At 43.1% G+C, this 72089-nt stretch overlaps 1 gene segment (V, D, J or C); it reads left to right on the top strand.

Annotated features, from left to right (window-relative positions):
• Positions 1 to 39331: 39331 nt before the first annotated feature.
• LOC132806910 (Ig heavy chain C region, membrane-bound form-like) lies at positions 39332 to 60607 on the top strand. The segment is given in 9 exon segments: positions 39332 to 39462; positions 39592 to 39910; positions 40274 to 40314; positions 50484 to 50792; positions 53898 to 54209; positions 56170 to 56478; positions 56926 to 57255; positions 60084 to 60211; positions 60351 to 60607. Coding segments are annotated over 9 exon segments (1806 nt in total).
• The last annotated feature ends 11482 nt before the right edge of the window (positions 60608 to 72089 follow it).

Here is a 72089-nt window from a genome sequence, read left to right as displayed (position 1 = left end):
AATGTGTTGCTTCACTCTGCGGTGTCTGAGAGTCAACATGAGCCATACTAGCTTTCCTGTCTCACTGTTGTACATATATCTTACATCACTGTCGTGTTTCCACCTCCCTCCCTCCCTCCCTCTAACCAAAAAAGGAGAGAGATCGAGAAAATCTGTTAGAAAATTGGTTGTCACCTAAATGGTACTGAGTCTGATTGTAGAGATTGCATTGTAATTGAAGTAACCAGTTAATAAAAATTTACTGACAAGACATTTTGAGAGGGGCTGCTGTGTTGGTGGTGGCAGTGCTGCTGGTTGGTATAAGTGAGGGCCGGGGTGAATATTGGGCTTTGGTGAGAAAGGTGAGCATGGGAAAGGCAAGGTGAGATTCTTTTGTCTTCCTCAATAAGAAGAGGCAGAGATGGCAGTTCGGACAGTGTGGAGCTGTTTTAATCTTGCAGGCATTCTTTTTTTTAATATTCATTTTCTGTGATGTGAGTGTCACTGGCTTGGCCAGCTTTGATAGCCCATCCCTCTGAATAGTTCCAGAGTTGTAGAGGAAAGGATAGCAAAGATGATTCTCGATAGGAGTGAGAGAGACAGGGTAGTTGTCACGGGGGACTTCAACTTTCCAAATATTGGCTGGAAACACTACAGTACCAGTACTATAGATGGGTCAGTTTTTGTCCAGTGTGTGCAGGAGGGCTTCCTGACACAGTAGACAGGCCAGTAAGGGGCGAAGCCATATTAGATTTGGTACTGGGTATTGAGCCCAGCCAGGTGTTAGACTTGGAAGGAGGTGAGCACTTTGGTGATAGCGATCACAATTCTGTTGTGTTTATTTTAGTGATAGAAAGGGATAGGTGTATACCACTGGGCAAGAGTTACAGCTGGGGGAAAGGCAATTACAATGCGATTAGGCAAGGTTTAGGAAGCATAGGATGGGGAAGGAAACTGCAGGGGATGGGCACATTAGAAATGTGGAGCTTGTTCAAGGAAAGGCTCCTGTGTGTCCTAGATAAGTATGTACCTGTCAGGCAGGGAGGAAGCTGTAGAGCGCAAGAGCCGTGGTTTACGAAGGAAGTGGAATCTCTGGTCAAGAGGAAGGAGAAGGCTTAAGTTATGATGAGATGTGAACGCTCAGGCAGGGCACTTGAGGGTTACATGGTAGACAGGGAAGACCTAAAGAGAGAGCTCGGCAGAGCCAGGTGGAGACATGAGAAGTTGTTGGAGGATAGGATCACGGTAAACCCCAAGGCTTTCTATAGGTATTTAAGGAATAAAAGAATGACAAGAGTAAGATTAGGGCCAATCAAGGATAATAGTGGGAAATTGTATGTGGAGTCAGGGGAAGCACTAAATGAATATTTTTCGACAGTATTCACTCTAGAAAAAGACAGTGTTATCGAGGAGATTACTGAGATACAGGCTACTTGACTAGGTGAGATTGAGGTTCACAAGGAAGAGGTATTAGAAATCCTGCAGAATGCGAAAATAGATAAGTCTACTGGGCCTGATGGGATTTATCCTAGGATTCTTTGGGAAGCCAGGGAGGAGATTGCTGAGCCTTTGGCATTGATCTTCAAATCATCATTGTCTATAGGAATAGTGCCTGAGGACTGGAGGATAGCAAATGTGGTTCCCCTGTTCAAGGAAGGGAGTAGAGTCAACCCTGGTAATTATAGACCAGTGAGCCTTACTTCAGTTGTTGGAAAAGGATATAAGAGATAAGATGTATAATCATCTAGAAAAGAATAATTTGATTACGGATAGTCTGCACGGTTTTGTGAAGGGTAGGTCGTGCCTCACAAACATTATTGAGTTCTTTGAGAAGGTGACCAAACAGGTAGATGAGATTAAATTGGTTGACGTGGCGTATATTGATTTCAGCAAGGCGTTTGATAAGGTTCCCCACTGTAGGCTATTGTACAAAATGCAGAGGAATGGGATTGTGGGAGATTTAGCAGTTTGGATCAGTAATTGGCTTGCTGAAAGAAGACAGAGGGTGATGGTTGATGGGAAATGTTCATCCTAGAGTCCAGTTACCAGTCATGTACTGCAAGGGTCGGTGTTGGGTCCACTGCTGTTCGTCTTTTTTATAAACGACCTGGATGAGGGTGTAGAAGGGTGGGTTAGTAAATTTGCAGATGACACTAAGGTCGGTGGAGTTGTGGATAGGGACGAAGGATGTTGTAGTTACAGAGAGACATAGATAAGCTGCAGAGCTGGGCAGAGAGGTGGCAAGTGGAGTTTAATGCGGACAAGTCTGAGGTGATTCACTTTGGTCAGAGTAACCGGAATGCAAAGTACTGGCCTTATGGTAAGATTCTTGGCAGTGTAGATGAGCAGAGACACCTCGGTGTCCAGGTACACAGATCCTTGAAAGTTGCCACCCAGGTTGACAGGGTTGTTAAGGAGGCATACAGTGTTTTAGCTTTTATTAATAGAGGGATCGAGTTCCGGAACCATGAGGTTATGCTACAGCTGTACAAAGCTCTGGTGCGGCTGCACTTGGAATATTGTGTACAGTTCTGGTCACCACATTATAAGACGGATGTGGAAGCTTTGGAAAGGGTGCAGAGGGGATTTACTAGGGTGTTGCCTAGTATGGAGGGAAGGTCTTTTGAGGAAAGGCTGAGGGACGTTGATAAGTTGGAAATAGATATAGTGACCATATAGAAAATGGAGCTTAGAATGTTAACTAAAATGGCTGAAGCACATTGGCTATATTGCCCAGCATCCTGAGCGAACAAATTGCTAATACAGCAACTTGCACAGGCTGGGTAAACATGTCCAATCCCACAGATCTGAGAATGACATAGTACCAGCACTAGGTCAAAGGGCAGCCATCAGAGGAGTACTGGAGCCTTACGGTCTAGTTGTAACACATTAATGAGGTTTGAATGTTTACATTTAAAGAGCATCTCTGAGATTGACTGTTGCTTTAAGAGTTAGAAAAGTAATGGGAGTTAATGTCTGACTTTAAAGATAGTGTTAATATCTTAACCAGATGGTTGCTGGTGTCTGTGTGTTAGATTTAGAGCATGTTTTGATGTGTAAGCTTACAATTAAGTATACTTTGATTAATATACTTTGCGATAGCTTAATGACACGGGACTCTGTATTGCGTGAGAAGTTATGTATAAATGTAACAACTTTCCCTATCTACGGTGAGAGAATCCACTCTTTAGTACCCAGTGTGGTCTGAGTGGCTTTTCTCTCCCAAGCCTTGTTAGTATATTCATATACTGATAGTCTTGAATAAAAACAGTACTGTTGAAGTGTATTAATTAAGTGGTGGTTCTCTGTTCTTGGACAGGCGTTCACAGAAAGCCAGGTAACGTGGCTGAGCTTTCACAACGTGATGCTGTTTTCGTTAGAGAGAAGGTTGAAAGGTGACTTAATAGAGACATATAAGATAATCAGAGGGTTAGGCAGAGTGGAAGGGAGAACCTTTATCCAAGTATGGTGATGGCATAGCTTTAACTTTAGGGATGATAGATATAGGACAGATGTCAGAGGTAGTCTCTTTACTCAGAGAGTATTAAGGGGATGGAATGCTTTGCCTGCAACGGTAGTAGATTCACCAACTTTAAGTACATTTAAGTCGTCATTGGACTAGCATATGGATGTACATGGAATAGTGTAGGTTAGATGGGCTTCAGATTGGTATGACAGGTCGGCACAACATCGAGGGCTGAAGGGCCTGTACTGCAATGTAATGTTCTATGTTCTAATCCTTGGCACAACATCATAAGCTGAAGGGCCTGTTCCATGCTGTACGTTTCTATGTTCTATGTTCTGTAATTCCAGATAATCCTCTTAGACCACAGCACTCCCTCAGTACTGACTGTCTGACATTGCAGCGTTCCCTCAGTACTGACCCTCTGGCATTGGTGCATTCTGTCAGTCCTAACCTCTGGCAGTGCAACGCTCCCTCAATACTGATCCTCTGACAATGGAGCGCACATTCAGTCCTGACCTTCTGACAGTGCAGTGCTCCAGCAGTACTGACCCTCCAACAGTGAGGCACTCCCTCAGTACTGACACTCTCTCAGAACTGACTAATTGAAACAGTAGTGCTCACTCAGTACTGACCCTATGACAGTGCAGCACTCCCTCAGTACTGACCCACTGACAGTACGGAGCTCCGTCACCATTGATCCTCTGACAGTGCGGAACTCCCTCAGTAATAAACTGCTGACATTGCAACACACCTACAGTACTGACCCTCTGATAGTGCACCACTCACTCAGTACTGACCCTTTGATAGTGCTGCACTACCTGAGTGCTGTCCTTCCGACAGTGCAGCCCTCCCTCAGTACTAAACTCCTGACAGTGCGGCCCTCCCTCAGTACTAAACTCCTGACAGTGCGGCCCTCCCTCAGAACTAAACTCCTGACAGTGCGGCCTTCCCTCAGAACTAAACTCCTGACAGTGCGGCCCTCCCTCAGAACTAAACTCCTGACAGTGCGGCCCTCCCCCAGTACTAAACTCCTGACAGTGCGGCCCTTCGTCAGTGATGACACTCCAACAGTGCGGCCCTCCCTCAGTACTAAACTCCTGACAGTGCGGCTATCCCTCAGTGCTGACACTCCAACAGTGTGGCATTCCATCAGTACTGACACCGACAGTGCGGCAACTCCCTCTGTTCTGCACCTCTGACAGTGCAGCACTCCCTCAGTACTGAACCTTTGACAGTACAGTACTCCCTCAGTACTATCACTCTGGCAATGTAGCGGTCCCTCAGTACTGACACTCTGATGGTGCAATGCTCCCTCAGTACTGACCCTCTGACAAGGTGGCATTCATTGAGGACTAAACCTCTGACAGTGTGACACTCCCTCAGTACAGACCTCCATGTGACCCTCCGACAGTGCAGCACTTCCTATGTACGGCACTCTGACAATGCAGCACTCCCTCTGTGCTGACCCTCTGACAGTGCAGCACTCCCTCTGTGCTGACTCTCTGACAGTGCAGCACTCCCTCTGTGCTGACGCTACGACAGTGTTGTTCTCCCTCAGTAATGACCGTTCAACAGTTCAGTGCTCGTTTTGTACTGACCCTTTGACAGTTTAGCACTCCCTCAGTACTGACCTCTGACAGTGTAACACTCCCTCAATACTGATCCTCTGGCAATGCGGTACTCCCTCAGTACTGACCCACTGACAGTGTGCATTCCTTCACTTCTCACCCTTTGACAGTGCAGTGCTCCCTCAGTACTCTCCTCCGATAGTTCGGCACATCCTTTGGACTGACCCTCTGGCAGTGCACCACTCCCTCAATACTGTCTTTCCAAAAGTGTGGCACTCCCTCAGCACTGTGTGTATGGCGATCTGTCAGAGGATCAGTACTGAGGGTGTGCCACATTTTGGAAAGTCAGTGACAATGCGGCACTGCCCCATACTGACCCTCTGACAGTGAGGAATTCTCTCAGTACTGACACTCCAACAGTGAGGCACTGTCTCCGTACTGACCCTTTGATTGCGTGGTGCTCCCTGAGTATTGACTCTCCAATAGTGTGCCACACTCTCAGTACTGACCCTCTGACAGTGCAGCACTCCCTCAGTACTGACCCTCTGACAGTGCAGCACTCCCTCAGTACTGACCTTTGACGGTGCAGCGCTCCCTCAGTCCTGACCCTCTGACAGTGCAGCACTCCCTCAGTACTGACCCTCTGACAGTGCAGCACATCCTCAGTACTGACTTTTGACGGTACAGTGCTCCCTCAGTACTGACCCTCTGACAGTGCAGCACTCCCTCAGTACTGACCTTTGACGGTGCAGCGCTCCCTCAGTACTGACCCTCTGACAGTGCAGCACTCCTTCAGCACTGACTCTCCGACAGTGTTGTTCTCCCTGAGTAATGACCCTCCAAAAGTGCAGTGCCCGTTTTGTACTGACCCTCTCTCAGTGTAGCACGCCCTCAGGACTGATCTTCTGACAATGCGGTACTCCCTCATTACTGACCTACCGACTGCGCGGTTCTCCCACATTACTGAAGCTCTGACAGTGTGGCCTTCCCCGGGACTGACACTCAGACAGTGCAGCACTCCCTCAGTACCGACCCTCTGACAGTATATCGCTCCCTCTGTCCAGACCCTCTGACAGCGCAGCACTCTCTCAATACAGACCCTCTCACGTTGCAGCGCTCACTTGGTGCTGACCCGCTGACAGTGTAGCAATCTGTTAGTACTGCTCCTCTAATAGTGCAGCTTTCCCTCAGTACTGACCCTCTGACAATATCGTGCACCATCTGACAGTACAGTCCTCCATCAGTACAGACCTTCCGACAGTGTGGCACTCCCCCAGGACTGATCCTGTGACATTGTGACACTCCTTTGGTACAGACCCTCTGACAGCATAGCACTCACTCCATACCGACCCCCTGACAGTGCAACAGTCCCTCAGCACTGAGCCTCTGACAGTGCGGCACTCCCTCCAGACTGAACTTCGGACAGTGCGGCGTTACCTCAGTACTGACCCTCTGACAGTGCAGAACTCCCTCAGTACTGACCGGCTGACAGTGTGGCGCTCCCTCATCATTGCTCTCGCAGAGTGAGCACTCCCTCAGTTCTGAACCTCCAACAATGCGGTGTGTCTTTGGCACTGACCCTCTGACAGTGCAGCACTCCCTCAGTACTGACCCTTCAATAGTGCAGCACACACTCAGTACTGACCCTCTGACAGTGCAGCACTCTATCTATGCTGAATCCCTGACAGTGAAGCACTCCCTCAGTACTGAACCTCTGACAGTGCGGTGTGCCTTTGACGCTGACCCTCTGGCAATGCAGCACTCCCTCAGTACTGACCCTCTGACAGTGCAGCACTCCCTCAGTACTAACGCTCTGACACTGCAGCACTCCCTTGGCACTGACCCTTTGACAGTGCAGCACACACTCAGTACTGACCCTCTGACAGTGCAGCACTCCGTCTATGCTGAATCTCTGACAGTGAAGCACTCCCTCAGTACTGACCCTCTGACAGTGCAGTGCTCGTTTTGTACTGACCCTCTGACAGTGTAGCGCACCCTCAGGACTGATCCTCTGACAGTGCGGCACTCCATCAGTACAGACCCTCTGTCAGTACAGCACTCCCTCAGTACTGACGCTCTGACAGTACAGCACTCCCTCAGTACTGACCCACTGACAGTGTGGTCCTCCCTCGTTACTGACCTCTGACAGTGTGGCCTTTCCTTGGGACTGACACTCAGACAGTGCAGCACTCCCTCAGTACTGATTCTCTGACAGTGCAGCACTCCCTCAGTACTGATCCTCTGACAGTGCAGCACTCCCTCGGTACTGACCCTTTGACAGTGCAGCATTCCCTCGGTACTGACTCTCCCACAGTATAGTGCTCCCTCAGTACAGACCCTCTGACAGTGGAGTGCTCCTCAGTACTGACCCTCTCATGTTGCAGCACTCCGTCAGTACTGACTCTCTGACATTGCAGCACTCCCTTGGTATTGACCCTCTGATAGTGCAGCACTCTTCCATTAAAGAACCTCTGACAGTGCAGCTTTTCTTGAGTACTGACCCACTGACATTGCAGTACTCATTCAGTGAAGACCCTCAGACAATGTGGACCTCCCTCGGTGCTGACCTTCCGACAGTGCGGCATTCCCTTAGTACTGACATTCTGACAGTGCAGAACGCCCTCAGTACTGACCCTCTGACAGTGCAGCAGTCCCTCAGTACTGACGCTCTGACAGTGCAGCACTCCCTCAGTACTGACCCTCTGACAGTGCATCACTCCCTCAGTACTGACCCTCTGATGGTGCAGCACTCTCTCAGTACTGACCCTCTGATGGTGCAGCACTCTCTCAGTACTGACCCTCTGATAGCATTCCCTGAGGACTGAACCTTTGACAGTGTGACATTCCCCCGGTACAGACCTCTCACAGTGCTCTTGCTCCGACAGTGCGCCATTCCCTCCTTACTGACTGACCAACAGTGCAGCACTCCCTCCTTACTGACCCTCCGAGAATGAGCACTTCCTCAGTACTGACCCTCTGACAGTGCGGTATTTTGTCAGTTCTGACCCTCAGCCAATGTAGCACTCCCTCAGTACTGACACTTTAATTGTGTTGCACTCCCGCATACTGAATCTCTGACAGTGCTGCACTCCTCCAGTACTGACCCTTTAACAGTGCAGCACACACTCAATACTGATCCTCTGACAGTGCAGCACTCTGTCTATGCTGACACTCTGACAGTGTGGAGTTTCCTCACTTCTGACCCTCCGACAGTGCAGCACTCCATTCGTACTGACCCTCTGACAGTGTGACACTCTCTCAGTACTGACCCTCTGACAGTGTGACACTCCCTCAGTACTGCCCCTCTGTCAGAGAAGCACTCCCCCAGTAGTGACACTCTGACAGTTTGGCACTGCACTGTAATGAAACTCTGACAGTGCGGTATTCCCTCCCTTCTGACCCTCCGACATTCCGATACACCCACAGTACTGACCAACCAACAGTGTGGCACTCCCTCATTACTCACTCCCTGACAGTGTGCCACTCCCTCAGTACTGACCCTTTGACAGTGCAGCACTCCCTCGGTACTGACCCTCTGTTCAATATTAACTCAGTACTGACGTTCCATAGTGCTGCACTCCCTCTGTACTGGTCCTCCCACAGCGCAGCACTTCCTCAGGACTGACCTTCCAACAGTGCGGCACTCCCTCAGTACTGACCCTCTGACAGTTTAGCACTCCCTCTGTGCTGCCACTCTGACAGTGCGGCAATCCCTCTGTCCTGCACCATTTCAGTGCAGCATTCCCTCAGTACTGACCCTCTAACAGTGTGACACTCTCTCGGTACTGCCCCTCTGACAGAGAAGCACTCCCCCAGTAGTGACTCTCTGACAGTGTGGCACTGCACTGTAATGAAACTCTGACAGTGCGGTATTCCATCCATTCTCACCCTCTGACATTCCAATGGACCCACAGTACTGACCCTCTAACAGTGCAGCGCCTCCTCAGCACTGACCCTTGACAGTATTGCACTCCCTCTGTACTGACCCTTTGACAGTGTCACACTCCCTCACTACAGAACCTCTGACAGGGTGGCATTCCCTCAATAGTGCTCCCTCAATACTGACCCTCTGACAGTGCAGCACTCCCTCAGTACTGACCCTCTGACAGTCCAGCAATCCTTCAGTATTGACAATCTGACAGTGCAGCTTTTCTTCAGTACAGATCCTCTGACAGTGCAACACTAACGTATCACTGACCCTCCAACAGTGTGGCACTCCCTCAGTACTGACCTTTTTTTTCTCTTTCTTAATGTTTTGTGGAAATATGGAGACATTGCGTTTGCAGATTCTGAGAAAGTATGAGAGAGACACACAATCCAAGCCCTGTCTGAAACTCTGCAACAGTCTATTCAGAGAGATGCACAGCATGGAAACAGGCCCTTCGGCCCAACTTATTCATGCCAACCAGATATCCAACTTAATTTAGTTCCATTTGCTAGCACTTGGCTGATATCCCTCTAAACCCTTCCTATTCACATACTCATCCTGATGCCTTTTAAATGTTGCAATTGTACCAGCCCCCACCATATCCCCTGGCAGCTAACTGCATGCCCTTGAATAAGTGTTCAAACATTCATAGAGATGATGCAACCTCAAACAGACACCAACCTACGAAATGCTATCACTGTCATTTTCACCCCATCCTTTGGTTCTCCGTTCCGCTGATTTGAACAGAGGTAAAGAAACAGTCTTAGTGACCATCCACCGTGACCTTGTGATAAAGGTTACTTGCAAATTTCACTTGCATGAGATTACCACACCATCCAGTTGCCTGGAGGGTGGGGGTGAGCTGTATTCTCCTGCTATAGCCCTTGGTGTCCCACGTTGATGTTAGGGAGTGAACTCCAGGATTTTGATCTGAATCATGTAAAGAGCTCTCTTACTGGAGTGCCTTTTTAAAGTTGGGAAGTTATTGTAGACCAGGAGGACCCGAGAGCTGCTTTCTTGTCAGAGAGAGAGGACTGGTGGGTTACACACCTCAGGGGAGGGGCGAGGTGGAGAAGTTGGGACCTTGATGGTAATTTCAGACATGATAGAAATTGAGCCAACAATGTTGGCATCACGAACCAGTTAGCTGAGGTACCTGAGACCCCCCTTTGTAGCAGAGGAATCCAATCCCTATAATAGAGCAAGCTTGGGAATTCGACACTAAAATCAACTTGTACAGACGCGCTGGAAACCTGAACCATCAATGCAGAGATTGCTGAAGAAGCTAAGCATGTCCGGCAGCATCTGTGAAGGGAGAGAGAGAGAGAGTTCACCTTTCAATCTAGTCATTTCTGCGGAAAAGTTCCTTCAGAACAGACCGTTTTGAGGAAGGATCACTTGAAATGTGAATTGTTCCTCTCTCTCTTCACCGTTGCTGTCTGATCTGCTGAATTTCCCCAGCAATCTGTGCGGGTGTTTGCTTGAGAATTTGATCTGTCCCAATCAATCATGTGTGACCGAGCAACTCAGTCTGTGTTCATGCCCTGAGGTTGCTTCTGTTGAAAGTTGACAAACAGGTTTAAGGCTTTTAGGAGAAAATGAGGACTGCAGATGTTGGAGATCAAGCTGAAAATGTGTTGCTGGAAAAGCGCAGCAGGTCAGGCAGCATCCAAGGAGCTTGAGAATCGATGTTTCCGTCAATTCTCCTGCTCCTTGGATGCTGCCTGACCTGCTGCACTTTTCCAGCAACACATTTTCTGCTCAGGTTTAAGCCTTTGTAAGGCATTGTATTTGGAGGGCGGGGTGCATGGGGGAACAGATAAAGATTTACGGCACTTCACAAAAATCCTTATCAATGTAACTTTATGATGTTAATTAAGAAGGAACAGCTCAGATCTAACATTTCAGTTAATCAGCCAAGAGAAGTATTTATGTCATCATAAAGACTTGTTGTAAAGACTGTACAGAACCTAACTTTAGTTACCACGTTTGTACATCATTTTTTTGTGAATAAAGTCTCTGTTTGAAACTAATGCAAATATTTTTTAGAGGGGGACCAAGCATCTTGAGCTTGTGGAGGCATTGTCCTTTTCCCTAATCTTTCTTAAATAAACGCTAGACAAGTTAGATACTCCCCGGGTATACACATCAAACGGTCATCAACAGGGAGGAGATAGTGGGATTGTCACAGGGGCTCTGTGGTTAGCTCTGTTGCCTCACCCCACCCAGGTTCAATTCCAGCCTCGAGCGACTGTCTGTGTGGAGTTTGCACATTCTCCCCGTGTCAGCCTCTGGGTGCTTCAGTTCCCTCCCACTGTCCAAGGCTGTGCAGGCTCGGTGGATTAGCCAGTGGAAATGAAGGGATCCAGGGATAGAGTGGGGGGGATGGGATGCTCTGCCGAGGGTCAGTGTGAACCTGATAGGCCGAATGGCCTGCTTCCACATTCTATAATCAATCCCGGGACCCAAATAAGGGCTCCAATCTTGGGGGTGGCTGTGGGTCACCACAGTGAGAACAGGTTTGGGGATGAACACGGTCCAAGGGGGTAACAGGTTTGTTTTCTGAGGTGTTGAGGGCATGAATGTTCTGTCAAGGTGCTTTGGGGATAAACATACAGAGGAGGTGCTTTCTGAGATACTGAGGGAGCACTATCTGGCAGTACAGGGTGCAGAAGGTGGAATGGTACAGATACACTTCCCTAATCATTTCCTCAGTGTCCCCAAGGCACGCTGGTGTGGTCATCTGAGATGGAGGCCACTCCCCATTTTAGAAGATTATATCAACACTCAGTGAAAAATAACACAAACACATGCCTTAAACATGGATTGGAGGAAAACTGTTATGAATCTATCATCATTTGTTGCTTAGACACGGTTTAGAAAAGCAGGCACCCAAACAGACCAATGCTGTCGATGTACAGGAAGATCCAAGAGGTTATTTACAGTTGATGTCTGTCTCCCTGCAGAGGTCATCATCCGAGATCAGGGTTCAGTCCTGGTGTGTGTGTGTGTGTGTGTGTGTGTGTGTGTATTATCCAAGAAGATAAATTCCTGCTGCTGTTTCAGCGAAGACACAAACGTAAAAGTTTTTAAAAGCTGCAAAACTCACTTCCCTGGGGTAAAGTGAATGCTGTAAATCTCCTAAAAGAGGTTCGGATGGAAGGAAGAAAGATTAGATTGAGAAGAGACAGTGCCATTCAGGTGCAGAGGTGTTGTTGGAATGTCTATTCAGGATTTCAGGAGAGGAGAAAACACCTTGGAGATAGTTTCTCAACCAACCTGTTCAGTGATGGTACGGTATTCCTCTAGACCAGGTGGGACTTGAAACTGAATCTCCTAGCTCAGAGGTAAAGACGCTACCACTGTCCCTTTCTACCTTCCCCAAGCTGTACAAGGCCTCACCTTCATTCCCCTACGTTTTCGGATTAACGAGTTCAACACGCGGAGAGACATCGAACAATTCTTCTGCCACTTCACCTCCGTGCCTACTTCTTCAACCAGGATTCTCGCCCACCCTCTGACAACCCCTTCTCCCGCCTCCAACACACCCCATCCACCTGGACACCCTGTGCTGGCCTCTTACCTGCCCTCAATCACTTCATAGCCAACTGCCGCCGTGACATTAACCACCTCAACCTCTCCATCCCTCTTACCCACTCCAACCTCTCACCCTCAGAATGTGCAGCCCTCCACTCCCTCCACTCCAACCCCAACCTCACCATCAAACCGGCAGACAAGGGAGGCGCGGTAGTAGTTTGGCGCACCGACCTTTACACCGCTGAGGTTAAACACCAGCTTGTGGACACCTCCTCCTACTGCCCCCTTGACCATGACCCCATCTCCAACCACCAAACCATCATCTCCCAGACCATCCATAACCTCATCACCTCAGGGGATCTCCCATCCACCGTCTCCAAACTCAGAGTCCCACAACCCCGCACCGCCCGTTTCTACCTCCTGCCCAAAATCCACAAACCTGACTGCCCCGGCCGACCCATTGTCTCAGCCTGCTCCTGCCCCAGAGAACTCATCTCTGCATACCTCGACATGGTCCTGTCCCCCTTAGTCCAAGAACTCCGTACCTACGTTTGGGACACCACCCACGCCCTCCACCTCCTCTATGATTTTCGCTTCCCCGGTCCCCAACGCCTTATCTTCACCATGGACATCCAGTCCCTGTACACCTCCATCTTCCATCATGAAGGCCTCAAAGCCCTCCGCTTCTTCCTTTCCCGCCGTACCAACCAGTACCCTTCCACTGACACCCTCCTTCGACTGACTGAACTGGTCCTCACCCTGAACAACTTCTCTTTCCAACACTCCCACTTTCTCCAAACCAAAGGAGTTGCCATGGGCACCCGCATGGGCCCCAGCCAAGCCTGCCTCTTCGTAGGATATGTGGAACAGTCCATCTTCCACAACTACACTGGCACCACCTCCCACCTTTTCCTCCGCTACATTGATTACTGTATCGGCGCTGCCTCGTGGAGGCAGGTTGAACAGTTCATCCACTTTACCAACCGACCTCAAATTTACCTGGACCATCTCAGACACCTCCCTCCCCTTCCTAGACCTTTCCCTTTCTATCTCAGGCAACCGAATCAATGCGGACATTTACTATAAACCGACTGACTCCCACAACTACCTAGACTACGCCTCCTCCCACCCTGCCCCCTGTAAAAACGCCATCCCATATTCCCAATTCCTTCGTCTCCGCCGCATCTGCTCCCAGGAGGACCAGTTCCAATACCGTACAGCCCAGATGGCCTCCTTCTTCAAAGACTGCAATATCTCCCCAGACGTGATCGAATATGACCTCCACCCCAACTCCTCCACTTCCCGCTCCTCTGCCCTTGAGCCCCGCCCCTCCAATCGCCACCAGGACAGAACCCCACTGGTCCTCACCTACCACCCCACTAACCTCCATATACATCGTATCATCCGTCGTCATTTCCACCACCTCCAAACAGACCCCACCACCAGAGATATATTTCCCTCCCCTCCCCTATCAGCATTCTAAAAAGACCATTCCCTCCGTGACTCCCTCGTCAGGTCCACACCCCCCACCAACCCAACCTCCACTCCCGGCACCTTCCCCTGCAACTGCAAGAGATGCAAAATTGCCTCCCCCCTTACTTCCTTCCAAGGCCCAAGGGAGCCTTCCATATCCACCACAAATTCACCTGCACCTCCACACACATCATTTATTGCATCCGCTGCACCTGATGGGGCCTCCTCTATATTAGGAAGACAGGCTGCCTACTTGCGGAATGTTTCAGAGAACACCTCTGGAACACCCGGACCAAACAACCCAACCACCCCGTGGCTCAACGCTTCAACTCCCCCTCCCACTCCACCAAGGACATGCAGGTCCTTGGACTCCTCTGTCGCCAGACCATAGCAACATGACGGCTGGAGGAAGAGCGCCTAATCTTCCTCCTAGGAACACTCCAACCACAAGGGATGAACTTAGATTTCTCCAGTTTCCTCATTTCCCCTCCCCCCACCTTGTCTCAGTCAAATCCCTTGAACTCAGCACCGCCTCCTAATCTGCAATCTTCTTCCTGACCTCTCCGCCCCCACCCCACTCTGGCCTAACACCCTCACCTTGACCTCCTTCCATCTATCGCATTTCCAACGCACCTCCCCCAAGTCCCTCCTCCCTATCTTTTATCTTAGCCTGATGGACACACTTTCCTCATTCCTGAAGAAGGGCTCATGCCCGAAACGTCGACTCTCCTGCTCCTTGGATACTGCCTGACCTACTGCGCTTTTCCAGCAACAGATTTTCAGCTCTGATCTCCAGCACCTGCAGTCCTCACTTTCTCCCAGTGGGATCTTGCAGAGGCCAATATTGGGACCTCGCAGTTTCTAGGTTTATTGAAATAACCTTCACTTGAAAGTTGGAGGATTGATCAGTGAGTTCACGGATGATATGAAAACCAGTGTGATGGCAAACAGTGAGGAAGATGGGCTTAGATCATAGGAGGGCAATCATGGTAAGGGAATACGTGATGCATTATAGGGCCCTGGGAAGCACTGAAGATCAGAGGGACCTTGTTGTGCATGTCCCCCAGTCACTTAAACACCAGCTCAGGTGATAAACTCGCCTTTCCTTGTTGAGCACCGAGTTTGAGCTGGGAAGTTCTGTTAGAACTATCGAAAACATTGGCTAGGGGACAGCTAGCTTGTTGTCTGCATTTCTGGAATCCCCATTTAAGGAGGGATGTGTTAGCACTCAAGACTTGGAAAGATATTGTCTGAGCTGGAGAGTTTCAGTTATGAAGAGCGACTGGAAAGATTGGTTCGTTTTCCTGAGACCAGAGAGATTGAGAGGGGAGTCACAGGTAGATAGGATAGTGAAGAAGGCATTTGATATACTTTCCCTTATTAGTCAGAGCATTGAGTAAAGAAGTTTGGAGGTCATGTTGTGGCGGTATGAGAACATTGGTTAGGCCACCTTTGGAGTATTGTGTGCAATTCTGCTCTGATTCCTATAGAAAGGATGTTGTGAAATTTGAAAGGGTTCAGAAAAGATTTACAAGGATGTTGCCAGGGTTGGAGGGTTTGAACTACAGGAAAGGCTGAATAGGCTGGAACTGGTTTCCCTGGAGTGTCGAAGGTTGAGGAGTGACCTTCTAGAGGTTTATAAAGTCATGGATGCATGGATAGGGTAAATAGACAAGGTCTTTTCCCTGGGGTGGGGGAGTCCAGAACTAGAGGGCATAGGTTTAGGGTGAGAGGGGAAAGACTTACAAGGGTCCTAAGGGGCAACGTTTTCATGCAACAGGCAGTGCATGTATGCAAGAGGAAGTGCAGGCCAGTACAAGGCTAGTAACATATAAAAGACATCGGGAGGGGTAGAAGAAAACTCCACAACCACCTGATGAAGGAGCAGTGTTCGGAAAGCTAGTCGTTCCAAATAAACCTGTTGGATTATAACCTGGTGTTGGGTGATTGTTAATTTGAACTGGAAGGGATTAGAGGGCCAAGTGCTGGTAAATGGCTCGAGGTTAATTTTGGATATCAGGTTGGCATGGACGAGTTGGGTTGAAGGATCTGTTTCTGTGTTGTACATCTGTTTGACTCTATGGCATCACTGAGATGTACAAAATAATGAGCGGTGTTGATTGGGTAGACAGTAAGGAAATATTCCCCTTGATGGAGGAACCAATTAAGACAAATGTTGTGAAGACTGGAAGGCAGTGCAGATATTTAAGGTAAGGGGCAGGAGACTTAAGGGGAATGTCAGTGATAAAGTCATACAGCATGGAAACAGACCTTTTGGTTCCCCCCAAAGTCCATGCTACCCATAATCCCAAACAAAACTAGTCCCACCACCTGCTCCTGGCCCATATCCCTTCAATACTTTCCTGTTTGTCCAAATACCTTTTAAACATTGGAACTGTACCCGCATCCATTAATTCCTCACGAACCACTCTCTGTGTAGGAAAAGCTGACCCTCATTTCCCTTTTAAATCTTTCTCCTCTCACTTTAAAAGTATGTCCCCTAGTGCTGAAGTCTAGGGGGGAATAAGCTCCCTAGTCCAAGGGGAAAATTTCCTCACTGTCTCCCTTATGAACACCCCTCATTATTTTATCCATCTCAACCATGTCATTGAGTAATAGAGACTTTCAGCACAGAAACGGATCCTTCGGCCCAACTTATCCATGCTGACCAGATATCCTAATTTACCCTAGTCCCATTTACCTGTACTTGTTCCATATCTCGCTAATCACTTCCTCTTCATATACAAACCCTGAAGTCTATCACCCGAGGGAAAAGACATCTGACATTCACCTTATATATGCTCCTTATTATATTATACACCTCTGTAAGGTCACCCCTCAACCTTCAAGCTCCTTTCCATCGAACTCAAACCCTCCAGTGCTGGCAACATCCTTGTAAATATTTTCTGAACAGTTTAACAATACCCCTCCTATAACAGGGAGACCAGAATTGGACACAGTATTCTAAAAGAGGCCTGTACAACCTCAACATGATGTCCTAACTCCTATACTCATGGTCTGTGTAATGAAGGAAAAAGGCTTTCACCCAGAGGGTGGTGAGAAACTGAATTCACTGCCGGAAGGGCATTACAGACAGAAGCTCTCAAATCATTGAAGAAGTATTCAGATGTGCACTTGCAATGCCAAGACATACAAGGTGATGGGTCTTGAAGGAGAACCGTTGCTGGTGTTTTTGAATCTGTAGTCTGTACTGTTTGCCCGAAACGTCAATTTTCCTGCTCCTTGGATGCTGCCTGACTTGCTGGGCTTTTCCAGCACCACTCTAATCTAGACTCTGGTTTCCAGCATCTGCAGTCATTGTTTTTACCTGATACAAGGTGATGGGCCGAGGGCTGAGAAATGAAGTTACCATAGTTTGATGGTTGTTTTTGACTGGCACAGAATCAATGGGCTGAAGGGACTCGTTCTGCACTGTAGACCACTGCCATTCGATAAAAAACAGGACAATGAAGAGACTTTGACTGAGGTGTTGGCCCTAACAATTGTCAATGTGGCAGTACCACAAGATTGAGCTTTATTCTGACACACTGTCAGACCTGGGTTTGAACTCTGTTCTCGCTGTCTGCAGATGCTTCTGCACCTGCTAAATATCTTCGGCACTCAGTGTTTATTTGTGGTTACAGAGAGGAGCTGAGGCTGCAGAGATGAAATCTGATGGTTTGTTAGATATGGGAAGGTGAAGCAGACACTTCCTGATTGAAAATGAAAAATCAAACATAGAATTGTGAGGCTGTTAATCTATATTTTGTTCCACAAATCCAGACGACACAAGTTTGAGTACAACAGCAGATGCTTTATTATCGGAGTGCAGCGTGAGATTCTCCATGTCCCTGAAAGTAGTTGTGTATCTACTTGTGGTGATACAAAAGGTCTATAATCCACATGGTTGACTGTCGTTACATTGTTTAAGATGGGCAATTATAATTTTACAAGGTCCGGTGAATGTTGATGTCCTGCGATAACAACTGATTATCGTATTCTTCATGATCATGTGTCAATGGGAAGAGATTAAAACTGAAGGGTTTTGCCTGTTTTCAATGGGGAATTCACATCCCAATGCTAATACGGAGAGAAGCAAGATAATAGGAGCAGGAGGCAGTTGAACAGGGTTGCGGCCAAGGCTATCAGTCTTGGCTGGGGAGGACAAATACCGTTGCTTGAGGCTGCAGAGGAATCCACATGTGTGGCTGCAATGGATTCCTTCTCGAAGATTCAGTTATCCTACTGAGATGTTCTGTCTATTCTGTAATTGATCCTGGAGTGAGTCTGTTCACAGTGTAGTGTTTAACCCTTGAGTGCCCAGTATGCCTTGAAAGAGAATTAAAACATGAAGTGATCCTTTTCTGGCTTTATAACATCCTCACCAAACTCCTCCTGTCAGATATAAACCAGCCCCTCGCTCACTGACACCAATCACCCCCTGTCGAATATAAACCACCCCACAGACACAAGTCTCCCCATGTCTGATTTCACCCTGTCCCACAGACAGTGACAACAGTTTCCTCCAGTCTGATATAAACCAGCCCCACAGTCACTAACACCAATCTCCCGCGTCTGATATAAACCAGCCCCACAGTCACTGACGCCAATCTCTGCCTGTCTGATATAAACCAGCCCCACAGTCACTGACGCCAATCTCTGCCTGTCTGATATAAACCAACTCGTTAAAAGGACTGCAGATGCTGGAAACCAGAGTCTAGATGAGAGTGGTGCTGGAAAAGCACAGCAGGTCAGGCAGCATCCGAGGAGCAGGAAAATCGACGTGTCGGGCAAAAACCCTTCATCAGGAATAGAGGCAGGGAGCCTGCAGATTGGAAAGACAGAGGAGGAAAACTTCTTCAAGACAAAAAAGACTGAGTGTCTGCCTCTCATAATTTTGTACAGTTCTATAAGATCCCCTCTCAGTCTCCTAGACTGCCAAGAAAAGAAAAAGCTTGTTCAGCCTCTCCTTATAACACTGAGTGCGAGCAACATCCTTATAAATTTCTTCTGCACTCTTTCCAGTTTAATAACATCCTTCCCTGAGCAAGGTGACCAAAACAGAACACATGTTCCAACTGCAGCCTCACCCACCTCCTGTATACCTGTCGGTTTTTGTGAAGACAGAACTAAAGGATGTATACAATTGCTCAGCTGTTCGTTGTCCTTTGTTGTACATTTCCCCAATTTCCATCTATAGGGACCTAACATTTGTCTTCATCAATCTCTTTCTCTTCATGTACTGTAGAACCTTGTAGCATCAGTCTTCATGTTCCCTGCAAGCTTACTTTCTTTTGTACTGTGTTTTCCCCATCTTAATCAATCCCTTGGTCCTTCTTTGCTGAATTCGAAACTGCTCTCAAATATCAGACCTGTTATTTTTTTTGGCCCATTTCCTTCAATTGGATGCTATCTAATTTCCTTTATAAGCCACGGATTGGCCCTGTCACCCATTTTGCTTTTGTACCAGACAGGAATAAATAGCTGTTGCAGTTCCCCCATGATTTCCTTGAATATTTGCCAATGCCTATCTACTGTCACTCCTTTAAGCAACTTTCACTGATCTATCAACGCCAACTCATGCCTTATATATCTTCATAGTTTCCTTTATTAAAATTCAGCACCCTCATCTCCAAATCAGCTGGCTCACTCTCCATCTTGATAAAAAAAGTTGTATCATGTCATGGTCACTCATCCCCAAGGAGTCTCACGCAGCTAGATTGGCAATGATTCCCTTCTCATTACACAGTACCCAGTCTAAGATGGCCTGCTCTCTAGTTGGTTCATCCACATATTGGTTAAGAAAACCATCCTGTATGTACTCCAAGAATTTTTACTCTAAGACATTGTGGCTAATTTGATTTGTCCAATCTAGATGCAGATTAAAATCACCCATGGTCACAGATGTCTCCATATCACATGCTTGGCTAATTTCCTGTTTAATACTATTCCGATACGACCACTGCAGTCTAGGGGTCTGTCTATGACACCCACTAATGTTTTTTGTCCCTTGGTATTTCACAGCTCCACCCATACAGTCTCCACATTGTCAAAGCTAATGTCCTAAAAAGAGATGAACAAATATACGTGACCAGGAATTGAGATATTTCTGCTCAATTATTGATCTTGATTTGATGTTAATTAGCCTTGTCGACTTTCAATGAATAGCTTCGTAAAATCTGGGACCACCAGCAGAAGGTGATGAGCTAGAACATTTGTGGAATTGCTTTCTCAGTAAATGAACATAGACACAATTTGTTGAGTTTTTCACAGTAGATGACAGTGCTTCTCCAGCAGGTGGAAGTGACGGCTGATAGTAGATCCTTCAACCAACACCTTCACTCATAAAAAGTTAAGGCACACAAAAGATTGACTGAGGCTACTTAGTTTAACATCATTTATTGAAAAAAATGGTGGAGTCTTTAAAAAAGGATGTTCCAGCAGAAAACTGGGAATGGCTTTACAAAATGGAAATCTTGCCTGATAAATATATTGGAATTCTTGGAGAAAATGGAGGAAACGGTGATTGTAATATGTTTTGATTTTCTGAAGGTGTTTGATAGCACCCATGCATAAGATTACTGAATAAGAAAGGAGCCTTGGCTTTGGAGGGACTGTATTAACGTGGAGAGAGGATTTTTGAAATCCCAATCCGAAGAGTTTGATTAAGTGTTTTATTTTACAGGATGTCAAAGTATGGAGGACCACATAAATCTGTTCTGGAGGACAAAAAAAATTTACAAAGTATTTTGATGACTTAGATGAGGAAAGTGAGTATATTGTAGGCAAGTTTGCGAATGACACAAAAATTGGAGCGGAGACAAGTGGTGAGTATGACACAAAAAGAAGTTTGCGGAGCGATACAGATAGGATGGGAGTGAACAAGGAGTTTTGCACATTAATGTAATGTGGATTAAATAAATGAGAACAGACATAAACAGTGGACTTGTGCATTTTAACAGGCAAGGTAGAGATTGAATTCAGAAATCTACAGGGAGTCTGCATCTCCGAACCACAAAAAGTTAGCTTTTAATTTCAACTGTCAATAAAGATGGCAAATGTCATGTTGGGGTTTGTTTAAAAACTAATGGAATATTGAGATTAGGAACAGTCAGATAGAGCAGCGAATGTGTAGCTGAGGAACTGCTGCAGGGGTTAGGATTCCCATTTTTCAATCACTGGGATCTCTTCAGGGATAGAAATGACCTATATAAGAGGGACCTGACTTGGAAGGGGACCGATATTCTTGTGGGGAAATTTGCTAGCAGTATGCTGAAGGTTTTAAATTAGTAAGGTGGATGGTGGGAACTAACAAGATAGTGAGAAAAGAGAAGTGTTTGAGGTGAGATGCTGTGAGCAATTCTCGGGGTCAAGGCAGACAACAGTTTGGCAAGAGCAAAGTAAGAACGTTAAACTGCATTTACTTCGATGGAAGAGGCCTGACATGTGAGACAGATGAACATAGGGCATAGATGGGAATGTGGGACAAGGATAACATTACCATTACAGAAATGTGGCTCAGGGATGAACAGGACTGACAACTTAATGTTCCAGGATACAGATGTTATAGAATGGATAGACAGAGGAGCAAGAGAGGAGATGGAGGAGTGTTCTTGGTTAGAAAGAACATTACAGCTGGATGTAGAGAGGATATTTCTTGGAGACTGCCCAGTGAAGTTATATGGATGAAACTTAAAAATAAGAAAGAGGTGATGACCTTGCTGGGATTGTAAAATGGGCCTCCTAATAGTCAGTGGGAAAATTACAAGCGATTCTGCTATCTGTAAGGAAAGAGGATAATGGTAGGGAATTTTAACTTTCCAACCAGAGTTTGGGGTAGTGTTAAGATCTTGGAATGTGGAGAAATTGGTTAAGTCTGTACAAGAAAATATTGTTATTCAATATGTGGATGGACCTACTGGACAGTTCGCAATACTTGACCTTCTGTTGGGAATCAAGGCAGGACAAGTGACTGAGGTGTCTGTAGGGGCATGCTTCAGGGAAAGTGATCATAATTCTATTGGTTTGATAATAATGATGAGAAAGGATAGAATTGATTTAAAAATGAAAGTTTCAAATTGGAGTGTGGCCAGTTTTGATGGTATAAGACTTTGAGAAGTTGGTTGGGGGAGGTTATTCACAGGTAAAGGGACGACTGACAAGTGGGAGGCCTTTAAGAATGAGACAATGAGAGTTCAGTGATGGTATGTTTCTGTTTGTGTGAAGGGCAAGGCATGGGAAAAGCTCAATGATGAGGGAAATTGCAACTCCTGTCCAGAAAACGAAGGGGGCATTCATCAGATATAGACAGCTGGGATTGAGTGAATCCTGAGAAGGGTGTAAGGGCAGTCGGAGTATACTTCACCAGGAAATCATGAGGGAAAAAAGGGGGCATGAAATTGCATGGCAAATAGAATTAAGGAGAATCCGAAAAGATTCTAAAATTATTTTAAGGTTAAAAGAATAACTAAGAAGAGAATACAGCCCTTAAAGATCAAATGAGTTCATCTTACAGAAGAGGAGGTGTTGGGGGTCTTAAAGTAAAAAATGGAAATAAATCCTGGAGAGCTGATTAGGTATTTCTCAGAACTTTGTGGGAAGCTAGGGAAGAGATTCGTGGACCCCTTGCTGAGATATTTGTATCATCGATAATCATAGATGAGATGCCAGAAGACTGGAGAGTGACTAATGTGGCAGCATTATTGAAGAAAGTTGTGTGGAAAAGCCAGGGAACCATAAACTGGTGAGCCTTTCACGCCAGAGATGCTGCCAGACCTTCTGAACATTTCCAGCAGTTTCCGTTTTTGTTTCTGATACACAGCATCCACTGCTCTTTCAGTTTTTACATAGTAGTCAGAGAGCATTACGTTTTGGATTGGAGGCCTGTTAGAACATAACAACATCCAAACATTAGAAATACGATCAGGAGTAGGCCATCTGACCCCACGAGTCTGCTCTGCCTTTCAATATCATCATGGATCATCTTTCAATGGACTAAGATTCCACTTACGCACCCGCTCACTATAACCCTCCATTCCTTTACTGTTAAAAAATCTATTTTACCTTTAAACCATTCAACAGGTTGGCCTCAGCTGCTTCACTAGGCAGGGGATTCCACAGCTTCACAACCCTTTGGGTGAAGATGTTGATCCTCAACTCAGTCCTAAATCTGTTGTCCTTATTTTGAGGTTATGCCCCGTCATTCTAATTTCACCCACCAGTGGAAATAGCCTCCCTGCTTCTGTCTTATCTATCCCATTTATAATTTTACAACCCCCCTCCCACATTGTTCTGAATTCCAATGAGTATAATCCCAGTCTGCTCAATCTCTCCTCACAAGCCAACCCCCTCATTTCCACAATCAACATAATCAACCTCCTCAGCAAACCCCACCCCAATGCCATCTCATGTAAGGTGATGAAAAGTGTACAGAGTACTCCAGGCATGGTCACACCAGCGCCCTATACAGCTGCAGCAGAAAGTCCTAATTTTAAACTCTATCCACTGCCAATGAAGGACACTATTCCATTTGTCTTCCTAATTAGCTACTGTACTTGCAAACCATACTTTTGTGTTTCATGCACAAGAACAGCCAAGTCCCCCTGCACAGCAGCATTCTGTTTGTTATTATTCCTCCCAAAATGGATGACCTCACGTTTACTAACATTGTACTCCATCTGCCAGACTCTTGCCCACTCACTTAACCTGTCTATATCCTCCTGCACACTTTGCTCTATCACTCATTTAAGTGCCTTCTGCGAACTACAACACACTACACTTGGATCTCTAACTCGAAGCAATCGACCTGAATTGTAAACAATTGCAGTCCCAACACTCATCCCTGAAACACACCACTCGCCACTGATTGCCAACCAGAAAAACACCCATTTATCCCCATGTTTTGCATTCTGTTAGTTAGCCAGTTTTCTGTCCATGCTAATGCATTGCCTGTAACACTGTGCATCTTTATCTTATGCAGCAGCCTTTTTTTTTAGATTACTTACAGTGTGGAAACAGGCCCTTCGGCCCAACAAGTCCACACTGACCCGCCGAAGCGAAACCCACCCATACCCCAACATATACCCCTTACCTAACACTATGCAATTTAGCATGGCCAATTCACCTGACATCTTTGGACTGTGGGAGGAAACCGGAGCACCCAGGAAACCCACGCAGACACGGGGAGAACGTGCAAACTCCACACAGTCAGTCGCCTGAGGCGGGAATCGAACCCAGGTCCCTGTCGCTGTGAGGCAGCAGTGCTAACCACTGTGCCACCGTGCCGCCTCTTTTGTGCAGCACCTTGCTGAATGCCATTTGGAAATCCAGATCCACCACGTTCACCAGTTCCCCATTGTCTACCACACTCATTATGACCTCAAAGAATTCCAATTAATCAGTTAAACATGACCTGCCTTTCATGAACCCAAACTTTATTAAATAAATGTGAGGTGCTGCATTTTTGTAAGGCAAACCAGGGCAAGACTTATACAATTAATGGCTGGGCCTTGGGGAGTGTTGCTGAGCAAAGAAACCAAAGGGAGCAGATGCATCATTCTTTGAAAGTGGAGTTGCAGGTAGACAGGGTGGGGAAGAAGGTGTTTGGCATGCTTTCCTTCATTGGTCATAACATTAAGTGTAGGAGTCGAGATGTCATCTCTCAGCTGTACAGAACATTTGTGAGGCCACGTTTAGAATTATTACAGACAAATCTGGCTGACCATTTCTATGAAGGATTTTGTGAAACTTGAGGGGATGTAGAAAAGATTTCCAAGAATGATGCTGGAACTGGAGTGCTTAAGGTTTCAGGTGAAGCTGAATAGGCTGGGGCTTTTCTTTTCCCTACAGTGAGAGGAAAGGAGGCTGAGGAGTGGCCTGAACAAGACCCTATAAAATCATGCAGGGCATTGATATGGTGAATAGCCAAGGCCTTTTTCCTCGAGTGGGAGAGTCCAAAACTAGAGGACAGCAGATTAAGGTGAGAGGAGAAACGTTTGAAAAGAACCTGAGGGGTAACCTTTTCACGTGTGTGACTGGAAACAGTTGCCAGTGATAGTGGTGGAGGTGGGTTCAATTACTGCATTTAAAAGGCACCTGGATGGGTGTATGAACAGGGAACATTTAGAGAAAGATAGGCCAAATGTTTGGCAAATGGTACTCAGTCAGGTTGGGATATCTGGGCAGTGCAGTTGGACCGAAGGGTCTGTTTCTGTGCCTGATATCTGTATGACTATAATGTTTGTTAAAACTGAAAAGAAGCTCTATTTTTACCACAGCTGGAATACTGTGGACTGTTCTTGGGACTCATCTCACAAAGAAAAGGTACACTGGACTGTGAGACAATCCACACGAGGTTTAGTCGACTGATCCTGAGGATGGAGGGACTGTCTTGAGAGTAGAGACTGAGTCGTTTGGGCCTATACTCATTAGAACATAGAAGATTCAGTGGTGACATTCTGAAACATCTATTATTTTCAGGAAACTTGATGGTGTAAATGCAGAAATGTAGTTTCCCCTTGTGGGAGAGGTTCGGGCCAGTGAGTAAACTCTCTGAATTAGAGGTCACAAATGTCAGGCAGAACAGAATTTTGTCTCCCAGAATGTAGTGAATCTGTGGAATTTGTTTCCATAGAACACTGTCGAGGCTGGGTCATTCAGTATTTTGAAGGCTGAAATGGGCAGGTTTTGATTTGGGAATTGAACCAATGCTTACAGTTAAACGCTGAAAAAATGGAGGTGAGGATTATCAGCTCAGCTGTGATGTCATTGTTTGGAAGCCCAAACCCCATTGGCTGAACAGACCGCTTCTGGTTCCCTCTCATTGACCTTTGCTCTAAGTTAGTCTTTTCAGAATTATATAGGTCTCATCTAAATTAACCTCCATGTTTGAAGCCCAGCTGCTTCAATCCCCCCTCATCATGAAAAAAGACAGGGGTCATCTTTCTCACTGTTTGGTGGCATTGCATTCTGCCTCTAATGCAGTGACTACATTTATAGTCCTTCAGTTCTGTTAAATATTTGTCAAACACAACCACATCTGTCACAGAAAAGGTTAAAGACAGATCAAAACTACATTTAAACTACCATATCAAGCACACTGTCAGCATGTGTTGCATGGAATACACACACATTGCATATTAAAGCTCTCTCAGTACTCATCCATTAAACACTGCAAGGGTTGTTCAGAGATGATTTGCTTATGTGTGTGCGTATGTCTGTGCCTGTAAATGATAGTCTACTTGTATAACAAAGTTTCGATGCATAGTGTTGTTCCCATTTATTCTGGTGTCAAGCATTTCAAAATCAGAAAGACAGTGGGTAGGACTTCAAACCCCTTTACACGGCTACATCAAATGTTTTCTGTGATTGTACAGCTCATGTAATGTGCTGGGTAAATCTCCCTCTATATTGTGTTGTCCAATGCAATCATGTCAAATATATTTTCGTTTAGACACAGAGTAGAGCTGCATCCAGGATTCCCTAAAAGACATCCTCCCAGAGTGATACAGAATAAATTGACCTCTATAATATTAAACCTTCCATGAGATGTGCAGCGTAAGGTTAATTATAAATATGCATTACATTGAACCATTAAACATTCCTCAGACAAGAATAATAGTGCAGAGATACAATGAAAACACTAACACAGTAAAGTCTTGCAGCCTCATTCCTATCAAGCGTTTCCAGATCACTCAATGCTCAGACAGATTTATGAGAAAATCTTGCTGTCCTAACTCAAATCTCTCGAAAGAAATGGATGAATTTGGCTGAGAGGCAATGTTGGTGAGGTGTTGGCTTCATGTTATTGGGGAAAACATTGTCCGATTGTGGAGAGGCAAAACAAGGCATCAGAGATAAAGAAAAAAGGGGGAAGGCAGGAGGGGAAGAGAGAAAAAGAGACACAGAAATATTAGCTGTGCCAATGTATCTCTTAATTATAGTTTTTTGACTAAACATGACAATTGATACCTCTGTCATTCAACAATCATACAACTTATGTATTAAAAAGTCCTAACATCAATTAGTATTGGAATCCATTGAGTTATTTGCATTTTTTCCACAATTCGTGTGCTGTGCTTGTAGGGAAATATAAATGAGGGTTTTGTGGTTCTGTAATCTATTCTGAGAATTCTATTTCTGTGTTTATTTACATAAATGCTTAATTGGCTTCAAGGAAGTGATGATGGCAGCAAAGCCAGGTGAATGAAGTGATTTGTTGGTAAGTTTCAAATCGAAACAAGTTTATTTTAAGAATGTTGACCATTTGCAGAAGTGAATAAAAATTTATGAAGCCGAATTGCAACAGATATTATTTATTTCTGAAAGATAAATAATTTAAAACTTTTATTTAGGTTAACAATTCAGTGCTGAAAATTCTGCAAATTTAGAATATTCACGTGAAATACAGGAACTGCCGCAACAATTACATTTAATTGATATAGTTGTTACGAGGTTTCGTTACACGTATTACTTAATGGTAAGGGTCAGCAATGAGTCCCTATCCCCAACTGCCCATTGAATAGCTTGCTAAAGCCACTTCAGAACACAGTCAATTACTTCCCAGTGGGTCTGGAATCTCATGTCGGCCAGACCATGTAGATGTGACAGATGCCTTGTCATTCGTGAACCAGCTGTTTTTGTATTTTTCCATTGACTCGGGTTACATGGTCATCATTTGCCTTCCTTTCTGATTCCAGGATTTCTTTAAATTCAAATTTCACTCAAATGCAAAACGATGATATTCCAAACCCTGGCCATTCAACATCAAACTGGAGTTCGAGAATACTGGTCTCATGATATCATCACTGTGATCCTAATGTTGGAAATGCGCAGAAAGCACAGAAATGCAAGAAATCTGACACTTTACATCATGAACAAATATTGGAGCGGAATACTGGCAAGAACTCTCTTGCTGTTCACAGCAACATCACATTGCATCCAATCACCAATCTAAAATCTGTCTGAAGAGCCTGACTCACCGTCATTTGCATTTGTTGACTTCTTCACTGAATTATGAAAGCGTTAGTCACATATCCCAAGAAGATGGTCATCAGCTCCCTTTTTGAGGCCTGCCATCTTGCTCGGCTAATTATGGTTGATCTTTCTTAAGAAGCTTTATTACAACCAAATGGCTTCTCAGTTGAGACTGTGTTGCTGGAAAAGTACAGCAGGTCAGGCAGCGTCCGAGGAGCAGGAGAATCGACGTTTTGGGCATAAAGCCTTTATTAAGATACCTGATGTAGTTGTTATGCCTGGAACATTGATTCTCCTGCCCCTTGGATGCTGCCTGACCTGCTGTGCTTTTCCAGCACTACACTCTCAACTCAGATCTCCAGCACCTGCAGTCCTCACTTTCTCCTGATGGGTTTCTTAGTCAGGTTCGGCACAGGAAAGGAACCATCGCCTTTTTGTTGAACAGGTAGGGAAGGCCAGGTAGGAAGGTCGCACATCCTCCTCTGAAGGATAATACTGAACCATGTAACATGCTTCAAAACTTTGGTAGGTCTGTGATTATCATTCGTTACTTCAGCAGTTTCATTTCATACTCTTTCATTAATTGAAGCTACTATGGTATAGTTTGATTCTGGAACTTTACTCCAAACCTTTTGATTGCTTATTACATGCTCATAATGCCTCCTTAACCACTTTCTCAAACTGTCATGTTAGCCTCAATGATTTTTTTATTGACTCATGGAACACGGTGGTTGCTTTTAGTTGTTGGTAGGTGTCCTTCAGAAGATGGCAGAAAGCTGCCTTTCTGAAATAACATGTTCCAAAATGACCTGAGGAAGGGAATTCCAGATTTTGACCCAGTTACAGTAAAAGATCGATGATATATTTCCATGTCAGGATGCTGAGTAGTTTAGAGAGGAGTTTACAATGGTGCTGTTCCCATGTATCTGCTGTTCTTATCCATCGAGATGCAAGTGGTAGTGGGAAGGTACTGTGTAAGGAAGTGGCTAAGTTACTGCAGTGCAGTATTTTAGATAGTGCATACGGCAGGTATGCCTGAAGAAGGGCTTATGCCCGAAACATCGATTCTCCTGCTCCTTGGATGCTGCCTGACCTGCTGCGCTTTTCTAGCAACACATTTTTCAGCAAATGGCAGGTACTAAGCATCAGATTTGGAGGCAATGGACGCTTGTGGATGTGCTGCTGATCAAGTGGGATGCTTTGTCCTGGACAATGCCTAGCTTCTTGAGTGCAGTTGAAGGTGCTCCTGTCCAGTCAAAGGGCGAGCTGTGCTATTACCCTCCTGACTTCTGTCTCTTAGACAGTCAGTTGGCTTTGCAAGTCAGGAGGGTGAGTTACTCGCTGCAGTATTCCTAGCCTCTGGCCTGCTCTTACAACCACTGTATTTATATGGAGTGTCCAGCTCAATTTCTAATGAACAATAAAACCCAGGATGTCGATGGTGAGGGATTCCGTGATGGTAACACTATTGAATGTCAAGGGGTTTTGGTTAGATTGTCTCTTATTGTCAATGGTCATTGTCTCGCAGGTTTGTGGTGTGAATGCTATTTGCCACTTGTCAGCTCAAGTCTGGAAATTGTCCAGATTTTGTTGCGTTTGAATGTGGACTGAGCAGTCACAAAAAAAATGCGAGATCAATGCAGATTTCACTTCTGACCTTCTGAGGGAGGGAAAGTCATTGCTGAAGCAGCTGAACATGATTGGGCCAAGGACACTTTCTTTAGGAACTCCAACAGAGATTTGCTTTGGCTGAGACGACTGCCCTCTAACAAGCAGAGCCACCTTCCAATGTGTGAGGTCTGACTGCAGGCAGCAGGGAGGTTGTCACCTGATACCATTTGAATCCAGTTTTGCTAGGACTCCATAATATCACACTCTGTCAAATGTGACCTTAATGTGAAGGGCTGTCACTCTTCCCTCATTTCTGGAATTCAGTTCTTTGTCCATGTTTAAATCAACTCGGAGAAAGTGAGGACCGCAGATGCTGGAGATCAGAGCTTAAAAATGTGTTGCTGGAAAAGCGCAGCAGGTCAGGCAGCATCAAAGGAGCAGGAGAATCAAAGTTTCGGGCATAAGCCCTTCTTCAGGAATCAGGCTTCAGAAGAGCTTATGCACAAAACGTCGATTCTCCTGCTCCTTTGATGCTGCCTGACCTGCTGCGCTTTTCCAGCAACACATTTTTAAGCCATGTTTAAATCAAGTCTGTAATTCAGTCATGAGCTGAGTAGGCCTTGCGTAACCCACATTTTATGTCACTGAGCAGGTTATTACTGAGCTAGTGCTGCTTGATAGCACTGTTGAAAGCACCTTCCTACACCTAACTCATGATTGAGCATGGACTGATGGAGCAGTAATTCGCCACGGTGGTTTGACCTATTTTCTGTGCACAGGACATGCCTGGCCTATTTTCCACATTGTCCATGCCAGTATTGTAGCTGTACTCGGAGTGCTTGGCTAGCACAAGTCAGCAGTATTATTGCCAGAATTTTGTCAGGCTCCATAGCATTTGCAGTAACCAGTGCCCCCCGCCCAACAGTGCCTTGATTTCACATGGAGAGAAGCGAATTCCCTGAAGACAGGTATCTGTAATATTGGTGATCTATAGAAGATGCCGAGATGGATCAGACAATTGGCACTTCTGGCTGACGATTGCTGTGAATGCTTCAACCTTAACTTTTGCGCTGATGTGTTGTGCTCTCCAAAGCAGAGCAAGGGGATATCTGTGGAGCTTATTCTTTCAATGAGTTGTTTAATTATCAACTTTAGTTCATGACTTGATGTGGCAGCACTGCAGGCTCAGACCCCAGTTTCCTAAAGTAATGGTCTAGCCACAATATCTCCAGACTATAACTCCAACCCACACTCCATGATGTGGATATGCACAACAGAAGATCGCTTATCCATTGTATTTGTAGATTCCAACAATGCATCGTATATTCACTTCATTTGTTAGTCTTGAAAATGCTTTACTTCACAGACTTTAGGATATAATGTTCTGTTTTCAATTCTTCTCTCCAACAGGCAAGGTCATCGATGTCACACTGGCTTTCCTCCTCATTAATTGCAAAACCAAACGTTTTTCACCTCATCTTTGAACTTACTGATCAAAATTGCTACATTCTTGACTAGATCGTTTATATACGCTGCAAACAGCAAAGGATCCATCACCAAGTCGTATAGTAAGCCACTGGACACAAGATGTCTTCACAATGACTACCTTCGACCATTACCTTCTGCCAACAAATAAACCTTCGATGCATTTGCCAAACTGCACCAGATCCCATGAACCCTTAGTATATTGAAGATGCAAGATCTGGTCAAAAACCTGATTGAAGTCAAGAAGCATCACATCCACTTTTTACACCCGATGGCACATCTCATTGCCTCTGCGGAAAACAGAATCAACCACTTCCCAGATGGTCTCACTTCCACCAAAGCCCTGCTGAATTTTATTGCTTAAACCTTACAATTCCAACTTTTAATGAATGCTGTCTCTTAGATTTATTTATTACCTTCCCTCAAGCTTTCTACTCTTAAACATAGGTTTATGAGCGAAACTACATATTGTCATTTCGCTCCTTTCACCCGATGATATCTCTTCTTATCTCTCTGACAGATAATTTACTCTAGCTGAAATAATCTCTTCTGCTTCATTCTGGAAAATGGGAATGGAATTGAATACAATGTTGAGACCAACAGCAAACTGTCTGTTTGTTCTTGACACTGTCAGTGTGTTCACCCTCAGAGGTAGGAAGACTGTCTGTGCTGATAATACGGAAAGTAGCGCCTGGTGTATCATTCTCAGCTGGCGCGCAACTTCCTGTTTCTATGTGCCAGCAGCAAGCCACACATCTCACTTCTGATCAGAAAATAAACCCAGGGGATACAATCTGGCAGAAACACCTGCCAATGTGGCCTAGATCAGGACACAGAGTGTGAAGTGATCACATTGAAGTGACATTTGCAAATCGACCTTTCGATCTCTATTTCACGGTCTGATTCCAGGATGTCGTTGGACGAGTCTCTCGACTACCTAACAAGCTCATTCGATTCACTAATGTCTGGAACACATTGACATGCACCTTTTCATGTCTTTGATCGTGTACTACTTGTTACTCTCTCTTCAGATTTAATGTTCCCAGCTTTTGATTCTGTCTTCTGTATCCATCACCTTCCCAGCCGAATACATTCTGTTTGATCTATTTCCTAAATTTTGATCAACTAAACAAATAATACAGTTTAGTACAGACAGGTATGTTGGTGTGTCCGATTAACAGAATCAATATATGGAGAGATCACCTTGGCTGTATCTAAATCTGACCAACATTGAATTCAAATAAACCACAGCACTGTGTGGTTTCAAACTTTGCAAATCTTCTCTCTTTGATAGAGCTTGTTCTAACAGTTAATTCTTGTCTTGATTATTTCAGAAACTATAACTAAAAATCCCTATTTTTAACCAAGTTTCAAATATTATTAAAAGTTGCAGCACTGGCATTTCCTACAGTGAGCTTTGTGGTGTTTAAATGTTCTGGTCAAAATTTGCTTCAAGCAGAAGACTGAACCATTGGTTTCTCCGAGTTCCCAGCCACTGCCCTTGCAGTTCCATAATAACTGCAAGCTATTGATAAGCCCCAGAATGAACAGAATGTCCAGGCCCTGTACACATCCAAACGCCATGATGGAGGCCTCGAAGCCCTCAGTTTCTTCCTGTCACGCCAACCCAAGCAGTACATGCTCAACCTCAACTACATTTCCTTTCAGTCCTCCCACTTCCTCCAAACCAAAGGGGTAGCCATGGACCCCAGCTATGCCTGCCTCTTCGTCAGATATGTGGAACAGTCAATCTTCCACAGCTACACCGGTATCATTGCCCACCTTTACCACCGCTACATTGATGACTGTATCAATGCCACCTCATGCAACCACTAGGAGGTTGAACAGTTCATCAACTTTATGAAAACCTTCCACCCTGACCTAAACCTTACAGGGACCATCTCGGACACCTCCCTCCCTTTCCTAGACCTCTCCATCTCTATCTCCAGTGACCAACTAAACATTTACTACAAGCCCACTGACTCCCACAGCTACCTGGACTACACCTCCTCCCACCCGACCTCAGGTAAAAATGCCATCCTTTATTCTCAATTCCTCTGCCTCCACCGCATCTGCTCCCAGGAGGTCCAGTTCCACCATAAAACATCCCAGATCCTTTATCAAAGAATGCAATTTCCCCTCCCACGTGGTCGATGATGCCCTTGAACCCCATCCCTCCAATCGCAACAGGGACCCCTCCTGGTCCTCATCTTCCACCGCACCAACCTTGCATACATCATATCATCCTCTGCTGCTTCCACCACTGTAAACAGACCCCATCACTCAGGGTATATTTCCCTCCCTACACCTATCTGCATTCCGGAGACACCATTCCCTCCACGACTCCCTCGTCAGGTCCATGCCCCCCACCAGCCCACTCCCCACCCCTGTCACCTTCCCCTGTCACCACAGGAAGTGCAAAACCTGCGCCCACACCTCCCCCTCACCTCCAACAAGGCCCCAAATGATCCTTCCACATCCCACAGAAACTTATCTATACTTCCACAAATGTCATCCACTGTGTCTGTTCCACCTGATGTGGTCTCCTCTGCATCAGGGAGACAGGACACTCATGCGGATCATTTCAGAGAAAATCTCTGGGACACCCGTGCCAACCAACCTCACGGCCCCGTGGCTGAACACTTTAACTCCCCCTCCCACTCCACCAAGAACAGCCGGTCATATTCCTGTTCAATTCCAATGAATAAATACAAAATAACCGAGTCTGAATTTGGGATGATATTAATAGGATTTATTTCAATCTAAGCATGAACAGATTATTTTGACTTAACAGGTGGAGAGATTCACTTCCTGAAAAAGCAGCTCAAGTGATATAAGCTGGCACCAAACCGAGTTTGGTCAATACTGAGGCAAAAGTACAGCATCCAGTCTTGAGTGAAATAAATAAAGAAACTATCTTAACCCCGGAACAAGATAGAGTGTATTAAATATGAACAAAGACTCGAGTATTTTAGGATATAATAGAAAAGTAATTTATAGTATATTGAAATGCAAACAGAGATGTGAAGTCTCTACATTCTTCCTAGCTAAATTAATCATTTCAGAAATGCCTTTGTTAATTTTCATGTATCACTCGTCGGTCCATTCCACGAACCTTGCTAGGTCCTTGTTAAATTCTGAACCATCAGGCGATGGTTCACAGTGGTTGCGAGTTTCATGTTACAGCAAATTGTGATGTCGTCCACTGTATGCCAATGTCTTAGTTAAAAATTTGAAGCAATCACAGCTCCAAACATTTACAAAATATCACTATGGATCTTCCTTGAGTCCAAAAAAAATCCCTTTGATCAATGATTTCTAAAATTTGTTCCCATATCTTTTTTTGAAGGACGTTTTCAAATAACTTGAAGTGCAAATGGTTCACATCAGTCGGAATACAGTAACATTTCATGTGTTACCCCACACAAAAAAAAATCAAGCAATTTTGTTATCACGAGTTGTTCTAAGCAAGTCTAGGATGGACTGTTTTATCAAACAAAATCATTTCCAACGTTGTGAGGGCTCGTCTATCTTCTGTGCAATGGTCTGAATTTTGTATCTGAATGCAGATGTAACTGGCTGCTCTGGGTAAAAGTACAGTTTGTGCCTTTCACATTGTTAATGTATATTGCTGACTTTAGTTGAATAAAGTGATGTTGTCCCAGGCATCGCCTGGCACCATTAATTAGACCATTAATTTCCACATTGCTAGCTGGAGAGTCAGGTGGAGTTTATTAATATCATTGAACCGAAGGCTTGGAATATTTCCGGTATGAATCATGTGAATTAGAGCCTCTGAATGAGACAAAGTAGGAAAGATGAATTGAGGAAAGATGAAGTTTTCACGACAGAGAGAGATCACTTCGCCCATCACACCTGTATCATGTGAAAACAGAACCTTCCAGCCAACACCCACTTTATAGCATGTTGTCCATAACCCTGCAGGTGATAGCACTTGAAGTAAACATTCAGGAACATTGTGTAGGGTCTAATCCATTATCAACATAGATATGATCTCCAATGCTGTAAATCCTGGCTTATGGGGAAAAAAGTAGGGGCAGAACGCCCATTTCTAAACGTTGTTTCTCAGGACGTTTTGACAATTCTTGACTTAATATCATTGTTAACTGACATGAAAAAAATGCAGACGTGTTCCCCAGAAATGCTGACAGCAACATACCTTTACTGAGTCAAGATCAGCAAGATGAATTAAGAAAGTTTTTAAAAATCTTTCTTTTAACTGATTATTGGCAACACGGATTTCACAAAGTGAAAAGTACAGAAGGGAAGGGTGGAGGGGTGGATGTGGACGATGTTCACTTGTGAGAAACAAAGCTCACACACTTCAATAATTTCAGTCCGAGACAAAATCTGAATCAGTGGTGCCCTTTACTTTACTCTTGCAAGATGGTGTGATGTCCATGTCCACAAGGCAGGGACACACACACTGAATTCAACTAATACACAATATTTATGTAATTTGGTTTCTATTTTTTTATTTCATTGCTCCTCCCCTGTTTACATCTTCCACTTCCCTAAGACCGGTACCCATTACTCCTGTTTATCTCTTGCCTTATCCAGCCTTGTCTGTGACAAAATGCTTATTTCTGGCCTCACAAGGCTGTTTGACCTCATCCCGCTGTGGGTCATTGTTAGGCATATCCTTTCTTCACTATTATCTATTCCCTCCATCTGTGCCTTCCCCTACCATACTGACCCTTATGACCCTTTTAATTGGGGTTTGTTCCTGTGTTTCAGTAAAAGTGGGAAACAGATGTTTATACCTATTGTTTGTACAGGCGTATCTAGCTTAACTCCCTCCCCTCACAGCATCTTATCTATTCGTCTGTAATATCTACCATTGTTTTGCAGTCACGTTTCATTCTTGCATACAATTTTAGTGAATACAAAAACAATTATGTATTTCCTCCACATCATTTCCATTCTTGTTGACTCAGCTCTTGGCTGAAACAATTACACACTGGTGTGAGTTCATTTACTTTGTATAAGTAATTAAAAATGCAGAAGTAACACTACTTTACCTATATCCCACACACTGTTCCCTGATGTCTGGTTGCATTTGTGAGCAACAGGTGAACCTGCGAACCAGATTCAGGATGGTACCGCAGGTATTTCAGCAGATACTGTGTAAACGGAATTCTCCCATAAATCAGCAATGACATGAACATTTATTTTTTATGGTGTTTGAAGCCAAATAAAATTGAACAATATGCTGGGACAAGTTCCTTTCATTTCTTTGAACTAGTATCAAGGGACACTCTCTGTGGACCTGGGGTGGCAGGAGGATCTTTAACAGCAGAATGTGAGGGAACAAAGTTACCGTTGGAAATCCAGATAGACTGGAACTTGTTTCACTGGAGGGTGAGAGTTCGGGGGGTGACCTCATATAAGTTTATAAAGCCATGAGCGGAAAGGTGAATGGCTCTAATTTACATGATTCATCCTGGAAATGTGCGAAACTTTCGTTTCAAAAATATCACATATCAATAAACTCCACCTGATCCTCTGGCGAGTGATGTGGAAATTAATGGTCTAATTAATGGTGCCAGACGATGCCTGGGGCAACATCCCTTTATTCAACTAAAGTCAGCAATATACATTAACAATGTGAAAGGCGCAAACTGTACTTTTACCCAGAGCAGCCAGTTTCATCTGCAGTCAGACACAACTTCAAAATTCAGACCATTGCACAGAAGATAGACAAGCCCTCACAACACTGGAAATGATTTTGTTTGATAAAAGAATTCATCGTAGACTTCCTCAGAGCAACTCATGTCAACAAACTTGTTTTTTTTGTGTGTGGGGTCACACACGAAATGTCACTTTAATACGATTGATGTGAACCACTTGCATTTCAGAAGTTAATTGAAAACGTCCATCACATTAGATACGCGAATAAATTTTACAAATCATTGATCAAAGGGGACAATCTTTTTTGGACTCAAGGAAGATCCATAGTAATATTTTGTAAATGTTTGGAGCTGGGATTGTTTTCAATTTTTGACCCAGACATTGTTGTATTTTCCCTATGGTGGGGGATTTCAACAATAGGGAACATGTTTTACAATGAGAGGAGAAAAATTTTTAAAATGATATCAGAGACAACTTTTTACACAGAGAATGGTTTGTGTCTGGGATGATCTGGTGGTGGATACTTACAACCTATAGAAGACATTTGGATAAGTAAATGAATATCTAATGTTTATACCTATTGTTTGGACAGGCGTATCTAGCTTAACTCCCTCCCCTCACAGCATCTTATCTATTCGTCTGTAATATCTACCATTGTTTTGCAGTCACGTTTCATTCTTGCATACAATTTTAGTGAATACAAAAACAATTATGACTGGCATGGACTGGTTGGACTGAAGTGTCTGTTTCCATGCTGTATCACTCCATGACTCTATGACTATTTATCAATTTTTCTCAACATTAAACAGTGCTGTAGTGATCCTCGAATGAACTGTTGATGTTTAGGTTGTGTCTGAGACTCTGCGAATATTTCCTTCAATGAGAGGAGTGACTAGTTCTCCAAGTTTCACAACTGAAAAATAAACTTTTCTCCAGTATTGTTGCTGAGTAGATTTGTTTCTGCAGAGGCAGTGGTTATGGTCTGCAGTTTGTTTTCCACCAACTGGTCAACAGTGAGACAAAATATCTTTGATCCCCTGCAGAAACTCCACCTGCTTCCAGTCAATGAACCTGGAAACTCAAGGACCTTTTCTGCTGTCAGCTTAATTGCTGCCAACTATTGTATCTGGCCGATTAAAGGGAAAATGAATCAACTAAAGTAAAATCATGCCAAACAAACTATATTTTCCCATTTACTCACAATGGATACATTTCACTTGGCATTTCTTCTTTAAAAAGGAGTCACTGGATACAGCATTCACTGTATGACTATCAGAAACAGGACATTGAATGCAGTGACATTCTGGTTAGTTCAGCCTGTTTATTGAGTATCTTTAAAGCTCCTGAATATGAAGTTAATGGATCCAAAATCCCACATTGCAGTAACATTTGTTATCATCTCAAAGTAAATTAACAAACTTGAATTGGTTCAAACTCACATCACTTGGTACACCATTCTCTGATTCATTTATCTCATTAAAACTGAGTGGGCCCTTTATACATGGTTAACACTGGTGTCGTGTAACAGCGAATTTCTGCTTATTTTTATGAGTTAACTGCCCCTGTCAGAGCTATCAGTGAGCAGAGAAATGTACTGTTTATAACCTACATTCGTGGTAATGATTATTGTAATACTCTCTAATTTAACCAAACACTCCTGATGTACCCAGACAGTTACCTGCAATGGTTTAGATGTTGAGGATTTTTAAAAAAAAGTATGGACTGTCCTGTTTTAGTTCATTAGATGCTCTTTCAAAAGTTTACCTAGGTGTTATGTATCACTGCCAACTCACTTTTTGTTTCTCAGGCACACAGCTTTCCTTTACTATGCATTTTAAAAAATTTGAAAAAAAAGATGCAAGGAGAGACATTCTGCAATGTAAGGAGGTGCTTCTAATCTCCGGGTCCAAACTGGTTCGTGATATCCACTCACATTCTGAACATAATCACTTTAGTCCTGCTCCATATTAGGTTGCCTAAATGGAATTTAGAAACGCAGATTAGAAATGGGATGTTATTTTGTAAAGTGAGAGAGACGTTGAGTGACAGCAAAAATAAAGTCACTCATTTTGTTGGTTAATAATATGATTGAAGTTCTTTTTAGCTTTATCTGCTTGTGGTGGAATGTAGAATTAAAGGGAGTTAACTTCTAATTGAATATTCTGAATATAATCACTTTGGACACGCTCTGTATTCAGTTGCCTAAATTGAATTTTGAAATGTTTAGTATGAATTACATGTTATTTTGTAGTGGGACAGAGACTGGCAGTGTCCTGGGAAAAAACTCAATTGTTTTACTAGCTAGTAATACGTTTGAACTTCGATTTTAGTTTTATCTGTTTGTGAATGTAGAAATAAAGGGAGCTAACTTCCGAATGAATTTATTTTAAAACAAAATACTTGCAACTATCATGTGAAATAGACCTGAAGGTACTCAATTTTACTTCCACCATTAAAAAAAAACTCCCAAAGAAGCTATTCAGCAAAATAAATATCCCAAGATGTGTATATATCCATGTTTAAGCATAACCTCGTAAAGACATGAGCCCATGTGTTGGGGCTGTGCAAGCTGAGACCAGGATCCAGTCTCAGTCTCCAGCAGGAAACCAACAGGCGGAAGCTGTGAGCCTGCCCTTTCCGATAGCCATATAAATCCTAGGCACTGGACCGTAATTCAACACGCCTGGGTCGGCTTTGTTTAGAAAGATCTTGACAGAACCGCTTCCCAGAAGTTATCAGAATGATTGTGTCGACAATTTTTCTCAGTTTATTACTGACTTTCTTATCATGTGAGTGTTTTTTGTTTAAGTCTGTCTTTGTTGCTGTCTCAATGTTAGTCTACCTCAGGAATGTAAAAGGCACAGCCATCCTTTCATCAGCATTAACGCTCATGGTTTATTTCTTGTCTTTTTTTAAAGGTGTCCAGTCGGAGGTTGTTTTGACCCAGCCAGAGGCAGAGACTGGCCGTCCCTCAGGCAGCCTGACACTGACCTGTAAAACCAGCGGGTTCGATCTCAGCAGCTACTACATGCACTGGGTCCGCCAGGTTCCCGGCCAGGGTCTGGAGTGGCTGGTTAGCTACTATAGTTCATCCGACAATAACTATGCACCAGCGATTAAGGGTCGATTTAGTGCGTCCAAAGACACTTCAAACATCATTTTCGCGTTGGAGATGACTAACCTGAAGATCGAAGACACCGCCATCTATTACTGTGCAAGATACTACAGTGGGTCACAGTGCTGTGCACAGCGACATCCTCATACAATAACCACTGACAAGGATTTATCTCAAATTGGTGATTTCTACCGTGGCAGGAGCGAGAAATAATGTGAGATGCAATTTAAACACAATCCAGTCGTGCTAGTTTGTACAAATGTAGAATTGTTTTCTACCTTCTTCGTGTTGATTGTCAAGTTAAATGCAGACCAAACCTGGAAAAGTATTCCAAGCTTTCAAAATACAATGAATAGTAAACGCTGAAATAATGCACCAAATCATTTTTCGAGGAGTCTGAATCACTGCTTTCTAGGAAGTGAAGAAATTATTTGCATTTTACAGTTTACAGTCTGTCATAGTATTTGACACAACGTGTCTCACAGTGATATTTGGGGCCAAGGGACCATGGTGACAGTGACTTCAGGTAAGAACTTTGAACATTCTTAGTGACTTTTTAAAAACTTTCTATTCATGTGACTAATTTCTGAATTAAATGAAACTCAGATTCTGTGCTGAGTTTGGTTTGGTTCGGATTGATTTTTGTTCAGACTGATTATAGACTTCAGTTAAGGCTCAGCAAATAGTTAAAATGGTGATGATGGAGTCATTTGCTCAGTGTATCTCTTTTTTTTGATCAGATGGACATTCTATGTGGCTGGGTTACTTGAAACACCTAATGTCTCTTAATCAGTCAGCTATAAATAATGTTTAATGTCAGTGACACCCTGACTGTGAGTTTTATTATCAACAACAAATGCTACGAATTCAAAGATGTTCAAGATATTACCAAACATGACTAAAATATGCTAAAATATCATTATTCATTTCTTGAATATATGTTCTTACCATGATTATATTTTCTCATTTATTTTGTTAATTTTGTTGATGACAAGCAGGTTAGAAACTGTCATCAAAGTTTCTTGCGGTGCTATATTGCATTCTGTTGATTAGATTCGGAGTTTGTTTTACTGTTGAATTGAGTTGATTGGATTTTGGCTTTGTTTTAGTTGATTCGGGTTGAACTGTGTTGATTGGATTCTGACTTTGTTTTTACTTGGTTTTGTTGAATTGTGTTGATTGACTTTTGAAATGGTTTTATTTGATTCTGTTGAATTGAATTGGTTGGATTCTGATTATGTTTCATTCAAATCTGTTGTTTTGAGTTGATTGGATTCTGATTTTATTTTCCTTGATTCTGTTGAATTGAGTTGATTGGATTCTTATTCAGTTTGTGAAATTGATCTGCGTTTTCATGCTTTCTGAATCGATGTTTTCTTTCTGGTGAGGAGATTGACTCTCTGGAATACTTTTCATTATCAATATTTGTGAAGTTCTTTTGTTTTTCATGAATCATTTCTGCATTTGTTAAACTTATATGACACGTTTTTCTCTGCTTGATTGAAAACAGGACATCCATTTGTAACGGTCTGAAAAACAACTTAAGGCAGAAACCCAGATGTGTGAGAAATGAAAAAAAAACGAGTTTTTAATGGATTGACTTTTTAAAAAAAACTCCGTTCTAATTGTAAACGAACTGAATTTTGTTTTGAGTAGCCTCATTCAAAATAAAATTTGGGACCTAAATCTGAAACTGCAGAATTGATCAGATCACGTAATTGAAACTAACTTAAAATTATAATGTGGTAATATTTGTCCATTCAGTAATTTTGTTTTGACCATGAGGTGATTAATCAATATATGCCTTCAACCCCACTCTACTGTGCGCTGCACAAGATTGTCATGATCAGGAAGGGTGTGCAGGTTAGAAATAAATTGAACTATTGCCAGAAACGTTACAGCTTTAAGTGTTAAGTCCCCTCACAAACAAGGTTGCTATTATGACCTGTTATTTCTATTCAGTTTAATCATTAGTTTGCTTGATTCTGAGCAGCTTTGTTAGACTTCAATTTGGTTTTATTTGTGAGGTGACATCATGTTCTTGGTTCTGTTGAAAATGTTTGCAGAGCTAGTTCTGCTGCAAACACACCGTGTTGTGATCTGGTGATCGTTGATCTGTTGAGGAGGGACTGTGCTTGGGTAACATTAAATGTGTTATATTTGGGAAACCGTTTCTGGTTTCTACATTGTTTTTGCAATGTTAACACGGTTGGTGACAGTGAACTGCTCTTTCCTCATTCAATGCAATCAGCATGCGAGTTAAAATTTCATAAAGTCTACTATAAAGTGAAAGGCAAATCGCAAAGGTTTTAGAAATGAAGGGAAAACAGATACCTTCAGGTGCTATTTTCACTTAAAATAAGTAATTAAGGATTAATCTAATCCATGCTTTACAATCCAAATTCGAAACTCAACTATCTAGTTCAATCACAAGGTCTGTCTTTAAGCAGTTTACAAGTCATAGAGAAATATAAATAGAATTTCAAAAGTCTAATGTTCTAATTGTTCTTGCTCTTGCACTGCCATGACTGTGCTATAATTGATCAAGAAACACCTTTCAATTCCGCTGTACACTACATACATATTTTCTGGCTGGAAAAGATCATTGGCAAAGACCATTTGGAAATTCTGCTCAATTCTATGAAGAACAGATCAGTTTCACTGCTTTGATCAGTTTCACATATAACTTGAGTTAATTAATTGTTATGTCCCTGATTAAACTGGATTTGCAGGATAAAAATAAAACATTAACTGAATTATTTAACCTGCACAGTGCTTTAGGTGTTCCCAATCTGTGCATTTTAAATAAATAGTTACATTTTACAACAAAATATCAACTGAAGAGTCATTCTTCGGGAAACAACTGCTATAGTGAATTATGTGACCAACCAAATTTCGAATTAATTAAAGTAATCCACTCATGAACTCCAGGGCAGCATGGTGGCTCAGTGATTGGCATTGCTGCCTCACAGCGCCAGGGTCCCAAATTTGATTCCACCCTCGGGTGACTGCCTGTGTGGAGTTTGCACATTCTCCCTGTGTCTGTGTGGGTTTCCTTCGGGCGCTGTGGTTTCCTACCACAGTCCAAAAGATGTGCAGGTCAGGTGATTGTGCAGTTTAGCACAGCCCTAGTGTTCAGGGATGTCTAGGTTAGGGTGCATTAGTCAAGGACAAATATAAATTAGGGGGAATGGGTCTGGGTGGGCTACTTACTGTTCAGAGGGTCAGTGTGGAATTGTTGGGCCAAATGGCCTGTTTCCATACTGTAGGAACTCTCCTCTTAAAACCATGGGAGTACTTGCTGCAAACGCAGAAAATTCATTTTACATCGATGTGTTCAGGCGTATGCAGAGTTCACAAATTTGCAGAAGACATGAACTAGAGGATAACAGAGCACATTGTTTATTCAAACACTGAAAATAGAGTCATATTTATTTTAACTAATATACTTGATCGATTTATTGCAATGTAGCGATCTGAAGGAATCTGCTCACATTAGTCCAGTGTGACAATCATTTAGATTAGATTTCCTGCAGTATGTATCAGGCCATTTGGCCCAACAAGTCCACACCGACCCTCTGAAGAGTAACCCACCCAGACCCATTCCCCTACCCTATATTTACCCCTGACTAATGCACCTAACACTATAGACAATATAGCATGACTAGTTCACCTGACTTGCACATCTTTGGATTTTGGGAGGAAATCCACACAGACACAGGGGAGATTGTGTAAACTCCACATAGGCCGTCACCCGAGGCTGGAACCGAGCCTGGGTACCTGGATCTGTGAGGCAGCAGTGCCATATTTACTTAGACATCCGTTAAAGTGGGCAACTCCAGACAGAAGCATGTTTTCAATTCATACCTTTTTCAACATTTTCGTTCATTACAAGCAGTTAACAAGAAAATAACCTTGCCCTAATTCCTTCAACAGAAATGCTTTCCACACTGGAATGCAGTATTGTTTATGCAGTGCATGCAAAGTCTCCACAATTCGAGGAACGTTTTAAGAATATGTAAAAATAATTTAGAGAATAATCCATTTCCTCCAGATCTGTGCTTTAATTGGCGATATTTCCCACCTCAATAATTTTGTTAAATACAATGACTTATTAAGTTTATGAACTCAGTGGTTATTTATATTTATTGTGAATACATTCTCGTTCACATTAATCCACTGGTTAGTTCCTCTGATGAATATTCAATTACAGTGAATATATTTGACGTGAGGAGTTGAGCAATGTATCCTCTGGGATTAAGTCTGTTGTATAGTTTGTTTCAGTGCTATCTCTGACTAACTTGTCCACGGTCCTGACCATTTATAAATTGTCCAGTTCGGATACCTGAGTCTCTGACAGTTCAATTTTATCTCGCGCTTCAAAACCACTTTTATCTGCCAGAAATACAATATTTGATTAGGTGCCTCAGAATTGAGAGCCCTGACTAAGTTGTTCCAATCAGAACGAACGTTTCAGGAACAAAAGGCAGATAGCAAGAGTTTTGAAATTGGTTGTTGACAACAAGAGATATTTGATTGAGCGAGGCAGAGGGAAATATGCTGCATATTTTCTTTGTGCCTCAGTTATGCAGGAGATGTTTCGTGGCACAATGTAAAATCAGAATTTTTTTTGCATCTTATTATTTGAAAACTAATTATCAGCTTTTAATGTTACTGGCAATGGTCTTATTACACTTCAAAACATTATAATCTTTTTCAAACTAAGTAGACCGTCTGGTGCAGCAACATTCACAGGGGAAAGAGGAAGGGAGTTCGAGGTTGGAATCTAGTGACAGTGAATTGATGGCAATGCAATTCCTAGTTTTATTGCTCTGTAGTTCCCATCGAGTTTGAACAATTTGGACCAGCTGTCAAAGTATTCTTGGATAAATGTTGAAATGTTACTTTCATTGTACAAACATTCTGGAACAATCCCTGGTTGTTGGAAGGTGTTAATAACTAACATGGTTTATAAACTGTCAAAACAGGTGAGCTGTGTTCTCCGTGATAGTGTCGAGCTCATTGTGTTCAGGTCTGTTGTGATGTTGTGGTAGGGTCCCTGATTCTGTGCCAGGTGGCCTGTGTTCACTTACAACCTGTTAGAGAGGTATGTAACACCATCTCTTATCAGGTTACTTCAGTACAAGAAAGCAGATTGAGATGTTTGGGTGTTTGTTGGAATTCCACTCACAGAGGCCAGTGAAATCTATTCAATCGCTGTCCTGACTTGTGTCTCTTAGACATTAAACAGAATTTTGGTGGTTAGCAGCTTTTTCCAGATCAATATTTGTTCACAAGCTTTTGGGCATCGCTAGATGGGGTTAATGGAGTAAGTGCTCAAAGAAATCCCAGCTTTTGACTTGCTGTTCTAACAATATCATTTATAAATAATCCCGAATGAAACATTTTCAAAGTATATTTGATGAGATTTTGCTTAGGCTGTTTTACTTTATATTAAACCAGTGCTGTAGCTGAATTTGATTGTTCAGTACTGTGGGGGTTTCCGTTGAATCCAACACTTGCAGCAGATGGTGATAGCTTTTCAGTTGGTCTTCCATTGCTATCTCAGACCATCCAGTACCTCTGCTAAGAATCCTTTTTCCAACAGGAGTCAAGCCAACGGAATCACTGTTTATCTCAACGGGTGTGAGCTCTTGTGCCAAAAACATGAAAACAATTTGGTGAAGAGGGGGTCTCTGGATGGGAAAGGTTAATCTTGCCTTCTCTCCACAGGAGCTGCTAGACCTGCTGAGTTTCTTCAGAAGTTTCTGTCTTTATTTTGGTTTTCTAGCATTTAAAGTTTGTTGTTTCATTGAAAAACGTTCTGTTCGATTAAACACGTTCTTCAGAGAAAGGATGCATTTGAACAAATTGCAAATGTTCAGAGATGTTATTGAATTTGAGTGCCCTGATCTCGAGCTGTAGTTTCACAAGAAACTATTATGAAGTAACAACACACTGCAGAGTGCAGTGGCTGCTGTAATTGGGTGGAAGTTATTTTGATCACTCAAATAGAGAATGTCAGTGATCCCGTTCAAAATAATCAACAGAAGTTTTTTTTAAAGCATGTGTGAAACAATTAATTTATCGAAATATTTTAATCAAAAGTATTCACGGCCAGTGCTAGCTTAATGAATGACACAATGATAGGAAGGTAGGAACAAGAGGAGGGCACTCAGCCCCTCTAGTTGTTCCCCCACTTACTTAGATCATGGTGCATCTGTGAGCTCAATCCACAGGTCTCCCTTTGGCTAAAGCTCTTTAACACCTTTGTTTAACAAGCAAAAACTATCCCAGATTTACTGATTCGACTGCCCATAACAAAGGGAGACACCATTTCTGAAAGACATTCCTGTGAGTACTGTGACACAATGAGGCTGGGATTAATTGCTCATGAAAGTAAACTTTAAATATCTGACAATTTCCAATTGAAACATCCCAATCATCATATTTCATTAATTTAACACTATACTTCCCTGGAATCAAGAAATATAATGTGTGATTGCCTTGCTAAAAATGAGGAGAAAGTGAGGACTGCAGATGCTGGAGATCAGAGCTGAAAATGTGTTGCTGGAAAAGCACAGCAGGTCAGGCAGCATCCAAGGAGCAGGAGAATCGACGTGTCGGGCATGAGCCCTTCTTCAGGAAGGGCTCCTTGGATGCTGCCTGCTCCTTGGATGCTGCCTGACCTGCTGCGCTTTTCCAGCAATACATTTTCAGCAGTTGCTAAAAATGAGGGAAGCTTCATTCCTATTATATGATTAAGAAATAGCTCTGTTCATTCAGTGAAAACACAGTCAAATCACTCAAAAGGAAACCATGATTTGGAGATGCTGGTGTTGGACTGGGGTGTACAAAGTTAAAAATCACACAACCCCAGGTTATAGTCCAACAGGTTTAATTGGAAGCACACTAGCTTTTGGAGTGACGCTCCTTTATCAGGTGATAGTGGAGCGTCACTCCGAAAGCTAGTTTTCTTCCAATTAAACCTGTTGGACTATAACTTGGTGTTGTGTGATTTTTAAAAAAAGGAAATCATGTCATCTTGTGTAGACACACAAGTGCCTCAAATAATTTTCAATTCTTCTAGTGGTTGTTTGAATCTCGAGACAGGTGTGGAAGTGTCAGACTTTTTATATCGCCTTGAGAAACCAGTTGTCATCAGTCTATTTGAATTGCTGAAGTTTGTATGGTATTAGCATATTCACAGCGCTGTTAGGAAGTGAGTCCCATGGCTGTGATTGAGGAAGAGGAAACGGGCAGGGAAATAGTTGAGAGTTAAGTTGAAGTCTGATATGGAGGAAAGCTTCACATGCATGTGTGCCCTTATCCTCAAGGATCACAATTTTGGAATATGCTGCCGAAGGGACATGTCAGCATGCAAAATGGAAGCTGAAGAAGGCATCTCGGCCTCTCTAGAAGGCTATTCCATTCATGGGATCATCATTAATCTTGCTGCTCATCAATCTTCCCAACACACTGATAACATTGAACCTGATTGTTTACTGTTCAACACAAGAATGGTGAATTCGTTTGGAATTCTCCACCACAGAAATTCATAGATTCAAGACTCATAGATTCTTGAAAGCGTTGTCTCAAGTACCTCGTGTGTTGAAGGTGTTTGGCGCACATACCTTCATTGGTCAGAGCACTGAGTGCAGGAGTTAGGGCTTCATGTTGTAATTGTCCAAAACATTGGAATGAGCTGCCAGAGGAAGTGGTAAATGCAGAGCTAGGTCCCACATTGAGAAGCCATTTGAACAGCTACAGGAACTGGATAGGTCTGGATGGATATGGGCCAAAGGCAGGCAAGTGGAATGAGTTTAATTTGGGAACTCTGGTCAGCATGGATGGGCTGGACCAAGGGAACTGTTTCGGTGCTCTACGACTTTATGTCTCACTGACTTTATGGTGGATAGGCTCAAAGTTGGAAGGTGGTGAGCAAGTGAGGGGCTAGATTGGGCATGTGGGAGAGTTTGGGCTGGTAGGCTGGCTGCTGGGTAAGCTTGCGTGCACTCTGTCTGGCAAGGTGGCATCAAGGGAAATGGTAATGGTCACAGGATAATTTGGTCGAATTGTGCTTGGTAGGTGAGGGGTAGTTTGAGCTGAAATGCAGGAGGTCTGTCTTTGCCAGGCTGGTTTATGGAGAGGTGGGCAGGATGCCAGGCTGGTTAGTGTAGAGATGGGCAGGGTGCCAGGATGTTTCAGGGGGTGGAAGGTCACTGTAATGAAGTGACAGGTGGACGTGTTGTCAAAATGCAAAGCTCAGAGTCTGGCAAAATGGTAGGTTGTAAAGCACAGATGCCAAAGGAGCTAGGATGCAATGTGCACAGGTTGTCTTGGGTAAGATGAGAGGTCAGTGATCAAGGGCTGAGGTCATGTCTTGGGTAGTGGGCTTTTGTCAGAGGTTGTGGAAATGATGGTGTCAGGTCCAGTCAGGGCCAGGTTCACCATGGACCAGGTACAGGGTGGCAGGAGTGTAAATGACTGAAAGGAATTGAGATCATATGTCCATCTGGAATATAGAATATAGAACATTACTGTGCAGTACAGGCCCTTCAGCCCTCGATGGTTCCACAGGTCAGTGTAAAAATCTGAAGCCTATCTATCCTACACTATTCCATTTTCATCCATATGTTTATCCAATGACCTTTTAAATGCCCTTAAAGTGGGCGAGTGTACTATTGTTGCAGGCAGTGCGTTCCATGCCCCTACTACTCTCTGAGTTAAGAAACAACCTCTGACATCTGTCATCTATGTCCTCTCCTGCTAGCCATCACTATTCAAGGAAAAAGACTTTCACTGTCCACCCTCTGTTTATCTTTTATGTCTCAATTAAGTCAACCTTCTTCTCTCAAACAAAAACAGCCTCAAGACCCTCATCCTTTCCTCATTAAACCTTCCCGCCATACCAAACAGCATCCTGGTAAACCTCCTCTGAACTCTTCCAAAGCTTCCACATTCTCTCTATAATGTGGCGACCAGAACAGTACACAATACTCCAAGTGCAGCCACACCAGAGTTTTGTACAGCTGCAACCTAACCTCGTGGTTCTGAAACCCAGTCCCTCTATCGATGAAAGCCAGCACAAAGTATGCCTTCTTAACAACTCTATCAAACTGGCTGGCAACTTTTAGGGATCTGTGTACATGGGCACCGAGATCTCTCTGCTCAGCTACACTGTCAATATGGATTGCCTTGGATGTGTTTTGTGTGATAGGGGGTTGTGTGTTCCGGGCATGAATGGGTGTATAGCAGGGTGGGGTTTGTCAATGTGAGTGGAAATTTAGGTCTAGGCAGAGTAAGTGCAGTGGTTAGTCTGAGAGATGAGGTTTGGTGGTGAACTGCGTATCAGTTTGATAGTTATTAAAGTTAAAGATTACTTGTTCATTTCTCAAATCATATTTACATAAATACTTAGCTGTAACACTCCAAAGTCTCTGAACTTTAATGGTCCTCCATTTTTCAGAGGCCTCCAGAATTCAGATCATTGTAAATTAGATGTTTCAACTACCAGACAATTGGCCTGAGTTCAGCCGTGACAGCCATCCTCCCCGTCCCAGTGCTCAGCTCCTGCCTGTGCTGCTGCTGCTGCTGCTGCAGTGACCTTCCTCCCAGAGAGAACATTTTGTCTTGCATTGAGAAGTGAGGAAGGCTCACTGGACCTGATTTCCAAGTATGGGGATGGCAAACACGAGGGGACACAACTTTAAAGTGAGGAGAGATAGGTATAAGACAGATAGCAGAGGTAGTTTCTTTGCTCATTGAGTAGTAAGGGTATGGAGTGCTTTGCCTGCAATGGTGGTAGATTCGCCAAGTTTAAGTACATTTAAGTTGTCATTGGACAGGCCTATGCATGTACATGGAATAGTGTAGGTGGGATGGGCTTCATATTAGTATGTCAGGGCAGCGCAACATCGAGGGCCGAAGGGCCTGCACTGCACTGTGATGTTCTATGTTCTATGATTCACTCTGATTTCTCTCCAGGGGTACTGCCAGCTGTTGGGTATTTCCAGCAGCACGGTACCTAGTGGGGCGGCACGCTGGTTCCATGGTTAGCGCTGCTGCCTCACAGTGCTAGGGACTCTGGTTCCATTCCAGCCTCGGGTAACTGTCTGTGTGGAGTTGGCACTTTCTCCCCATATCTGTGTGCATTTCCTCCCACAGTCCAAATCTGTACAAGCTGGGGAAATTGCGAATGTTGTGTTCAGTGATTGGGAGGTTAGATGCATTAGTCAGGGTTAACCGTAGCATAATAGGGTAGAGGAATGGGTCTGGATGCGTTTCTTTTCAGAGGGTGGGTGTGGACTTGTTGGGCCAAATGGCCTGTTTGCACACACTGGAGAATTTCAATGAACCTGCATTTCCTTGGTTTGTATTTTGTGAAACTTCTCTGCTCTTCACAGCAATCCAATGAAAGTGTCAATTGGTGAGATCTTCAAACAGTTACTGGGGTGGGATCAGGATGTTCTTCTTCCTAAATTATATGGCAATGGTCAAGGTCGAGGGCATGTTTCTCAAGATGGAACCAATGATCATGATCAGCAACTGGTAGGAAACAAAAATAAACTCCAGTTATGCTGTAGACTTCAGCGGGAGCATACTGGCAAACGGTTACAGCTGAGGATACATTTGAGTAACTGATAAGGTCAAATTAACAGAAACTAACATGCTCAATTGGTCATTCTATTGTAGAGACACCATCTCCCCCTACGCTTTATGGCCTGGTCTCCTCCTGTGAGGAGCACAGCACCGGTTCGACAATCTTTGGTTGTTTGGTGATGGACTATTCCCCTGACGTCACCAAGGTAACCTGGAAGAAAGGTGGGGTGCTAATCACGAATGGTGGATTGAAGACTTACCCATCAGTGAGAAACAAGAAGGGAACCTACACCCTGAGCAGCCAGTTAACCCTGCCCGGGTCAGCGGTAGATTGCCCCAGCAAAATCTACTGTGAGGTTCAACACAGCGGGTCACACAAGAGCAAAGAAATGCCATGTCCAGGTACGTATTGTGGGAACTGAGATAAACAGAGCATCTGGCATTAATATGAATAAGGCATTATTTATAACCATTTTCACAGAATCACCTTATACAGTACAGGAAAAAGGCCCTTTGATCCATCCAGTTTACGCCTATCAATAACAGCCACCTAACTATTCCAGTCTCATGTGCCAGCACATGATCCATTGCCTTGTGTGACTTGCCCTTGCAAGGATGCATCTCAATACTTCATACTTATTATGAGGGGCTCAGTCTCTACATGACTTATAGGTGCTGAGCTCCAGGCTAACACCACCCTCTGTTTGATTTTGTTTTCCCCTGAGATCCACTTGGAACCTCCTGGCCTTACCTTCACCCTGTGCCCCTGAGGCATTGATCTCTCCATCAAGGGGAAAGGTTTCATCCAGTTTACCCAGTCTATGCCTAAAATAATTCTAGACATCATGATAATCTTCTCCCTCATTCTCCTCTGCTCCAAGGAAAACTCCTGTCTATCTCATCTAGTTTCATAACTAAAACCCTCCAACCCAGGCAAGATCCTGGCAAATCTCATCAATACTGCCTTCAGTGTAATCACATTCCTTCGATAACATGCACACAACGCTTCAGTATGGCCTAACCAGTGTTCTATCCAGTTCCAGTATCATCTCCCGATTCTTCATTGTCAATGTCTAGGCTAATAAAAGCAAATATCCTCCCACCTCCTTAGTCTCTTTATCCAGACGACACAGTACTATAGGGGATCGGTGGGTACATGCACCAAAGATCCTCAGGCCTTTCCAGGGTTCCACCATTCAAAATGTCATACCTCACAGATTCTTCTGCCGAATTACATTACCTTACATTTATCCAGAATAATTTCCATTTGCAACTTCTCTTCACATACAACCAACCCTTTTCTATCCTCCTGCAATCTAAAGCCATAATGCTCATGACTTACCAACATGACAGTTTTCATTTCATCTGTGAATTCACTGGTTAATTCTCCTAAATTTGAGTCTCAATCATTGGTATGTAAGAGAAATAACGTGGAAATCAACCCCAATCCCTACAGAACACCAGGAGACATAGATTCCCAGTCACCCAGACACCCGATGACTATTATCCCCTGCTCCCATCACTCAGCCAGTTCTCGATCCAATCTGTCAAATTAACTCGGATCCCATTGGCTCTGATTATTGCTATCATCTGGACATCGAGTTATCTCTCTGAAAACTACTATCAAATTGTTACACATGACTTTCTCTCAATAAAACTATGCTGAAAATTGTTGATTTATCTTCCAAATGAAGACTAATTTCACTTTTCAATAGTTTCCCTACCACTGAGACTAGCTTGACAGATCTGTGTTTTCATTATTTATCCCTTCCTTTGTCCTGCGTAACAGTGCAACGTTGGCTGATCTACACTCACTTGGCACAACTGCTGTGGCCAGACAGTAATTCTAAATTATTGTTAGCGACCCAACTATTTCGTCCTTTGCATCGCTCAACCGCTTGGTATACTTTTCATCTGCCCTGGAAATATAACCACTTTTCATTTAGCAAGACAACACAGAACATTACGTCATGTGCCCTAATTTCTGAAAGTACATCACAACCCCGCTCCATGATTTCTGTCCCCACATTGTCCCTCTTACTAGTGAACACTGACACAACACATTCGTTTTGACCACAACCTAATCCTCCGGCTCCACTCCAATAATAACACTTAATGGGCATTACTGTTTCCCGAATAATTCTTTTATTATGAATGAGCCTGTAACTTTTAAAAATATTTTCCTTTATTTTGACTCCTATTATTTTCTCATGGTCCCTTTTGCTCTTCTAATTCCTTTGTCTTTCAAACTCCCCCTTGCGCGTTCTGTACTCCATACTAATTTCTATTGTTTTGAGATTCCAGTATAGACAGGAAGCCTCCCTTGTTTCTCCTTATCTCACCCTCCATGCCCTTTGGTATCCAGAGCACGTTACATTCTTGGTCCCATTCAGTGGCTTCCTGGGAAATGTCCTCCCTATGATTTTCCTGTCTCTTTCTTAAATGTTTCACACTGCTCTGACTCAGATTTACCAATAAGTGTCAGCTTCCAGTCCACTCTGGTTAAGTCATTACCTGATCTTACTAAAATTGTCCTTCCCCTTTTCAGAACTTTGGGCCAATTTCTATTCCTTTGCAGTACAATCTGAAATCCAACTGATTTACGATCACTGTCTGCAAAGTGCACCACCATTGATGTTTTACCCACTGGGTCGACTTCATTCCCAAAAGTTAAGTTCAGGTTCACCCCTCTCTTGCAAGGTCTGGATTAAAATTCTCTGTATTAACACATACTTTGTTTAAATATTCTCCTGGGGGCATTTTCAGAATTGTGCTCCCTCTAAACGTTAGACAAAATGAATATCCAAGCCTATGCTGAGGAAGTTAAAAACCTCTTTTCTCATTCCCCTATTTAATTTACATATCTCTGAAATTTATCCATGTATTTGCACTTGGTCTTTTGGATCTATAGTAAGGCCTATCGTGCTCTCCCAGTAGTTATGTTTGCTGTATTTTGGTTTTGAAGTACTGTCCATTTGCCTTTGTTCGAGGAGGTATCTATGATTTCATTTCTCTTTACAGCCTAAAATACTCTTGTCAGAATTGTGACAGAAGCAACATTCCGTGCCGCAAACCCTGCCCCCATCCTTTTCCATCTTTCCCTGTCTCGCCTGAAGGCACTAAATCCTGGAAAATTGAATAGCCACTCCTGCCCCGCTCTCAATATGTCTCCGTGATAGCAACAGCATCATTTCCTCATTTATGCCGGTAATTCATCTGCCTTGATCATCAGACTCTGTCATTAAAACGAATACCATCCAATGTTGCTATCTCCCTTCTGATGTTACTGGCCTATAGTTTCTATGCCTCCTTGACTCCCTTGCTGTGTCCTATAATTTTAGCCTTTCACATTGTCCTGATGATCTTTCTGTGTGGATCCCAGCTTCTCCAGCACTCTGCACAATTATGATTCTTGTATCCATTAATCACAAGAAACCTTGATATATGAGAACTGATTGTATTTGTTATGAAATTCATCAGATAATTTATGCGATGTGTTTCCTAAAGGTACAGGTCCTCTCCCACCAACTCTTCTCCTAACTGTGAGCTCCAGTGAAGAAATCGCAAGCAGCAAGTTTGCAACTGTCGTTTGTTCAATCATCGATTTCCATCCGAAGGCAATCAACGTGACTTGGTTGAAAAATGGCCGACGCTTGGATTCCGGCTTCATCACGTCTCCCGTGTGTGAGGCGAACGGGAACTTCTCGGTGACGAGTCGGCTGATGGTCCCTTATGGTGAATGGTACAACAGCGCAGTCTATACCTGCCAGGTCACTCACGAAGAGAACATTCAAAGTAAAAACATCACCGCACTCCAGGGTAAGAGACACATACTGGGAGAGCTACAAATCACTCTGAACTCTGATGTGAATCAAACACACTAATTTATCAGGCGTAGTAAACAGCACGGTACAGCTTCTCATTTCCCAGCATGTCACGTATCTCATTTCAGTTTGAATGTTACATTAGCATTGCTCATAATTCAACATTTTGGCAAGTCAGAAAAGCATGTTTCCTCTCTGTTGAAGGTAGATATATAGACAGTGAGCTTTGTTAAATAGTTTGTTAAATAGTTTGTTGCCTGACCATGCTGGGAGAGGCATTCAGAGTGCTGAATCCTTGCCTGGTAGTGGCTTCAAGGATAAGTTTGGGGGTGGAGGGGGATATTGGAGAGATATCTAATTGAAACATAGAAAATACTGAGAGACTGAGGTCGAGTGAATGTAAATAGATGTTTTGACTGGTAGGCGAGACTAGGATCCAAGGGCACAGTCTCAGGGTCAAAGGGGCACTGTTTAGAACTGAGATGGGGAGGAATTTCTTCAGCCAGAGGGTGATGAATCTGTGGAACTTGTTGCTGCAGAGGGCTGTGTATATTCAAGCCAGAGATGGATCGGTTCTTGTTTATTGTGGGGAGAAGACCATAGAATGGCTTGAGCCCAAATGTCGATTTTCCTGCTCGTCGGATGCTGCCTGACCTGCTGTGCTTTTCCAGCATCATTCTGATCTAAACTCTGGATTGGCCGAACAGCCTTATTCTGATCCTCTATCTTATGATGTTGTGCTCTCAAAATGACGTGGTTAAAATATGCAGTGACCCTAACTTGAAAATAAATCAAAATGCGTTCAATGCTTCACTCCCTGCTCAGGAATGACCTGTTGGCCTTGGACATTGTACGACATCGATTTTTATCTGGTACTGAGCTCTTTAATTTCATTTATGGGATCAGACCACAGACCAAGTGGGTATCACATTTGATGAACTGGGATAAACGTGATCCCACTGAGCCTCTTTAAGATGCTCTCTGTAATTAGTGGATGAGGCAGGAGAATAAATTCTGGTAAGAATGCTACAATAGGGATGAATGAACGAGGAACTCGAGACAGGCTGATTTAGCCTGGTTTGGGGTGGCGATGTTTACACAGTGGGTAGTGGATGTCTATAAAATTAGTGCACATTTCCAACACGTTTGTAGATTAATTTAAGACTTTTGTTTGGTTTTTTTTCTCCCCTGCTCTATGAAGAAATTAAAAAATGCAGCTTGGTAAATAAAGTGAAAGTACAGACCAGTCATGAACTAACTGAATGGAGGGAAAGACTTAAGGAGATGGGTGTCCTTCTCGATATCCAATGCTGTACTCAGTGCCTTGTTTTCAGATCTACTCCAAACTCAGCCCACGAGGAACAATGACATAAATTAGAGAATGACATCACACCAATAACGCAAAGTATTTTTGATCACGTTAAATACAATGAACAGAATTTCCATGGATATTCACTGCTCCTGTAGCACTTTAGAACTCTGCAAAGAGAATAATTATTATTTCTTATAATTTGTCCAAAATTTGGGATGTGATTTGGCAGTCAGCGTGACCAGCAGCACTTGCACCTAAGGGTTATGAACATGGAAATGAACTCATTATATTCAGATTACTCTTGTCACAAGTATCTATAGATGGTCTTAAGTGAGAGACAAACTCTGAAAGAAAGGTAATTCCATGGGTTACATAATGGTATCTTCGATGATTTTACTTTTTTCACAGCTTTCACTTGTTACAAAGCCAGTGTTCTTTTGGAATAATTACACAGGGTATGTCACAGGTAATCACAAATGCTTTCACAAATCAAAATACATCAACAAGAGTAAGCATTGTTTCAGCAATGGTTGGAGTTGCCATTTTGAAGGTGGTGTCTTCACCCTGTGAAGAAGTAATCTGAAGATTAGGTGTTTGTATCATAAAGGGGCATTTTTCATTGACTTTGATTTTTGTTTCATAGAAGATACCGAGTGCCACCCTCACACCGTTAAAATCCTCCCACCGCCAATCGAACAAGTCTTACTGGAAGCGACGGTGACGTTAACCTGCGTTGTGTCCAATTTTCTTCCTGGAGTCAGCGTGACCTGGAAACAAGATAAGAAGCCTCTGAGCTCAGAGATTGCTGACCAGCCTGGACAGAATCCCGACAGCGTGATCAGCAAATTAGACATTTCTACTGAAGCCTGGCTGAGTGGTGTTACTTTTGAATGTGTGGTGAACCATCAAAATCTACCGACTCCGCTGAGAGACTCCATCCACAAGGAGAAAGGTGAGCGGTGAGATTAAAACACAAAGCATCCCATGTGTAATCCAGATCCAGTTACATCAATGGCAGGCTTTGATTGGTAATGAACAAACACCGTTGGGAGCATTTATGATGCATCTGAAGGCAGGATAACTAAGTAGCTGATTAAGAAAAAGATGGACCAAAGGATATTGTATTCTGATTAAATCAGATAAGGTGGGAAGAAGCCTGGGTTGTGATGTCACCATCAGCAATGACAATTGGACAGAATGCCCTTGTTGTGGGCTGGAAACATGGAGGCAACTTTCACATTAAACTTTACTTTTTTTACTGAACAGAATGTGTACTCTTTTAGAAAACAAAAGTGAATAAATCCCAAATTAAAAATGGCATATTTTAATATTGAGTCAAATTGTGATATTGGTTCAGGATGTTTTTGATTGATTTATATTTGTCTCAAATATTCTGCAGTGATTAATCCGCTGGAGCCATCAGTGTCGGTCCTCCTGCCACCAACAGAAGAAATCTCCGCTCAGAGGTTTCTCTCCCTCACCTGTTTAGTGAGAGGTTTCTCCCCCCGAGAGATCTTCGTCAAGTGGACAAACAATGACAAGCCGGTGAATCCCAGTAACTACAAGAACACCGAGGTGATGGCAGAGAGTGACAACACTTCCTTCTTCATGTACAGCCTGTTATCCATTACAGCGGAGGAGTGGGCCAGCGGTGCTTCTTACTCCTGTGTGGTGGGACATGAAGCGATTCCATTGAAGATCATCAACAGAACAGTCGATAAATCCAGCGGTAAACCGAGTTTCGTAAACATTTCACTTGCACTGATGGACACTGTTAATTCATGTCAATAAAAATCTCAAAGTTGCATTTAATAATTCAACAGAAGTAATAAAGTTTCTTTTTCCTCCAGTTGTGAGTTAAATACTGAATGAGTTGTTTCTCACTCTGACTTACATTCCATCTGTGTAGTTAAAGTGGGTTATTAACAGGTCTAGGATAAGTGTCTTGTGCAGTTAATGTTCTCTGCTCAGATACACCCTGGGTCAGAGACAGAGTAAAGCTCACTCATTGCAGGATTCCGCCAAGTACCTTATCCATCCTAAATCCCTCTGTGACAAAATCTGACAATGTCCATTTTATGTCCAGGGTAGAGCATGAGTTTTGAACTTGGTGTTCTTGATTCCCCTGATTGGACATTCTTATAAAATTCATGTCAGTTTTAAACTGCCACATTGCACCAATTGGAAATGTAAATTTAAGACACTTTAAAATTAAATTTGATTGGAACATACCAATCGTAAAGAGTGCAGAACAGTTTGAATGTAACCGTTGTTTCTGGGGAACTGCCAGGGATCTTGCACCAGTGCATGAGTTGACAGAATGTAGCTTCACTTTCACACCAAAGAGAATCGACAGATAAGTTGTCGTGGAGCAGAGGGGAGGGGAACGATGAATGGTCTGTCCTCTTGCTCCCTGTGCAGAGTTTTCATGGTAGATGTCCTCTGTAATGTAACCCCGTTACTAACAGGAACAGTCAGCTTCTTGCTTACTGTCCAAAGATTTAACATTTCCATGCAAAATAATACCTTTGAAACATGTTGGACATGCTTGGGCTCTGTTAACAAATGATTAACATTGATTCCCCTAATCCAAAACTGGTGTTTGCATTGTCCCGGTTTGAATTCTGTAGTTTTGTCTCAGTTTTCTGGAGCACATGGGATCAATTCTGGTATTCGAATACCTGATATCATTTTGTTTCACATACAGAACACAAGTAGACATTTTCTAATAAACATATTCAGAAATGTTATCTCTGGGGCAGTGGGGATTTGAACTCACGCCTTTTCTCTCAGAGACAGAAATTCTATCACTGCAACAGAAGAGTTGCTCATAAAACGCTTATCTCTTCACGACGATGGGAAATGTTTCCTACAACACCAAGGTCAAATCTAATTATAGGCAATCCATTAAAATTAGAACAATAAATTAGAATAATAAAAATTGCAGTCTGGTATAAGAACAGATACAGAGAGATGATCGCAAATACACACGGAATGACACATATATGGGCTCTCACCTAAAGACACATATTGATGTGCACACTCAAATGTGCATACAGATAAGATGTCACACATGCATACTCGCACAGAGCCACACATGCAAGTGGTACTTTAACACTCACCTAAGCTCATACAAAAACTCACATACACCAAAAGAAAATTATTTGAACAAATGATCAGGGTACTCACACATAACCATGAGAAATATAGACACACGGTAACACACAAATGGGCATGAATACATATACATTCATACAGCACAATGCGTACAGACATACACGCATGAACACACAGATACAAATTCCAAAAAATGTCCTCCCACATGTCAACTCATACAGGCACGTAAGTGCACAGAGATAAACATTAATATAATTATTTTCCCATTTTCAGAATCACAAACATACGATGACAGAGGCAGCTTAATTAGTTATTTTTAAACCACATTGATCAGCATGTATACAATGTCACACGTACACACAAATTCCGAGTCTCACATGCAGACACACAAGTGCATAGATCAATAAATAGAGGGGCGTTTATTAAATAAGGATAATGAGCACAAGCATCAGCAAGCATCCACAAACACTAACACAAACAAGCTTCTCAGGAGATGGTTTGGGAAAGATTGCCACACAAGCAGACATCATCATATAAATATAAACATCCATCAAAACATGACGTTGCATGCTAACATTTATTAAGCATAACATGAAAATAACCTAGTTTAGGTAGGACCTGAAACAGACACATAAGCACACATTTTAGATAGCACTAATGAAAAGTGAACACTCACAAAGACATTTCAAGATAAGCATAGGCAACAATGAAGTGGCATATTCGCATAATGATGCTTACACAATGTGAAAAGACCAAAATTTCGGTGCACAAACACATGAGAACACTAGCAGTAAAGGAACAGGAATATGTTTATTCATGCACAGACTCCAACATGGGCAAGAGTGAAGTAAGAGGCACTCAACCACATACACAACCATTAAAGGGAAACCAAACACACCAAGCAGTAGGTCAAATAAATTAAGGGACACGTACAAAAACTTATTCCTAAATATACAGATCCTACAAACAAAAATATGAAGCAATGTCCTGACTGTGATGTCACTTATATTCACGATTTGCCAAGCAATTGGTCACTAATACATAAAGGTGAGAATCACATTTGAACTTTTATTCAGTGATGGCCACAATTTTCAACTAAAGTGCTGTCACAGCCTATATTTAAAATATAATGATATAATTAAAATAATCATTCGTAATAAGCATTCCTCAAATAATAATATCTTTAAATAATAGATTAAAAGAAAATTAATTTAAAACATTCTGACATGGACAATGAAGAAAGAACATGTGCAGTCAGTATTTGTAATTTCTTGCTGAGAGTCAATAATGCACTGATGGATACAGATAAGAGTCACACTTGAGAAATACCTGAATGCTTTATGAAGATGTAATGGTCTCTAATTACATGACTTGGATACACATAGATCGATCTGGATCAATAAACGATCTAAATGCGTTCTCTCGGCTTTATATTCATAGATTCAATAGATCGCACTTGGATTGAAGACTATGAGGATGATAACAGCAACATCTGGACAACTGCTTCCACGTTCATCACCTTGTTCTTCCTGAGTATTTTCTACAGCGCTGCCGTCACTCTGGTGAAGGTGAGAATAATCACATCTTTCTCATGCCAAACAGCCCAATATGTTTTGTGAAATCTCTAAGTGTGCCATTGAATAAACATTAAATCTGAAAGTCCCTGATCATAAATATCTGTGTCATTGCTTTATCTCTCTTTTCCAGGTTAAGTGAATGAGTTGTGGACCCCTTTGATGTTCCTGATCTGCTTATCAAGGTCTCTGAATTCCCAATCTACAATCTGTCCTGTTGCTGACTCTCACAGTGAGATCACTTCAGTTTATCAGTGTGTAACTGAGACAATAATTGATGGATTTTCGTTTTTACTTTATATCTTTGAAATGGTTGTGGTTGGAAGAATTTGTAGCTTCCCTGTTGTTTGAAGCCCATTTGTTTTGTTTTTATTTGTTCCTTACTCAGAATGGTTGCCTACCCTTTCTGATGAGCCTTTGTATTCCCTTTCTGTGACTGTTACTGATGTACAGAAAATTCCCACCTCACAGCGCATGTGTTCTCATCTCAATGTGGCATCCAGCCATTATATTCACTTCTGTTAGCTTTTACATCAACTTTTTGGATAAAAATGCTTTCTGAAATGGTTAATAAATCTCGAATGAATATGCACTAACCTTGAGTTTGCTTAATTCTTTCTTCAAGGCCAGTCAGTAATCAAACATTTTCCCACATCCTACTCCTTTCCCAGCCAAATACTTTCACTTGTTCTGTTTGGTTGTGTTTCATCCAGTCATTTAGTTTAATGTTGCGCTGCCATGCCGCCCACTAATGTAAATGCATCTTTCACACGATATGCCTGATGGAACACTCCAGAGGCAGAATGATTAGAGAACATTTCCTCTTATGCACCAAAGGTCACGGCCTCGGGTCACGTAATGATACAAATGAGGAGCTTTGCTCCACCAGAAGCCTATAAAAGGCAGGCAAAGGAGTTTGAAAGTTTACTCTACACCGTCTAAACTACATGTACTCCCAATGTCCGGACAGCCTGGGTTAGTAATGCATAACTCACCACCTAAAGCGCCCAACGAAACATTCATCAGCCAAAAATGTCAACGTTCAGTCAGGTAGTCAGACACAACACGTGCACAATCCAAGGGCAGATTCTCAGAACTGGAGTTTTTCCTCACACATAAATCTCATGGAGCACTATTCCTGGGATCTATTTGACACACCACACCTGTCAAATCCCAGGGAATGAGACTGGGATCTATCTGATACAGGGATATTACTGAACAGCAACCCTCAAAAATAATAAATCAGAGGTCGATGTTGATCAGGCAAGTCAGAGCTCATGAGTCCCTGAAATATTCAGCCATTGGGATCTATATGATGCAAGACGGAGTTGGGAACCAATCATAGCAACTGTTCACAGAGTCTGGAAACTATCAGCAGAGGAGAACATTCTCAATTTCTCAGAGTTGGTGAGGTGTATCATCCCAGGAATAGTGTTGTGAATCAGTCACACACCCAATCTCATAATTTGCCTTTTTTCAAAAACGTGGCTCCTGAAACTAGATGCAACATTCCAGGTGAGACAAGAGACTGTTTGATTTCAGATTAACATAATTGCTTTGTGTTTGTTCTCTACGGTGTTATTGATGAAGTAGGGTTTAGTTGCTCTTCTGTCCACGTATCATGGTACATTCCCTGATTTGTGCACATACACATGGAGGATCCTCTGCTCCTTCACCCCCTTTGGGTTTACCACCTTACTATTGTATGTTCCCCTGAGTTCATCACAAAACAAAGAAGCACGTCACCCCTCCCTGAGACGGAGATCTATCTGACACACCGATATTAATGAATAACAATCCTCAAAAATGATCAATCACAGGTTGATTTCGATCAGAGAAGACAAAGATCAGAAGTTCTGGAAACCCTGCTGCTTTCCATGTCCTTTCCCACAACCCCTCTGTCAAACTTGATGCTCTTAGCTGTTCTTCCAATATCCTAACATTTTACCTTAAATTGCTGTTAATATTTTTCTGTAATTTTGCATGATGGACCAAAGCACAGGTTGAAACAACAAGGACTCCAAACACTGAACTCTGAGAACGTACACAGTAAGGCAGCCTACATTCTGTAACAGCAAACACCCGTTAACAAATGGTTGGCAAGTACAAAACAGCGGGTGAGATTAACTTGAACTCATCAAAATAAAAGGAAAGTACTCTGGGGGTACAGAGGTGTAGGCAAGAGCTGGGCAGACAGAGTGGAGTTCATTTTTTAAAATTCTTGTTTATATCCAGAATTTTCCTTCCACACAATGTAACCTTTTATTTCCCATCACCCAAGTCCCCCACAGTCTCTTTATTTTCTGCTACTAACCATCACCAGTAAATTGAATAATTTATGTTCAAAGCCCCTCCCACCATCAAAGGTACGGCAGAAGTAGGAAGAGCTAGAAGGAGATTGGAGCCATTTTTTCTTGTGGTGATACATTACTGCTGTTCTAACACAAGGTATTTCTGAGGGATGGTCCACTGAAGCTATGTGGATGGAACTCATAAATAAGAAGGGCATGGTTACTTTGATGCAATTGTAATAGTCCCCCCAGTAGTCAGAGTGAAATTGAGTAATGAATATGTGGAGAGATCTTATTTATATGTAAGAATAATAGGATTGCAATAATCGCAAATTTTAACCTTCCTAACATAAAGTGGAACAGTCATGATCTTAAGAGCTTGGATGGTGTGGAATTTGGTAAGTGCTAAAGTCAATTTTCTTCATTAATATGCAGATGTAACTCTCACAGAAGGAGCAAACCTGACCTACTCTTGTGATATAAGGCAGGACAAGTGACTGAATGGTTAGTAGGGGAGCTTTTTGGGGCCCGGGTCATGTTTCGATTAGTTTAAAATATCTATGGAAAGGATTGGCATTATATGTAAGTTAAAGTTCTTAATTGAACTAGGGCAAATTTTGATAGTATGAGACAAAAACTTTCAAGAGTTGATTGGAGTAGACTGTTTGCAGCTCAAGGGACGGCCGGCAAGAGTGAAGCTTTCAGAAGTGAGATAACGAGAGTTCGGAGGTATGATGTTCCTGTTAGTGTGAAGATAAGGCTGGTAAGAGGAGGGAACACTGGAGGAATAAAGATATTGAGGCTCTGGTTCAGATTAAGAATGAATCATATATTAGATATAGATAAGTGAGATTCAGTGAATCTCGAAGAGTAAAAGAGGGGCAGGGACATTCTAAAGAGGGAAATGAGGAGGGCAAGAAAGGAAAATGAGATAGCCTTGGCAGATAATGTTCAAGATAATCCAAAGAGATTCGACTAGTACATTAAGAGCAAAGGGGTAGATCACAGAGTCATAGAGATGTACAACTTGGAAACAGATCTTTCAGTCTCACTTGCCCATGCTGACCAGATATCCTAAACTAATCTAGTCCCATTTGCCAGTACTTGGCCCATATCTCTCTAAACCCTTCCTATTCTTATACACACTCAGATGCCTTTTAAATGTTGAAATTGCACCAGCCTCCACCACTTCCTCTGGCAGTTCATTCCATACACACCACCCTCTGCATGAAAAAGTTACTCCTTAGGTACTTTCAACTTTTTCCCCTCTCACTCTAAACCTAGACTCATGAGTGTAGGTTTAGATGAGACTCCACCCATCTCAGGGAAAAAACCTTGCCTATTCACGGTATCCATGCCTCTGATGATTTTATAAGCCTTTATAAAGTCACCCCTCAGCTTCCAACGCTCCAGAGAAATCAACCCCAGCCTATTCAGCCTCTCCCTATATAACTCTACATGGCTGTGAATATGTATAAGCCTAGAGGATTGGCTTCATAAATCATGTTGCATTTAATATAATGTTGTTTTTTTCATTATCATTTAGTTTAAAATGGAGGATGGGTGCCTTTTCAATTTATGGTGTGTATGGAAAGACCTGGAAAATAAACTACAACAAAAAAATGGACAAAAAGTTATTGTACCACAGATAGTGCACCATATCATTCGTGTAAAAAATAATTCCCTGTTTTGACCGTGAAGTTAATAGAGTCTATTAATTAGTCCTGTGTTTGTAATAATTTTCATCTATCTGTCATTCTACATTTAGTTGTTGTAGTTAATGTGTGGATTACTGCACCTCTCTAAAAATTCAAAACAAAATAAAGTAAAACTGCAAATTAAATATTGCATCTAATTACGACAAAAAAAAATTAGCAATACAATGACATGAAATTGGAAAGGAATGTTGAAATGTAGCCAATTCTGAGGACTACAAGAAGTTGCAAGAGATCATTAATTAATTTACGGTATGTTCAAATAATTAGCAAATGAAGATCCACACAGATAAAGGTAAGGTATTACATCTTGGTAGGAATAATGTGCAAGGCGAAAGTGAGATCTGCAGATGCTGGAGTATCAGAGAAAAAAATGTGTTGCTGGAAAAGCGCAGCAGGTCAGGCAGCAACCAAGGAACAGGAAATTCGACGTTTCGGGCATAAGCCCTTCATCAGGAATGAGGAAAGTGTATCCAGCAGGCTAAGATAAAAGGTAGGAAGGAGGGACTTGGGGGAGCGGTGATGGAGATATGATAGGTGGAAGGATGTCAAGGTGAGGGTGATAGGCCAGAGTGGGGTGGGGGCGTAGAGGTTAGGAAGAAGATTGCAGGTTAGGAAGGGGGTGCTGAGTTTGAGGGATTCGACTGAGACAAAGTGGGGGGAGGGGAAATGAGGAAACTGGAGAAATCTGAGTTCATCCCTTGTGGTTGGAGGGTTCCCAGGCGGAAAATGAGGTGCTCTTCCTCCAACCGTCGTGTTGTTATGGTCTGGCGATGGAGGAGTCCAAGGACCTGCATGTCCTTGGTGGAGTGGGAGGGGGAGTTAAAGTGTTGAGCCACGGGGTGGTTGGGTTGGTTGGTCCGGTGTCCCAGAGGTGTTCTCTGAAATGTTCCGCAAGTAGGTGGCCCGTCTCCCCAATATAGAGGAGGCCACATCGGGTGCAGCGGATGCAATAGATGATGTGTGTGGAGGTGCAGGTGAATTTGTGGTGGATATGGAAGGATCCCTTGGGGCCTTGGAATAATGTGCAGGGCACTTATTCAAAGATGCACGTCTAAGTGAGGGAGACAAACAAAGGGATTTCAGACAATTACATCAGTCACTAACAATTTCACCACAGGTTCCAAAGGCCATAAAAATGCAAACAAAGTACCAAGTTTTATCTCTAAAGGGATAGATTTGAAAGTAGGGTCACTATAAAAATTTGGTTGACTATAATTAAGAGTATTGTTTGCAGTTCGAGTTGACATATTATAGAATGTATGAGAGAGAGTAAAGAGATGATTTATGAGAATGCTCCACAAGTTTCTGGCTGTGTATATCCAGGAAGAATTGTTGTGCTGTTCACTTCTCTCTTGAAAAGAAGGCTGACAGTTCGAAAATTAAGAAAGGTTTTGAAAAGAGAAGGTACAAAGAAAACATTTCACTGTGGGATAGAATATAACTCGAGGCTGTCAATATAAGACGGTACCTCAAGAAGTCCAAAAGGGAATTCAGAAGAAACCTCTTCACTGAAAGAATGATGAGAATGGGGAATATGTGACCAGACGGAATAGTTGAAATCAATAGTTTAGATGTATTTCAAGGAAACTAGGCGAGCACTAGGAAGGGATGGGAATAGAGAATTGCAACAGGCGATTTAGATGAGGAAAGATGTGAAACACCTTGAGTAGAACATAAGCACTGGCATAAACTGATTGTGCCAAATGGTCTGTTTTTCCTCTGTAATCCTATGTAGAAAATCACCATTGCATGAAACAAAAAGTGCATTAAGAACATTTAGAAGAGTTATAAAGTTTCTCACAAAAAGTCTCAAGTATCCAGCACTGAATGTAAATGATTTTATCACATGGCCACACTTCACGATTTGCTTGATAGCACTGAAACAGCAGGAATCACAGTCCTCTTACTAGGAGTAGGACTAACCCATCGTCCTTGCACCAATTGGGGGATCTTAATGACTTATTAATGGCCTCAGTAGGAGCTGCCAACCTGGTCCTGGGAATGTTGTGAACACTCTAGCCCTCACGGCTTCTTTCACTCACTTACTCTGATTTCCAGTTCCCGTAGTGATCGCCACCATGGACAGGAGACTGTTCCAGTGTGCAGATGGGATAACCTGTTGTGAGCCACAAGGTACTTCATTAGGAGGGACATCCTCCAGGTGTGTCACTAGGATGCAGGGGGAGGTCTCCCACACAATGGAGGACCTTACTGCTAATAAACTGCCAGCATTGGCTGGAACACACTCTACATTGACCACCTGAGTGGTCATCCTTTCCCGAATTTGGGATCAATAACATACTACGGAGGTGGAAACTCCTTCCTTCCCTTATCATCTTCCACCCTATTATCCACCTAATGACCTTGCAGCCTGTCCCTAGAGGGCTGATAGAACCCAGTCCCATTCCAATATTCAAGAACATGAAGAGCTGGCAACCTGGTCAAAATTGTTAAAGCTTAACACAAACAGTCTTGGCCTGACCATCAAATTCTAAAGTGTAACTTGAGATGAGTTCAATAAAAATGGCAGAAGTACAGAAACAACCACTTCCATCCGTCAGAAACACATTTCTATGAATGGGAACGGGTGGTCCGCTATTTGGAATGGAGCAGTGCATTTGTAAAAGTTAATGAGGAGCAGCAATGTTTTGAGTTGGACGTGTGCACAGTTTGAAGCTGTTTGCTGATTCAGTTTTGCTAAAGGTTTGGCAGATACATTCCAATGAAAATCAATTAAATCTGCCAAAGTGGATATTAATACTCACATTTATGAGATGCTTTAACATAGAACATAGAAAGATACAACACAGAACAGGCCCTTTGGCCCACAACAGTGTGCCGAGGTCTAATCCTAATGTAAAATATAACAACCTCCACACCCCTCAACTCACTGCTAAACATGTGCATGTCCAGCAGTCACTTAAATGTCCCTAATGACTCTGCTTCCACCACCACCGCTGGCAATGTATTCCATGCATTCACAACTCTCTGTGTAAAGAACCTACTCTAATATCTCCTCTATACCTTTCTCCTAATATCTTAAAACTATGACCCCCCTCGTACCAGTCAATCCTGCCCTGGGGAAAAGTCTCTAGCTATTGACTTTATCTATTCCTCTCATTATTTTGTATACCTCAATCAGGTCTCCTCTCTTCTTTCTTCTCCAGAGAGAAAAGTCTGAGCTTATTCAACCTTTCTTCATAAGGCAAGCCCTCCAGTTCAGGCAGCATCCTGGCAAACCTTCTTTGCACCCTCTCCAAAGCCTCTATCTATTTCTTATAGCAGGGTGACCAGAACTGGACACAATATTCCAGGTGTGGTCTCACCAGGGACTTGTAGAGCTGTAGCAAAACCTCGCTGCTCTCAAACTCGATTCCACTGTAAATGAAAGCCTAAACACCATATGCTTTCATCACAACCCTATCCACTTGGGTGGCAACTTTGAGGGATCTATGTACTTGCACACCCAGATCCCTCTGTTCCTCCACACCGCCAAGAATCCTGCCTTTAACCCTATATTCAGCATTCGAGTGAGAATGAGTACCAGAGGGCATGTAAGGAAGTTTATCAGTAAAGTACAGCTAATTAAGGGGGCTTGACCATACTCATGGACAAAAAGATATAAAGCAATCAGAGAACCAAAGAACAGAGTGTGTATATAAGGGGTACAAGAGACAGCGTGGATCAAGGCCTTGAAGAATTTAGAGATAGACATAAGTTTAAACTCAATACATTCGATGATAATGAGCCAGTTAAGATCTCAGTCCTTTCTCTATAAGCACAAGTTTAAGTTTACCAGTCTTGTCCAGGCCAGCATTAAATGGGATTTTTATTTGCACTGTGCACATCTCCTGATTTCACAAGATATCTCAGTTTTGTAAATGCAATAGAATGCATTATCCACCGTTTCAGCAATTCCTTTAATAGAAGTTGACAGAAATAAACAACTTTCCAAAGCTGTCTTTCAACAGCCAGACTGATACAATATTCAAAAAGGATCTGCATGTACAAAGTGGGCTTGTCAGGGGGTTAAATCTTTTCAAATTCGAAAACTAGATTCCATTTTAATTATATCAACTGGATGTTGGATACTCCATTAACAAAAGGTTCCCATATTCAAACGGTTGTTTGCAAATATAGAAATTGGATATTGATATAAAATAGGACATGCTCTTTTTTTTTGTCTTGCATACATCAGGATAGCTGCAAGGATTTTGATATTAAGGGAAACAACATTTTACACTGAACAAGTTCTGATGCTTTGGAAAGTGCACAATGATTGATCGAGATGTCCCCAGTGGAAATGGACTGGTCAGATGGTGACGGACAGTTAACAGCTAAACTTTGTTAAGTTTGCAATTGGCAGGTTGCCTGAGTGGTCAAGGCATTGCCCTGCCAAATGAGTCCGAGAATGGCCATCACCAATTTAGTCAAATCACAACAAGCATTGGCAGTTAACTGCCAATCATCACCTGGTCCATTCTCCATGCCTTTACCAATCAGCACTCATTACCCAGACAGATTAAATGCTTTCTCCCTTACCATTGGTATTCTTGAGAGTGTCCTGATAAGTACAATACTAAAGACTTCAATAAAAAAACACTTTATTTTCATCAATACTCAAATGTCCATGTTGTACCAGCTGGCAGAGGTGAAACTTCACTATAATGTATCAGGCCGACAATGAACTGGTAAAGTTCTGCACTGGTCTCAGAGGGAAACCAGCAACAATATCCTTGTGGAGACATTACTTTACCTTTGATCCTATACAGCAACAATTTCAAAGCCATTGAGGAACAGGAATAAATAGAAACGAACTACATGCACATACACACAGCACACTGTTATGTAAAGTAATAGAGAGAAATGCTGCACGAACAGGAAAATTAATTGTTATTCTGAATAGTGAATATGGCACCAAAAACACCCTTGTGATAATGACAGTTTGAAAAGCTGCCCACATTGGTTTGCAGCAGTTGAAGAGTTGCTCATTCTGTTCTGGGCCCCACTCAGTTCCTACACCAGTATGTGACCATAGATTCAGATTGTTTTTAAAGGCAGATATCAATATGCATTTGCACAGTGGCAGGAGTACGGCTATCCTATGGACAGCACTAAAGAGATCTCACACACATTGGCTCTTTAATAAAGAAATGGGGCAAACCTCAGAGATAGGGAAATGTAAATAAATGAACCACTAACAAGATTTCATCCAATTCAATAGTAACTGATACCTGATCACCAAATTCAGCTGCCACTTGAAAGGATGCAAGAAGCCCCAAAAGGAGATACTCCACATTTCACTTGATTCTGTGTCACATTATCGCAAGAGAGCTTTGTAGTTGCCTTTTAGCAGACATTATTTTTATCCATAAACCACATCGGCTTGACAGAGAAGCATTGGTTCCGATCATAGATCAGAACTGAATAGTGCAGAACCACATCATAACCCATCTCGAGAAGCTGTGTCAGTGGGTGTGTGGGTTTGCAGTGCCTCTGTGTTCTGAGCTTCGGCCCCAATCTCTCTCTGTTCCCTAGTTTTTCTGCTAAGTTGCGGTTCCAGTCAGTTTGTATTTCATCATTGTCCCAGATTATAGAGGTTTCCGTATCAGTGAGTTCACCAGGATAGCCCGTTGGGTAAATCAGCAGTGGCTCCACTGAAAAGGCTTTTAAATCCTGAGGCTCATAGAACAGCATATAGTTATCCCTATTAATTGACCTAATAATAATTAACAACATTATATTTGATCTGCTTTATTTCTCATTACTGACTGCATTGAATCTACCTCATGGGATACAGAAACTCACCAATGTGAGAACAGATAGTCGGGAGAAAGGGAAGGGATAGGAGGTCGCTGTTGCCCACTTCTTTTGATGATAAGATTTATGATTCAATAGGTCCCGTTGCGCAAGCAGGTAAGTGCTGCGTTTTGCTTGTTTGGTTTCTTTACATTTAGTTTTTTTTTAAGAAAGCTAGCTTTTTAGAGGGATGGCAGTGCAGGCAGTGCATGTTCTCTTGCAACATGTATGAGGTGAGGGAACCATTAGCCCCTGCTGAGTACACTTGCAAGAAGTGCACCATCTCCAGCTCCTCCAAGCCCGTTGTTAGGGAACTGGAGCTGATTTGGATGAACTGCGGATCCTTCGGGAGGCAGAGAGGGTCGTAGATCAGAGCTTTAGGAAGTAGTTACTCGAAAGTTCAAGATAGATGGGTGACAGTAGGGGGGAGTGGGAGGAGGAAGCCAGTGCAGGGACCCCTGCGGTCATTCCCCTCAAGAACAAGTATACCGTTTTGGATACTTGTGGGGGGGATGACTTACCAGGGGCAAGCAACGAGGTTCAGGCCTCTGGCACGGAGCCTGGCCCCGTTGCTCAGAAGGGAAGGGTGGAGAAAGGTTAGAGCGATAGTTCTTGGGGACTCGATTAGTGAGGGGTTCAGACAGACGGTTTTGTGGGGGGACAGTGACTCACGTTTGGTATGTTGCCTCCCAGGTGCAAGGGTACGTGATGTCGCTGATCGTGTTTTCCGGGTCCTTAAGGGGAGGGGGAGCAGCCCAGATCGTGGTCCACGTTGGCAACAACGATATAGGTAGGAAGAGGGGTGAGGATGTCAGACAGGCTTTCAGGGAGCTAGGTTGGAAGCTCAGAGTTAGAACAAACAGAGTTGTAGTCTCTGGTTTGTTACCCGTGCCACGTGATAGAGAGTCGAGGAATAGGGAGAGAGAGCAGTTAAATGCGTGGCTACAGGGATGGTGCAGGAGGGAGGGATTCCGGTTTCTGGACAACTGGGGTTCTTTCTGGGGAAGGTGGGACCTCTATAAAAAGGATGGTCTACACCTGAACTGAGGGGCACCAGTTACTTGGGGGGAGGTTTGCTAGTGCTCTTTGGGAGGGTTTAAACTAACTCGCCGGGGCATGGGAACCTGGACTGTAGCTTTAGGGTACAGGACCTTGAGTGTAGGGAGGTTATGATATATGCAACGATCTCGAAGGAGGGTGCCTGTAAACAGAAGGGTGGATTGAAGTGTGTATACTTCAATGCCAGAAGTATAAGAAATAAGGGTAGGTGAACTTGCAGCGTGGGTTGGTACCTGGGACTTCGATGTTGTGGCCATTACAGAGACGTGGGTAGAACAGGGACAAGAATGGCTGTTGCAGGTTCCAGGTTTTAAATGTTTTAGTAGGATCAGACATGGGGGGTAAAAAAGGGGGAGGTGTGGCATTACTTGTCAAAGATAGTATTACAGCAGTGGAATGGACGATGGAAGAGGACTTGCCATCTGAGGTAGTTTGGGCTGAGGTTAGAATAGGAAAAAGGTGAGGTCACCTGTTAGGTGTTTTCTACAGGCCTCCTAATATAGTCCTAGAAAAGTAGAGGATAATATTGCGAGGATGATTCAGGAAAAGAGTGAAGGTAGCAGGGTGGTTGTTTATGGGGGACTTTAACTTCCCAGATATTGACTGGGAGAGCTATAGCTTGAGTTCATTAGATGGGTCGGTGTTTATCCAATGTGTGCAGGAGGGTTTCCTGACACAATATGTAGACAGCGCCACAAGAGGTGAGGCTATACTGGATTTGGTTCTAGGTAATGAACCAGGCAGGTGGGTTTAGACTTGGAGGTAGGTGAGCACTTCGGGGACAGTGACCACAACTCGGTGACTTTTACTTTAGTGATGGAGAGGAATAAGTGTGCGCCGCAGGGGAAGAGTTATAGCTGGGGGCAGGGAAATTAGATGCAGTGAGGCATGACTTAGGATGTGTGGATTGGAAAAACAGGCTTCAAGAGAAAGAACACTAAATGAGATGTGGGGATTGTGCATAGGAGCAGCTGAACGTCTTGTCTCGATAAGTATGTACCAGTC

The sequence above is a fragment of the Hemiscyllium ocellatum genome, assembly GCF_020745735.1.
Source record: "Hemiscyllium ocellatum isolate sHemOce1 chromosome 15 unlocalized genomic scaffold, sHemOce1.pat.X.cur. SUPER_15_unloc_6, whole genome shotgun sequence".
NCBI lineage: Eukaryota > Metazoa > Chordata > Chondrichthyes > Orectolobiformes > Hemiscylliidae > Hemiscyllium > Hemiscyllium ocellatum.
Note: the sequence above shows the minus strand (reverse complement) of the source record. Positions and strands in the feature narration are given on the sequence as shown.